The sequence below is a fragment of the Dendropsophus ebraccatus genome, chromosome 7 (assembly GCF_027789765.1).
Source record: "Dendropsophus ebraccatus isolate aDenEbr1 chromosome 7, aDenEbr1.pat, whole genome shotgun sequence".
Classification (NCBI taxonomy): domain Eukaryota; kingdom Metazoa; phylum Chordata; class Amphibia; order Anura; family Hylidae; genus Dendropsophus; species Dendropsophus ebraccatus.
Window position 1 is genome coordinate 137625161 of NC_091460.1, and position 72089 is coordinate 137697249.

The following is a 72089-nucleotide window of genomic DNA, read 5'->3' on the forward strand; positions in this document are numbered from 1 at the left end:
TGTACCTTGTCAAATGCTGGATGGCTGCAGAGTGGTATAGCATTGTGTGACCAAAGGGGTAATGTTTCTCCTTGTGGAGAGCATCATAAAGATGTATAGATCTTACAGCTGAGACCACAATACAACTTTTTTGATTTAAAGGGGTACTCCGGGCAGCTTTTTCGGCTATGACCGGAGAGGAGGTGGATGAGGGCAACGACGTCACCTTGCCTCCCCGCTTCCAGCGCCGAGTCGCGGATCGCGTAGCATCAGTCCGCGCTGCCCGGCAGTTTCCTGATCTCTGCAGGGATGTTTTAAGTCTACTAGTCAGTTAGTGGCAGAGGCGAGATTTGTAATTTACTTCTATTTTAAAAATCTCAAGTCTTCCCATACTTATCAGCTGCTGTATGTCCTGCAGAAAGTGGTATATTCTTTCCAGGTCACAGCGCTCTCTGCTCCCACCTCTGTCCATGTCAGGAACTGTCCAAAGCAAATCCCCATAGAAAACCTCTAATGCTCCTGAGGTGGCAACAGAGAGCACTGTGTCAGACTGGAGAGAAACCACTTCCTGCAGGACATACAGCAGCTGATAAGTGTGGGAAGATTTAATATTTTTATATAGAAGTAAATTACAAATCTATACAACATTCCGAAACCAGTTGATTTGAAAGAAATAGATTTTCGCTGGAGTGCCCATTTAAGTTTTAATGTACTGTAACGGCATAAGATATTAAAGCGCTTAATAGTTCTGTCATTTGTTTGTTTTCTTTATTAAATCTATTCTTTAACCTTTTGCTCTATCACAGATTTTAATTAGAGTCTAAGCACGTTTCATTGGGAAAGGTTAAGGGTGACATTCCTCTGGGAATACTTCAGATTTCACCCAGGATCATATGAGGCTTTGAAAAGAACAAGATTACAAGTCAAGGAGGCTTTGTGAGCGGCCGGCTCCGGCTCTAGAGGAAGAATGCCGCAGACAAGTGAGGGGACCACCATTGTACAGGGCCTCATAGGAGTCTAATTACTGTCTGGGTCTCAGAAACCTTCCCATAGTCTTCACCTCCATAGTAGTGACTGAAATTGTGTTGTTTTTTTTTATTAAAGAGCAATGGCCTATAAAATGATAAGTCAGCAGTAAAAATAAGGGAGGAGATTTATCAAACATGGTGTAAAGTGAAACTGGCTCAGTTGCCCCTAGCAACCAATCAGATTCCACCTTTCACTTTCCAAAGAGTCTGTGAGGAATGAAAAGTGGAATCTGATTGGTTGCTAGGGGCAACTGAGACAGTTTCACTTTACACCATGTTGAATAAATCTCCCCCATGGTGTAAAGTGAAACTGGCTCAGTTGCCCCTAGCAACCAATCAGATTCCACATTACATTCCTTACAGGCTCTGTGGAAAATGAAAGGTGGAATCTGATTGGTTACTAGGGACGACTGAGCCAGTTTCACTTTACACCATGTTTGATAAATCTCCCCTAAGTTGTCTTCTTCCATCAAGTAAAATAATTCATTAAAGGAGAAGTCCGGGGAATTTTTAAACTCGGCAGCCGGCAGGGGTGATAGGGGGGATTTAATTATAAGTACTTAGGGCCGTTTCAGACGATTATCGCTGCATGTAATAGAGACAACAACGGTGTCGGACTGGGGTATCTGGGGCCCACCAAAGGAAAAGGTCCTGGGGCCCACCAATGAAGAACCAGTGAGAAACAACAGTGTTAGTGCATGTTTTAAAGCTGGGGGCCCGCCGGTGGATCCTATGGTGGGCCAGTCCGACACTGGACAACAATCAGCCTATGAAACGATCACCGGCTGATCGTTGGTTTAGGTGTGGACCTAAAATCGTCAGGAGCCGGTGGCCATGCATCGCTATTACACGTAGCAATGCGCGGACGACGATTGCCCAAACACCTGATACCTTATGCTACGTTTACACGGAACGATAATTCGCCGATCATACGATTAACGATGTCGGAGTAAAAAATTTTTTTTTCAGAACGACCAGCGTTTAGACGGTACGATACATCGTACGGAAATTCGTTTTGCGATCGCTTAAAGCCTATCTCACACATTGGTTAAATCGGCGAACGACTGTTCACATGGAACAATCTGCGAATTTTTTGCGAACAATCAACGACGATTTGAGAACCTGTTGAAAGATTAATCGTTGATCGTTCGCTGTGTTTACACGTACGATTATCATTCGAAATCGACCATTATCGTGCGAATTCGCACGATAATCGTTCCGTGTAAACACAGCATTACCTCTCCCCGCTCCCGGCCTTGTCTGCTGTGCTGCACAGCTTCCCCACGGCTGCATCGTCAATCACAGGCCAAGGCGGTCACTGAACGATTAGTGAACGAATGCGAAATTACAGTGAAAGATTAACGATGATTTTAGGGCCAGATCTAAATCAACGACATACAAACGATATTTTAATCGCTGCCTGCAATTACACAGGGCAATTATTGTTCAAATCTGATTGACATAACGATTTTCCACACCATACTCGGCCCGTGTAATAGGGCCCTTACCCCCTCCCCGTCCTGACCCGGCTGAAGAACTGGGCGGGACGCTGCTCCAGTCACTGATTGGCTGAGCAGCCAGTTCATCAGCCAGGACAGGCATTTTCCCCCGAGTCGTGACGTCATCACAACTCGGGGGAAAACATGTTCCGGCGGTGGTTCTAAGGTCAGTCCCTCCGCTCACCACGGGCACGGAGAGATGTAGGCTCCTACTTGTAGACAAATTTGCCCATGCCCGACAGATTTTAAAAATAGCTCGATTTCTTCTTTAAATGAACATAGGAGTATTCATTGTTCTATAGGAAACAGTGGGCTTTGTTGTACTTCGATGCATTGCTCGATAACTAGGTAGATATCCCTTTAAGATAACTCGGAGAGTCAGATGATAATACGCGTGGGAGTTGTAATTCCAATATTATTAGATGTCACTCAGCTTTTCCAAGAAAGAGAAGGAATATTCGCATTGCAGAAGAGAAAGAATTGCCTAAATTTATAAAATAAATAAATTCTGAGGATGGGGGGAGCTCCCTGTACCTGACAAGTCCCTGTTGTCCAAGTCTCCGAGCCCTCTCTGGTCTTTTTACATCTCCCTGACGTCTGTGAGATGAATGGGGGGAGTGGGAGGGCTGAGGCTTTGGTAAGATCACTGCTGCTGAGAGACAGGAGAGAGGATGGCAGAGTTCTCCGCACTGCTCGGGCTGATAGCACAGAACATTGGGTCCCTAAAGGAGGAGGAGGAGGAGGCAAGGGACCTGTTCTTGACTGTGGCCGCTCACTCCTCTGCTGGAGTTGAAGGATGGGGTTAGAAAAGGGGTCTGCATCACAGAGGCATTCAGCTCCAAGGCTTATATATCTATAGAAGTTACTCTACCATGTAATGACTACATCCATCCATCAGGAAGACACCTACAGCATCATCATAGACTAGGAACACCTTCTGGGAGTCAAGCTCTAGGAGGACCATGTTTAATGTTGGTGGTCACATCATCCCACGGGCGGTCACCAAGAGCCTGGATGACCTGGATTCCGTCCAAAGTATCCTGTTGCACAGGTGAGTTCGAAGAATTGCAATCCATTTTTTCCCCAAAAGGTTCTGGAAGTTAGAGCAGGTACATTTGGGGTACTTTGAGGTATATAATATCCAACATTATCCAATCACGATAGTTTAATTTTAGGTATTTTATTGCATCTCTGACGATGAAGTGTGGTTTTATTCTTGCAACAAAAATTGGGAGCCCCATAATGTAAAGAAAGGAGGGGGGGGGGGGTGATCACCCTTTGAGTCGATAGGAAGCTACTATGGTCATAGATGCAAGATAATCTACAAGATCAATGCTAAGATGTACGGAAACGTTATCAATCAGAGTCGTTTTCTCCCGATAGGTACGGCCATTATTACAAGGATTCAGAAACAATCTTTTTGTATAAGTCAGAGCCTGCTCAGTCCTATTGTTTTCGGCAAGATAAGGATTATTGTTTAAAGATTCTCGAAAACTAGCAATTTTGTAGCGTATGATTCTGAGGTTGTTACATTCACCGACTACTGATCGTTTTTACATGGTTATATGGTCGCTAATTGTTCCTCAGGACGACCCACACAGCATGTTTTATCGCAGAACGAGTTATTACGCAAACAGATACGCGAACGATGGGTGAACTACCAACGATAATGCTTTAACGTGTCGGAAAACAAAAATGAACGTTTTTTCGTTCGTCGTTTGATCATTGGTTGTTATTAAATGGACAGATAATTGCTAATTTTCGAATGGCAAATAATGGCCGTTATTTTAATACAATCATTGTTTTGAAATAACGACTATTAATTGCTTTAAATGGCGGCCATCCACTCAATTTCAACAGTGGGTGAACATAGCCTTTCTGTGTTTTCAATCCACTCCTGGTTTTGGTTGCAAAATACTGACCAAATACTGACTGAAATATACAGTGTGAACATAGCCCAAGGGCACATTCGCACACTGTCAAAACGATGGCCGTTTTTATTGGACGGCTGTCATTTAACAAAAAAATAACAAGGTATGTTGTTCGTCGAATAACTGTACAATCAGAGCCTACAATCATTTTGACAGTGTGTGAACATGGCCTTAAAATGTATCTCTTCACAGGTAAAAAGCTTTTCACATCTGCATTGCATTCCCAGGGTCATAAGTGGTAAAGATGTCGAATTATCAAGGCTGAACATGATGTGTAACTTTTCTGTACTGATAATCTCCAATAATCACAATTCATTACTGTACTGTGATGGTGTAGGAGGACGTCACATACACCAGCAACTCTGCCGTATGAAAGTTATTACAGGTTACACTAGATTACTGAAATTGTAAAAAAAACAACAACAACAAAAAAGCACATTTAGAGCATGAAAGTGATCGGGATAGTAGAAGCCTCTGGAAATGGAAACTAAAACACTGTTACAAATCTGTACCCTGGGTGTAGAAACTGCTTTGCTTTTGTCCATGGTTTGTGTCTTAGGCTATGTTCACACGTCGTATGAGATCGGCCGTTCCGTGACCCGGAAAAGCCGGTCTCTGCCCAGATCATCCCGGCCGGGTGATCTTTCCGGCCGCAGTGTTCTGATGCGGACGCATCAGCACCACCCGCAGCACACAATGAAGCAAGCGGCCGGAGCCGCTCACTTCATTGTGTGAACTGACAGGGTTTCCTACGGCCGCAATTCATTGAATTGCAGCCGCAGAAAACTGACATGTCAGTTATTTGCGGCGCCGCACGGGATCCCGGCTGGAGCGTATACAATGTGTATACGCTCCGACCGGGATCCCATAGAACAAGAGGCAATGTTCCACACTGCATGAAGTATGGCCATTGTTACCGATGGCAACAACGGCCTTACTTTTACGTAGTGTGAACATAGCCTTATAGTGCAACTGAGCCTTTTTCCAGAGAGGAACCACACTTGTCTATGGACTGAGTCTGAGATTGTAGCTGCCCCCCTTGAAAGGGTCATTGTCATCATAGAAAACTTTTGACACATCATAGTGACATGTCGGGGTCTGAGTGTTTAAACCCGTACTGATTGGGAGAAAGAGGTGGGAGAAGACCGCACTAAGCATTGTCCTCTCTCAGCTCTGTGTCACGTGATTAGTCGGGCTTAGGCTGGGTTCGCACACGCAGTATATTTGCTCTGTATTTTGCAACCAAAACCAGGAGTGGATTGAAATCACAGAAAGGATCTGTTCACACACTGTTGTAATTAAGTGGATGCCCGTCATTAAATGGCAAATAATCGGCGTTATTTTTAAACATCGGCCGTTGTTATAAAATAACGACCATTATTTGTCATTAAATGATGGCCAACCACTAAATTTCCACAGTGTGTGAAATGTGGCTGTCCAGGCATGATGGGAATTGTAGTTTTGTAACAGCAGGACACACACACATCATATATATATATATATATATATATTATCCCAACTAGTCTTCTTCTACCATGCTTGGTTTATATTTGCTGCCACCCCATGTGTTACTTAGGTTACACATTGCCCTATAAGATACAATACAATGTGAGGCAGAAAAGCCCATTACAGCATGAGATAGAACGTGTGAGGAACATCCAGCCTCTTCCAGCATCTCACTACCTCGGACTCTTCCTGCCTCTCACTACTTCCCCGGACTCTCCTCCGGCTTCGGCTCTACAGCTTGACAATCGTGCGGCCGCAATGACCTCTGGGAGATGTTGTTTACAGAGCGAACGAGCGCGCGCAGACCTAACCTCTATCAACTACATCTACCAGAAACCAACGCGCCGGAGAATGTCACGTGCTCGCGCGGACCAATCACTCAGTCTGTGTGGTCCGGAAAGAGGCGGAGCTATCAACTTTTACCTGAAGCCGTTGCTACTAACGCTTGGTAGTTCTGCTGCGAGGTGTGTACGGTGGCGAGGGCGCCACGATACGTTACCGCGTAGTGTGTACGGTGACCCGCGTCATGTTATATTGCGGTGTGATGTGAAACTGTCGGAGTATGGAAGTGCTGAGGGACACTAACCCCCGTGAGGGAGAAGAGGAGGATGAGGGAGGAGGATGGGACAGCCGCTCATCATCGTATACTGACTGCAGCAGCTGCTCCAGGTAACTACTGACAGCTTGTGGGTGTATATATATATATATAGTTATGTGGACAGTCACCTGTGTATCTGAGTGTTTTCATTTACAATTGATCTGACAGTTACTTTAAGAGTCAGGTGGGCGTGGACTTAATTTAATTTAAAGGGGTTGGTCAATTTATTGTAATTTTTTTTTTTTAAGTACTGTATTAAAGGGGTACTCTGGATTTGTTTCAAAAAGTTATATAGATTTGTAATTTACTTCCATTTAAAAAAAATCTCCAGTTTTCCAGTACTTATCACCTGCTGTATGTCCTGCAGGAAGTGGTGTTTGGCACTGTGCTCTCTGCTGCCATCACTGTCCATGTCAGGGGATGTGCTGCTGCTGTTGGACAGAGGTGGCAGCAGAGAGCACTGTGTCAAACACCACTTCCTGCAGGACATACAGCAGCTGATAAGTATGGGAAGACTGGAGATTTTTTACAGTACGTAATAATGTGGCCAATCCCTTTAATTTTATTATTGGGAGTAAACAGCAGGTGATGGGCATATATGCCCGTCATTGTAACACATCCCCTGACTATATAATCCTTCCCATTATTAAAGGGGATGTCCAGCGAAAAACCTTTTCTTTCAAATCAACTGGTGTCAGAAAGTTATAGAGATTTGTAATTTACTAGTATTAAAAAAATCTAATGTCTTCCCATACTTATCAGCTGCTGTATGTCCTGCAGGAAATATTTTATTTCTTTTCAGTCTGACACAGTGTGCTCTCTACTGACATCTCTGGCCGAGACAGGAACTGTCCAGAGCAGGAGAGGTTCTCTATGGGGATTCATAGAAAATTGAGACTGAAAATAAAACACCTCCTGCAGGACATACAGTAGCGGATAAGTATGGGAAGACTTGAGATTTTTTAATAGAAGTAAATTACAAATCTTTGTAACTTTCTGACGCCACTTGATTTAAAAGAAAAAAAATTTCACTGGACAACCCCTTTAAACTGTTAAAGGGCTATTCCCATCTGAGCTTGTTATCCCTTACTCTCTGGATACCCAACTGATCCCGAGAACAAGGGGTGTGCCTGCACTACTGTACACCACTGTGGTCATTGCTTCAGCTATTCTTTATGGGGCCTTCTGAATGCACTGAGCTCGGAAGCTTTTAGTGGCCCCATAGAGAATTAAAGGGGTATTCCACTCACTCATAACTTACTTGTTATCATCTATTCAGTCTCCTTCCCCCAGTTCTGAGTTGCAGCTTTCTACTGAAGACACAAAAGTCTGTGTGTGAGCCTCTCTCTCTGTCTCTCCCCCTCCTCCTCCCTTCCTTCTGAGACAGCTGATGTAAACAAGTCCCTGGCAGGCTTTATCTGCAACTTTGTAGCTTCTTTGTTATGCTGGGAGGGTTATTCTGAAGTCAGGTTTTTGATGAACTCACTGTGATTATCCTTTCCAGTATTACAAAGAAGCTACAAAGTTGCAGATAAAGCCTGCCAGGGACTTGTTTACATCAGCTGTCTCAGAAGGTAGAGGGAGACAGAGAGAAAAGCTCACACACAGATTTTTTTGTCTTCAGCGGAGAGCAGCAGCTCAGAACTGGGGGAAGGAGACTAAATACATGATAACAAGTATGGAAGGAATTGTTAGTCTCACCATGGGCAGCAACCTATCAAAAGTTATGTGTGAGTGGAATACCCCTTTAATAGAGCACAGGGGTGCTGAAGAGTTCATTGGAGGGCAGTTGAATCCCCGTCCTCAGGATGGGTGGGGGTCCTTGTGGTCAGCATATCCTAGAGATGTATAGGTAAGGTGACTGCAGGACACCATTCTTCCTCTCTGTTAGGGTCCTATTACACGTAGCGATTTTTAACGATAAACGATGGCAGATGAGATTGTTTATCGTTATGCTGCGTTTACACGGAACAAATATCGCTCGAATTTGCACGATAACGATCGAATTCGAACGATAATCGTACGTGTAAACGCAACGAACGATCAAACGACGAGCGAGAAATCGTTCATTTTGATCTTACAACATGTTCTTAAATCGTCGTTCGCAAAAAAAAGAAACGCAGATCGTTCCGTGTAAACAGTCGCTCACCGATTTAACCTACGTGCGAGATAGGCTTAAGCGATCGCAAAATCGATTTTTCGATGTGCAATTACACTGACCGATTAGTGAACGAATGTGGAATTACAGCGAACGATTAGCGATAATTTTAGGTTCAGATCTAAATCAACGACATACGAACAATTTTTTAATCGATGCCCGCAATTACACAGAACGATTATTGTTTAAATTCAAACGATATAACGATTTTTTTGCACGATGATTATCCTGTGTAATAGGGCCCCAAGTGATGTGCAGCTCTCCGGCTGATCTCCATGCCGGCCGTTATACAGCCTGCCCCGGGTTAGATATTCCTCTCTAGTATTCGGTATGGTTGTTCTAGGGTTGATTTTCGGATTGGTCCTGATGGTTGTGCACCTGATGCTACCTTGTCGGGGTGTAAGCACGCTGCTAGTATGATTGATGTTGTCATCCGTTTCTGGATCCGGTTACCGGTGCTGCCGCTGTAACGTGACCCACCTCCTCCCCGCTGATCTCTCAGTCATGGATGTAAATTTTTAATGCACACGTTTGTAAATTGGCCTGGAATAGATGTTTGCATAGATGTGAATGTGCACAATGATCAGTGAATGCGATCAGTTAGATCTGTCCGCGGGTCAGTGGATGCTGTCCGCGGGTCAGTGGATGCTGTCCGCGGGTCAGTGGATGCTGTCCGCGGGTCAGTGGATGCGATCAGTGGATGCTGTCCGCGGGTCAGTGGATGCGATCAGTGGATGCTGTCCGCGGGTCAGTGGATGCTGTCCGCGGGTCAGTGGATGCGATCAGTGGATGCTGTCCGCGGGTCAGTGGATGCTGTCCGCGGGTCAGTGGATGCGATCAGTGGATGCTGTCCGCGGGTCAGTGGATGCTGTCCGCGGGTCAGTGGATGCGATCAGTGGATGCTGTCCGCGGGTCAGTGGATGCGATCAGTGGATGCTGTCCGCGGGTCAGTGGATGCGATCAGTGGATGCTGTCCGCGGGTCAGTGGATGCGATCAGTGGATGCGATCAGTTAGGTCAGTGGATGCGATCAGTTAGATCTGTCCGCGGGTCGGTGGATGCTGTCCGCGGGTCGGTGGATGCTGTCCGCGGGTCGGTGGATGCTGTCCGCGGGTCGGTGGATGCTGTCCGCGGGTCGGTGGATGCTGTCCGCGGGTCGGTGGATGCTGTCCGCTGGTCGGTGGATGCTGTCCGCGGGTCAGTGGATGCGATCAGTGGATGCTGTCCGCGGGTCAGTGGATGCGATCAGTGGATGCTGTCCCCAGGTGCTGTCTGTAGATCTGTAGCTGCTATCTAAGGAGTTTGGGCATGGAAAGGTCATTCAGGTCCTGTCACCTTTACACTGTCCGGTCACCGCAGAGTAACAGACAGGACATAGCTCTAGATAGGAAGGACAGATAAAGGTAATGTAAACTGAAATCCTACAGGTAGCTGCGGCCGTGGTTGGGGGGGTCCAGGTTGGACGTCTTCTTGGAATGTAGGACAGCTTGACTGTAAAGTTCAATGAGTATTCATCATGTCTGTGGAAATCGGTTAGAGATGTCGTGGCTGTAGATATAGAATAGGAACACACATAGAAGCACCTTCTTTTTCCACATCGCCTAATGCCTTATTCACACGTCAGTGTATTTTTCCAATCTGCAAATTTCAGTCAGTAACAATCCGCAAATTCAGTCCGTATTGCATCCGTAAAAAAATACGGACCCCATAGAGTTGTATTGGGTGTGTCAGTTACTGTCCGTACTAGGGCCTGTCCCTTTTTTTTTTTTTTTTTTTTTGCGGAACGGATTGCAGCCCAGTACACAACACAGGTGTGTGTATGGGTCCATTGAAATACATTGGTCCTATTTTTCTGCGGATCTGCAATTGCGGACAGGAACAGGATGTGTGAATAGGGCGTAAGTTGTCGTTTTGTCCTAAGTCATCTGGATGCAAGGTTAAAGGTTGACATCACTTCCTTAAGGATCATTCACATTTCTGTCGCTCGGCTTTATGACAGGAGCAGGATTGTCAGTGCCGTCATGTTACATAAAAACAATAAACCGACCCAATCCCAGGATCTTGTTGGGTTTTCCTTATGGCGTCCGTCTGTATTACCTGACAGACTAGTGCTCTATGCTGCCCCCCTGTGGTATACAGAGTCTATGACAGGGGCTCCAGTGACGTAGATGTGAATAGGGTCCTAGGAGTCTGCAGGTAGTAAGGAAGCTGCCATCCCGGCTTATTCCATAATGTGTGCATCATTTCAGACGCATTTGTGTTAGATAACGCCATTATGTGTCACCTTGTACTACTTTGCTAAAGAAAAGAATCAATGTTGGCTGACTCATTGTCACCATGGAAGCAATACGGCCAATGGGAGATTTCAAGGTGAGTTTAATCTCTGCATCGGACGAAAGTTCTCAGCAGTTACATTACCGCAATATCACAGCCGCTACGGGAGACATTTCCATCTGCGTAGAGATACGGGCTGTAGAAATGTAATGTGAAAGGTGACACCATAGATAACATAGGATCAGGCCATTCTCTACTGGTGATGGTCACAGCTCACGTCATCCCTCTCCCTGCTCTTTGTCCACTGCACAGGTCACAGAGCATGCCTGAAAGACTTTTCCATAGAAGTCATTGATTCCATTCCTGACTTCAGGTTAATATGGTTAAAGGGGAACTGTCAGCAGGTTAGACGAATCTAACCTGCTGATATGTCTTTATGGCACAGGAGGTGCCAAGGAGGAAGGTATGTCTCCTACCTTAATCCTCGGCGCCGTCCCAGTGCAGTTAAAGGGAACCTGTCACCCCCCGTGTCGGGGTGACAGGCTCCCGACCCCCCGTTAAAGCCCCCTATACTCATCTAATCCCGCCGGGTCCCGCTTCTGGAGGTGGTCGGGTGACGGAGATCTCAGCCGCTGCAGCCCGGCGCGCGCGCTGAGAGATCAGTCCAACACTCATAGAGAATGACAGGAGAGTCCAGCGCTCCGTCATTCTCTATGAGCGTTGGACTCATCTCTCAGCGCGCGTGCCGGGCTGCGGCGGCTGAGATCTCCGTCACCCGACCACCTCCAGAAGCAGGACCCGGCGGGATTAGGTGAGTATAGGGGGCTCTAACGGGGGGTTGGGAGCCTGTCACCCCGGCACGGGGGGGGGGGGGGGACAGGTTCCCTTTAATAGTTTGCTCCACATTAATTCTTTCAGCAGAGAGCCACGGAAAGCAGAGCGTTGTGCCAGCGTACTCAAGCTTTTTCCGTCGCTTCATAGGAATGAATAGAGCCAATGGTCACGTGCCGACCCGGGGCTCTATTAATAACTGGATAACTCCATAACTGGAGCGAATACATCACTGGGTCCCCGCTCCGGCTTGCTTCGGGGCTCCCGGTGTCTTCATATCCCGCTCAGCCAGACAGTGCACTGCAGCGGGGCAGTGCACTGATTGGCTGAGCAGGACATGCCGGGAACCCCCGAAGCAAGCCGGAGCGGGGACTAGATGATATATAGGCTCCAGCCGGCGGGGGTTAACTGGGCGGGCTGCGGACATTCTCACAGCGGGACGTGTATCCTGCTGCAAGTTTGTCTGCTCATAGACTGTACAGGGCAGGGATCCGCAGCGGGTAAGTTTGTACCCTTAGGGTAGATGGCGCCCTGTGCGGAATTTGATACACACACACCAGAATGCAATGTTATTAGAATCTGTGCTTCTTTACACACAGTATAACGCCCCGGAAGAGCCCCTATACATACTTTCCGTAGTTATGTTATAAACACCATATAGTGATTACTTATCGTCTCCAAACCGCTCTAAACAAAACAGAAAAATATTACCAATGTTACCACTACATAATACCACCACACCATGACCACTATCACTACCACTACAGACCCTATAACAGACAGCAGTTACATCCAGTGACTCACAGGGGGTGTCTTCTCTTATTAGAGGCGTTCACGTTTCCTTTTTCTCTCCATCTAGCCCGGGCCACCTTGAAGTCTTCTCTTGGGCATAAATCTTCTCTTCAGACTCTGCCAGAGAAACATTTTAGCCTCCTTGTTCCAGCACATACCCATGTGCTGTGCCCTCACATAATAATTAGATATGCTCTGTGCACCAATATAGTAGTAAGGTCCCTGTATTATATAGGCCCCTTTGTGCAGTTCCCATATAGTAAAGATCCCTCTGTGCAGGCCACATATCAGGCCCCTCTGTGCAGTTCAAATGTCGTATAGACCCCTTTGTGTGATGCCCACTTAGTATAAACCCCTTGTGTGATGCCCACTTATTATAGACCCCTTGTGTTACCTCCCCTCACCCCCCCGGTAGGCAAGAAAAATAGACATTTATACTCACCTGATGTCTGCGCGTCTCCTCTTCACTGCAAGCGTCGCTTGAGTGGCGCCCCTCGAGCGCTGGAACACCAGGGAGAGGACACTGCCTGCAGCCAAAAGAGTGACTGAAAGGGAGGGAGCCAATGGTGCTCATAGTTATAATGTCTAAAGACACTCCAAGCAAGAAGCAATCTCGCTGGTCAGTGCTCATTGGCAGCGGCACGTGGGCAAGTAGTCGCTACATGTAAAAGGACACTTAGGGTATGTTCACACCGAGGAATAGGGGAGAAATTTCAAACAGAATCCGCACTTAACTTTATTCGTACTCCTCTTGAAATTCCGCCCGTAAAATATGTACAGAGTAATGTCCCATTGTGTTCAGTGGGATTTCCGCTCTGTTGTTAACACAGCAGAATGTTCTGCCACAAATCTGCTGGAGAAATCCAGCAAAAATTTTTATTTAAGTATTGTATTGCCCCTCCAAAAGTTATACAAATCACCAATATACATTTATTAAGTAAAATGCACAAGAAGTGTTTTTTTTCCCCTGCACTTACTACTGCATCAAGGCTTTACTTCCTGGATAACATGGTGATGTCACTTCCTGGATAACATGGTGATGTCACAACCCGACTCCCAGAGCTGTGCGGGCTGTGGCTGCTGGAGAGGATGATGGCAGGGGGATGCTCAGTGTCCCTCCAGTGCCCTGTGTCCCTCAGTGTCCCCCTGCCATCATCCTCTCCAGCAGCCACAGCCCGCACAGCTCTGGGAGTCGGGTTGTGACATCACCATGTTATCCAGGAAGTGACATCACCATGTTATCCAGGAAGTGACATCACCATGTTATCCAGGAAGTGACATCACCATGTTATACAGGAAGTAAAGCCTTGATGCAGTAGTAAGTGCAGGGGAAAAAACACTATATAAGCATTTCCCGTAATAAGTGTATATTGGGGATTTGTATAACTTTTGGTGGGCAATACAATACGTTATTACAAATTTTCACCAGACTTCTCCTTTAATGTGACCCTGTGTACGTATTGAGTAAACTGAAGCAAACTGGGCAGTAGAATTTCAACCTTATGTTCTATGAATTGGGATTTTTTGGGAATATCAAAGCGTTTTTCAAGGTTTCAAGCGGTCGGTGCTGAATGAGGGCTCTAACTTGAGAAGCTTAGCAGAACAAAAGCCTGAGTATAGTTGGTCTTTGTGCTCAGGGACACACAAAGTAAGGTCCTGTCCCATGATTGTAAAGGAGAAAGCTGCGGCCGAATTAGAAAGATGTCATTCATGTTGAACATTTGTAAAGAATAGGCCAGCCCTTGTGGATATGCTTGTTTATTCAGTCTCCCATCTGAAAGCCACAAATGAATGAGGCTGCACTGTGTAAATGCCGCCTTAGCTGAGGCGGAATACTAAGATGCTTCCAGGAGCCGTTCCTGTCTCAGGAGGGGGCATCTGCTCTTCACTCCCATGGTTTATTTAAGAAAAGAGTAAGTAACCTCTGTCTTCTTGTGGTATAGTTCCTCCACTTAGGGCCCTTTTACACGGAAAGATTATCTGACAGATTATCTGCCAAAGATTTGAAGCCAAAGCCAGGAAAGGACTATAAACAGAGATCAGGTAATAAAGGAAAGCCTGAGATTTCCCCTCTTTTCAAATCCATTCCTGGTTTTGGCTTCAAATCTTTGGCAGATAATCTTTCCGTGTAAAAGGGCCCTAAGTGTGAACTATTGAGGAGAGGATGGGTGTCATAGGTTCAGGTCAGCTGTGCAAGGGTGGAAGGAGATGATTTCTTGGCATCAAAAATCCTATTGTTGTAAAGTGTAGAACATCTTTGAAGCGACTCTGTACCCACAATCTGCCCCCCCCCCCCCAAACCACTTGTACCTTTGGATAGCTGCTTTTAATCCAAGATCTGTCCTGGGGTCCGTTCGGCAGGTGATGCAGTTATTGTCCTAAAAAAACAACTTTTAAACTTACAGCCCCGTGCCCAAAGGTAGTATCTATGCCCTAACTTTGCACCACCCCTTCCTCCCTCCTCCCCACCCTCTTCATCATTAGGAATGCCACTGAAGCATTTTCTCCTGTCTGAACATTGCACAGGTGCCTCAACAATCCAGCCCATGTGCCGTGCTGACACAGCTGATGAATAGGAGACAATCTGCCTGGAGCATTCCTAATGATGAGGAGGGACAGAGAGGTGGTGCCAGCCTAATGCATACACAATCTAGGCCACAGCCCTTGGGCACGGGGCTGCAAGTTTAAAAGTTGTTTTTTAGGACAATAACTGCATCACCTTCCAAACTGACCCCAGGACAGATCTTGCATTAAGATCTTGCAGCTATCCGAAGGTACAAGTGGTTTGGGGCGGTCAGATTGTGGGTACAGAGTCGCTTTAAAGGGGTAGTCCAGAAAAAAAAAATCTTTCAAATCATCTGGTGCCAGAGATTTGTTATTTACTTCTATTAAAAAATCTCCAGTCTTCCAGTACTTATCAGCTGCTGTATGTCCTATAGAAAGTGGTGTATTCTTTCCAGTCCGAAGAGCAGGTGAGGTTTTCTTTGGGAATTTGCTTCTACTCTGGTCAGTTCCTGGCATGGTCACAGGTGGCAGCAGAGAGCACTGTGTCAGACTGGAAAGAATACCACCTCCTGTAGGACATACAGCAGCTGATAAGTACTGGAAGACAAGATTTTTTTTTTATAGAAGTAAACTAGAAATCTCTGGTAACAGTTTATTTTAAAAAAAATTACGGTGAACAATCAACTTATAGGATCTAAACCGTGTAACGGCTCTTGGCGCGTAGCACTCTGTTTCAGTGTGCTGGTTAGGAACTGTTAGGCTGTGTTCACATGTGTCAGTATTATTACAGCATTAGCCTTTTTTTAAGTTATGAAAACACAAAGAACACAAATCCTTTGAATTATATAGATCTTCAAAAAACTAGCTGTAACATTCATGCACAGAAATGTTGCAATCCTTAAAGTGTCAATCAATAGTCCAGGCGATTTTTAAGAAACTTTGTTATTGGGTTTATTAGGCAAATATGCCATTATCTGCAATTTAAAAAAGACTTTCCCCAGGTCTCCCCCCCCCCCTTATCTCTTTCATCCACTGCTCATTATCAGGAAATCTGGACTAGTTTACATCCGTCAGTCGAGCGCTGTGTAATCTATGGAGAGAAGAGAAGGGGAGGAGGGAGATTAGTCGGCAGCAGGGAACAAAGGATTAGCCGGTATTTAGAGGTCAGAAATTAAATCTTTGTTGTCCTGTTTTGGTGCCTTATCTCCCTCCTCCCCTCTCCATAAGAGAACCATGAAGACGGGGGGGGGGGGGTTGGAGGGATGAGAGCTTCAAACTGCTTTCTCATGATAAAAATGCATTTTTCAGCTAATAAACTCAATTACAAAGTTTCTTAAAATCGCCTGTACTATTGATTTCTGCAAAAAAAAATTTAAACGACAGTGACACTTTAAAGAGAATCTGTCATTAGGTTTATGCTGCCTTTAAAGAGAACCTGTCATCTAATTCTTACTGCCCCTATTATAAAAAGGGCCCCTGTCCCTTAGTCTACTCCCTTTTCAGTCTGTATCTAATACTTTACCCAATGCCGTGTCCTACCTGCTGTGCCACCGGCTGCCGCCATGTTGCTGACATCACTGTGTTCCAGAGCTGGAACGCAGTGACGTCGCCAAGATGGCGGTTCCCACTGTAAATGGCCACTTAGCATAGACAACACTATGGGGAAAATTTATCAACCATGGTGTAAAGTGAAACTGGCTCAGTCGCCCCTAGCAACCAATCAGATTCCACCTTGCATTCCTCACAGACTCTTTGGAAAATGAAAGGTGGAATCTGATTGGTTGCTAGGGGCAACTGAGCCAGGTTCACTTTACACCATGTGTGATAAATCTCCCCCACTGTGTATGCTGTGCTGCCGTTTCTGGTGGGAGCAGCAAGTCAGTGTATGGTTTGAAAACTATGACAGCGAGGTCCCAGGAACCAGCAGCTATGGCGGAGCGGGACAGGTAAGTATACAGCAGTGCTATGTCCCCCGCATTGCCGGCAGCATCACATAAGTATTATGATGGAGAACCTATCAGCAGGTTATAAGCATCTAAGCAGCTTCTTACCCTCATCCCCTGCACCTTGTGTGGGAACTCTGTAGTTCGCTGCATTTTTAACAATCCTCTTGTTGAATTGATGCAGAATCATGTAATGATAACCACAATGGACGTGTAAGAAAACACACACACACACACACACACACACACACACACACACACACACACACACACACACATACACGTCTGGTTATGTGAACACCTATTGTTTCCTTCTATGTCCTGTACCTTCAGGCACTTGTATATGGGGTCATAGAGATACACACACTGCCCACTCTCCGCAGAACAATTGTGTTGTGTGGCCAGCCTAAAAGCCAACGCTAAGGGTCTTATTACACTGAGCGTTTTTTTTTTGTTTTTTTTTAAATTAACAACTAACGATAAACGATCACAAGCGAGATTGCTTATCGTTTACCTAAAATCGTTCACGATATTACACAGAATGATAGTCGTTAGTTACAATTTTTAATATGATTGTTTATTCCTTCTCATCCCAGCAAAACAATGAACAATGTTCAATTACACTGAACGATTAGTGAACAAATGCGGAACCTGAGCGAACGAACATGGAATTACAGCGAACGTTTAACGATAATTTTAGGTTCAGAATCGAAATTAACGACATACGAACGATTTTCGATGGTTGCCCGCAATTACACAGAACGATTATCAGTTAAATTCGAACAATATAACGATTTTTCGCACAATAACCGTCCCGTGTAATAGGGCCCTTAGTCACTACTGTCCTCAATTTATTCCCTTCTAGTTGTAAAAATTGTGCCCCATTCACTGCAGCAGCCTTCAGAGCAGAAACCTTCTGCCTCCAGTAAGTGCCACAGACTTCCCCAGTGGTTAGGTCAGGGCGTCCTATGGTTCCTGTCCACCTCCAGTAACCTCTTCCCCCCCCCCCCCCCCCCCCCCCCCATATACATGATTCACTGCTGAACAGTCCTGTGTTCTCTGTAGAAAGGATAAACCACAGCCAGAAGGCTCTGTTGGTGGCTTCTCTCTCCCAGAACAAAGGGATAGGGCAGTGGAAATCCATTACTATTGACACCTCCGACTTCATTTGGTGGTGCAGACTAGGGTGGCCCCCGTACACTGACGACCAGCTGCAGGGCCTTTACCAGTAGTCAGAACTGGAATTCCTTACTAGTCACAGTAGCTCCCCTTGCGTCCTCCCTATAGTCGCAGCAGGACTCCATCTAGCCCACCTCTCCTCCTATTAGTCATTACGACTCATCATAATGCTGTTTTACTATAGTTTTAAACTAATGTATCTCTCCCCCCCTCTGTTATCTGGTGAATATCCTTGTAGTGACCTGGAGCCAGAATGGTTGGAGAGCGTGGAGCGGAACGGAGAACTGTTTTATCTTGAGTTGAGTGATGGGGAAGAAGAAGCCATTCTACCTCTGAACCCCGGCGTAAACCACGTCAGGTTTTGTGAGAACGTAGCCCAAGTCATCTCAGAAAATGCCAAGAAGAATAAAAATGAGCCACGTTTTAAAAAACTTGCAAAAATATTGAGGAACAAGCACATTAGCAAGAAGGGGTCTTCTAGATTAATGGGGTCGACGGGGCCTACGTCTATCCTCAAGCACCAGACCCGGTCTGGAATGCTCGTTCATCAGCAGTATAAGGATATTTGCCTTTACGTCAATCCAAACCGCTTACTGGACAACGTCCCATGTGAGAAGCTCTGCCTCCTCCAGAGACTGCTCGGGATCGTTCATCAGTCCTCAAAGAACAGCAAGAGACTGGAAAAGCAAGGTGGACCTGACACACCGCATCGATGGACCACTCCGGAGAAGCTGGTCGTTCATGGTTTTATTCCAGATAGTCCATCTATCCGCTGTGGCCAAATCCTTATTGGTAAGTGGCCATTCCTTCTATCATTCATGTCTGTAGTTTAAAGGGAATCTTTCACTAAACAGATTGGTGTATTACTTACATAATTTTGTTTAGCCGTTCTCCTAATATGCAGGAGAATAGGAATCTGCTGATTGACAGTTGTCTGACTATACAAAACATGGATAGATAACTGCCAATCAGCAGTTGGTGGGTGGAGTTTTCTGCCTCATGAATATCTAGGACTACTGGGCTCATGCACGTAATGGAGAGGACTACTTATTGTCCATGTTTTTCAGGAGGAGATCTCTGGATCAGTGGTAGTTGCTGTAGTAGTTGTTCTTGTTGTTGTTCCTGTAGTAGTTGTAGTTGCTCTAATTGTTGTTGCTGATGTCGTAGTAGTAGTAGTAGTAGTAGTAGAAGTTGTTGTTGTTCATATGAGGTTTAATTTACCCAATTTTAAAACCTTAGGGCCAAATGTTTTGTTTTTAATTGTGTTCTGATATATAAAACCACAGAATGCTTTTCCTCCAGACTGTATATGTGGGTAAAAAATAATTGAATATGTAAATAGGTTTTATTTCTCTCTATGTGTTGTACTTACTGCTGCCTCTCCTATTAACCATTAGTTTTAATGCTGTTCCCATCTCCTGCGGTCACACAATATAAATTCTTTTATATGGCTTGTATCACCATGACAGCCCCCTATTCAGACTGAAGCCGGCCTGGCCCTCAGCCGGTCACTCCATGTCCAACCAGAGTCCCTCAGTGATCAGCCGTTGTCCACATGGGTGTTACTATACTCTTACATCCTGACCAATAAAATAAATGGCTGACCAGGATGGATGTGACAAGTAATTGCTCATTTCTATATAAACGTTGCTGTCCGTCATACAGATAGGAGTTCTCATAGACTTGCAATGTTCTTCTTTCTGCAGGGGATGCACTTGTCGCAGTTAATGATGTGGAAGTCACCACAGAGAACATAGAGCGGGTGCTGTCCTGTATACCGGGGCCCATGCAGGTAATAGGTTCTGTCTTTTATAGCCTCTGTCTGCAGACTGGCGTTGTCACTTTCCACCGGTCAATCGGGGCCTGAACAATAATGTAAACGAGCTCTGATCTGCTAGATAATCGTTTAGCGAGGGCAGCAGGGACATCGTTACCGATGTCCTTGCAGCCCTTGTTTGAACACCATACATTACCTAAGCATGTTTCAGGGCTTCTCCTGCGCTCCGTCTTCCTCCCGGTCCCACGTGCAGCAGCAGCTTCGGTGCGGCCTGTCTGAGCTGACAGACCGCTCAGCCAATCACTGGCCGCGGCGGTCCTGGTCAGTGATTGGCTGAGCGTTCTGTCAGCTAAGCTGCTGCTGCGTGCGGGACCGGGAGGAAGAAGGAGCACAGGAGAAGCCCTGCAACATGCTTAGGTAATGTATGCTGCTTGTGAAATCGTTGGTCGCCCGCTGCGCATCGCTATTCCATGCAGCGATGCGCGGTCAGTGCCCGATAATTTTAGGTTTGAACCTAAATAATAAACGATCAGCCGATGACAAGATCATAGGCTGATCGTTGTCTCTATTCCACGTAGTGATAATCGGCCGAATCCGTGGAATAGGCCCCTTAGGCCCTTCAGCTGTTGCAAAACTACAACCCATCATGCCTCGACGGCCAAAGGCTGGGCCGTGACAAGTCGTATGGGAAAACAACTTTAAAGAATCAAACTAGTACATTTACTCAACACATTTTATTTTATGACAAGAATGGTCGTTGTTTTCAATTAAAACAACGTCCATTCTTGTCATAAAGAAATCTGTTGCATTGAAGTGAAAGCAAAACAGCGGCCGTTGTTCACACAGTGTATTGAACAACGGCTGTTGTTTAGTATGGCCATGGAAATAGTTGACTCGTCAAAAATGCAATTTTCGAAGCAACAACGGCCGTTTTAGGCTGTGTGAACATAACCTAAAAAAAAGAGCTGAGACATAAGTGGTGAATAGGAATATTATGAGCTGGATTTCATTGTGGAAAGGATCTATTTGCTGGAATGGTTGTATGTGATATATACTTTCTGCCTAGGTGAATGCCTGCTTTCTTCCCGACAGGTGAAGCTGACATTCGAAACCACCGTGTTTGATGCCCAGATTCCTTCTCGAAGTATAAATTATGTGCCACAGCCCCCCATGGACAATATGATGAAACTGATCTGGGGCGAGGAACATACCAACTACCAGCAAATCTTGCAAGACATGCCTCACATAGTAATGTACCTGACTCTCAGACTCGACTCTGACGCCTCAAAAGAAGAGGTAAGTGAAAATTCTGTGCCAGGATCCATATTGAGTCTTCCATCTGAAATCCATGTGGGTTTTAGGTTGGGTTCACACTAAGGAACCCGAGGGGAGAATTTCCAGCGGATTCCGTAGCTCGTACCCGTTCACAGCCGTGCGCCTTTCCGCCAGCTCCATAGACACCATTCTATAGGCGGCCCGATTCCGCTATCCGCCAAAAGAATCCGCCCGTGTATAAAATGTTGTCTATGGCGCGGCCGTGAACGGGTACGAGCTACGGAATCCGTTGGAAATTCTCTGCCTGGGTTCCGTAGTGTGAACCTACCCTCAAAGAGCATAGAGCCAATGCCGCATTAACTGTGAATTCAACACTGAACCCGGAAGTTTGATTATCCATAGCAACAAACGAGAAATGGTGGAAGTACACGCTTAAACACATAGGATCATAATGAGGAGGGAGGGGGGAGGGTTCACAAGTTTCCATCATGTTTTATTTGTTGCTATGGATCCCCAAACCACCATATTTAGAGTTGAATTCACAGCTGATCAGTCAGCGCCCATGGTCACGGGTACTCCCCTCAGGTACAATATAGGCTGAATCATCCCTGTGTGGAGACTAACATTTTATTCCATACTTGTTATAACCTTTTCAGTATCCTTCCCCCAGTTCTGAGTTGCTGCTTTCTGCTGAAGACACAGAAAATTGTTTGTGAGCTTTTCTCTCTATCTCCCCCTCCTCCCCCCTCCCCTCTGAGATGGCGGATGTGAACAGCTCCCCGGCTGGCCTTTTCTGCACTCTGTAATGGAGGGAGGATTAGTCGCATTGAGGTCACTAGCAACTTGACCTCAGATTACAGATTAAGGGTATATTCACACGGGCGGGCTCGCAGCGAGATTATCGCTGCGAGCCCGGCAGGTCCTGTCAGTTCCCATAAACTACATACTTGCTGCGGTCTAAACGACCGCAGCGAGTATGTAATTATACCGCGCTTAACCCCTTCTACTCCCGCCGGCTGTAAGCAGCATACATTACCTGTCCTTGCTGCACGGGTCTGGCGTCCTGCTCTCCCGTCCGGCCAATTAGTGTGTTGCCCAGCCGCAGCCACTGATTGGCCGGGCGGGAGAGCAGGACGCCAGACCCGTGCAGCAAGGACAGGTAATGTATGCTGCTTACAGCCGGCGGGAGTAGAAGGGGTTAAGCGCGGTATAATTACATACTCGCTGCGGTCGTTTAGACCGCAGCAAGTATGTAGTGTATGGGAACTGACAGGACCTGCCGGTGTGAATATACCCTAAAACAGATGGCCAGAGACACTGTGTACATGAGCCATCTCAGAAGGAAAGCAACAGACGAATCTAACCTGCTATGTCCCTATTCACAGGAATAGGGACATATGTCTCTTACCTTCATCCTCGGCGCAGTTCTAGTGCAGTTAGTCCTGGGAGGGGGCTGTGCTCCTGTCTCACCGGACCATGGAGCAAACTACTAACTGCACTGGAATGGCACAGAGGAGAAAGGTAAGACACATACCTTCCTCCTTGGCATCTGCTGACGTATGGCTCATTGTATCCCCCAGCACCCATGTGCCAGTGTTGCCAGCTTCATACCTGGTAAGGAGCTGGCAGATGGCATGTAGTGTACAGCCATTTCCAGCTCTCACTATACAGTGACGGCATTCTCCTATTGTTTTAGAACTGGTGACCTTTGATTTGTCTTTTTTTTTTTTTTTTTTTTTTTTTTTATTGCCGGAAATGTGTTAATAAATCCCATCTGCTTACTGGTCGCCATTTATTTCAGGCTATTTTTCTGGAGGCTTCACATTTATATAAAGAAGTTTATGTAGGTGCATGACAGATTTCGTGACGTTTTTTCCCTACAGTAATGCGCTTAATAGGTTTCACATTGAGCTAATATATTTGCAGTGAGTTTCTCTGCTTCCCAGTCCTCCCATTATAATGTACTGGGCAGCAGTCTGCTTCACAGATGTGTGGATTAGATGTACGGATAATGGGGCACATCTATAGAAAGTGTCATTTTGCTGATGTCGGCAGAAATGGTGCAAAGTTTATTGGATCTCTTGCATTTTCACAAACAAGCCCAGTCGCCTATCCTGCATCACAATACCACCAAAAAGGCACCCCACGTACCGTGACGTAGACATAGACCTCGGTAGAGCAAACTGTGTACTTGTGCCCACATTTGGTCCCATTTACAATGGTATGTAGTGGGTGAGATCATAATCAAGGGATAGTTGGAGGAAGATAGCTTTGGCTGAATTCCAAACTAAAGTGTGCAGCCTGAAGGAGGGCAATGGAGACAACAGAATGTATCATTTCCATCGGAAGCAAACAACAAAAAAGACCACACAAAGTGTGTGTGTGTGTATACATAATTTTTTTTTTTTTACTATTTTTACATACGGTATTAGTATTGAAAAGCACAAGAAACCACATCATCCATACATCAGGGGCAATAGAGAATCTGCAGTATAGATATTTATTATTTATTTTATGTGTCTCTGGCTACATATAGGCACACTTCAAATGTGCAGGGCAGGTTTTTGCTTAAAATGTTCGGAGAGATTATTTGAGATACTCATTTACAGACAGCTTAGGCCGCCGCCATTGTCCCCTATCTTCACTGTCTGCTGCAGAGCATCTGCATGCAGGATATGAAGACTGTCACCTGCTGCCAACCTGATGTTCCCTTCCACGGCTGTGAAATGTAAATGTTCTGGGAAGGCATCAAGAGGCTGTCGCTTGCCGCCATCCCTGTTGTCCTCTACCACCAGATGTAGAGCGGCTTACAGTCTGCCACTATCCCGTCACCTGCCGCCATACCATACGCTGACCCTGCTGTGCTGTACGAGTGTGCTGTGGTGAGCTCCCCCTGCTGGATGGAAGCCGACGTACCGCACACTGTCCCTGCTGTGCATGTGACATGTGAATTTTTCTTCATGGAAAAATAAGACCTAGCACGTCTTTAGGAACAAAAAATACCGTCTTTTATATTAGTCACAAACCAGCTTTCTGCATTGTCCTGTAAACAGTAACTTTGTTAAGGAGGATTTAACCACAGGAAGAACATCTTGAGGACACTTTAAGCAACAGAACGCGGGTAATAAATGGACTTTGCTTGTATATAAGACGCGCTGCTCACTTACTATTACATCCTATTGGCCTCCTTTTGTTGCCTAGAGACCCGATTCTGGCATCCTCATTCAGATAATGTATCTTTTGTGCTTCTTTAAGAACTTTTTTTTGTTTTTTTACATAAAGCTGGAGGATGTTATGTAAAATACCATCTCGGTGGGCTGAGACTCAGAGGCCTCTACTGCAATAAGGAAAATTGGATGTGACTGTATTATGACCAGACTTTTGCTTCTATGTCATAAAGTTCCATCTGTTTTGATATCTGAATTTTTTTATTCCGTCTAAATTTAGATTTTTCTTTGACTTGCGTAGAAGTAGCAGAAGCAGTTTTGGAGGAGAGAGAGACTCCCAGTGAACATGTTAAAGGGGAACTATCAGCAGGTTAGATGAATGTAGACAGGTGCACAGGAGACGCAGATGAGGACGATATGTCTCTTACCTTCATCCCCGGCGCCGTTCCGTTGCAGTTAGTAGTTTGCTTCACGGCTTGGTAAGACCATTGGGAGCACTGCCCCCAGTTGGCCCAGCCCCTTTCTAATAATAAATAAAGCAGGCAGGATCAGCGCTATGGGGACGGGCAGTTCTCCTAACGGGTGCCCAAGGGCTCTTATTGGTCTCATCGGACCGTGGAGCAAACGACTAACTGCACCAGAACATCGGCGAGGAGTAAGGTAAGACACATACCTTCCTCCTCGGTGTCTCCTGTGCAGTAGGAACATATCCGCAGGTAAGATTCATCTCACCTGCTGTTAGTTCCCCTTGAAGAATGCACATGAAGCTTTTCTGTTCTTCTAAAGTTGTTGCTATCCTCTTCTGACACAAAAAATCCATATATTCCTCTTGTTAGGCGGACGGTAATCGGTATAGATCAGTGTTTCTCAACCTACGGTACACTTACCTTAGGGGGTACATGGTGCAGATTGAGGGGTTACATGGCAGGTGTGAAAAAAATAAGTAAAAAAAAAGCTTTTGGTGCTGGGAACATTGCTATCATTCAGCACCGCTCCTGACTCCACCCACCTTCCCTTCCCCAGCGTTCTGTACAGGGGGTGGGGCTTAGGGATGCTGCTGGGGATTGGAAGGAGAGCTGGCGCATGGCCTCAGGAGCGTCACTGATTGGTCACCATATTTGTCACCCTCTCCGCCCCTTGTGTGTGTCCCCAGTGTACTACCACAAGCCTGACATAGAGCAGCAGAAAGTAGCAGATTTGTGCACAAATCAGTCAGTTTGCACAAAAATCTGATATTTTTTTTGCCACTGTGTACCATGTGTTCCTTATAATAATAATAATAATAATAATAATAATCCGAATCCACTTCATTGTACTTATGCTTGAGAGGCAGCGATCTCTCGGACCATGGTCAGTATAGTGAATAGAAATGCAGACAGAAACGAAGCAACACCAACATAAATTCTAATTATTTATTATTATTAATAATAATAATATAATAATAATATTATTATTATATATAAAAAAAAATTAAAAGCAAAATGCAACTTTGCAATGAAATATTACCGGCGCTTTAATAACCAGTTGATCGGGTGACTCTCAGGTCAGGTCTGGTGGAGACCACAGAAGGTGCCACAGTCATTCCCACCCGTCCAATTTTCTCAGAGCCACCGAATCTGAAGATCCAGAGGAAGGCGAAGAACCCCCCCGGAGGGTTCTAGGTTATATAGGATCAGGAGACTTCATTTTGTAACGAAAGAAAGGGAGACCTCAATGCTGCACAATATGTTCTCCCTATAGAAGTAACTATTATTATCACGACATATACATCCATCCATCTTATATACAGTACATGTCCTGCCACCAAGAGCTTACAATCTATCTGGTTCAGGAGACCTGCCCTTAAAGGGGTTGTCCGGCGATAAAAAATTATTCACAGAATAACACACATTACAAAGTTATACAACTTTGTAATGTATGTTATGTCTGTGAATGGCCCCCTTCCCCGTGTTTCCCCCCACCCACGCTAGACCCGGAAGTGTGGTGCATTATACTCACCGCATCTCGTGTCGTCCACGGTCTCCGATCGTCAGCAGTGACGTCTTCTTCGGGAGGCCGGCGGATCTTCCCGAGTGCCGGCCACCCTCTGCAGCGTCATCCGAAGCTCAGCCGCGATTGGCTGAGCATAACTGTGCTCAGCCAATCGCGGCTGAGCTTCGGATGACACTGCAGAGGGTGGCTGGCACTCGGGAAGATCCGCTGGCCTCCCGAAGAAGACGTCACTGCTGAGGATCGGAGACCGTGGTCGGCACATGACAGGTAATGTATAGCGCACCACACTTCCGGGTACACGGGTGGGGGTGGTGGGACACGGGGAAGGGGGCCATTCACAGACATAACATACATTACAAAGTTGTATAACTTTGTAATGTGTGTTATTCTGTGAATAATTTTTTATCGCCGGACAACCCCTTTAATAATTTACAAGCTAATATTCACAGTACATTTCCTGCCCACAGAGCTTACACTGTAATGTATAATACAATCTACTGTTACAGGCCCTCCTCTTAAAGGGGTTATCCAGCGCTACAAAAACATGGCCACTTTTCCCCCTCTCTTGTCTCCAGGTCAGGTGTGGTTTGCAATTAAGCTCCATTTACTTCAATGGAACTGAGTTTGAAACCCCGGCCACACACAGAGACTGAGCGACTATTCCAAAAAAGAACTGCGTTGATGCTGATCAATTAAAGAAGTCCATTGAAAATTGTTATTAAAGTATTGTATTGCCCCCCAAAAGTTATACAAATCCCCAATATACATTTATTATGGGAAATGCTTATAAAGTGCTTTTTTTCCCTGCACTTACTACTGCATCAAGGCTTCACTTCCTGGATAACATGGTGATGTCACTTCCTGGATAACATGGTGATGTCACTTCTCGGATAACATGGTGATGTCACTTCCTGGATAACATGGTGATGTTACGAACCGACTCCCAGAGCTGTGTGGGCTGTGGCTGCTGGAGAGGATGATGGCAGGGGGACACTGAGAGACACAGGGCACTGGAGGGACACTGAGCATCCCTCTGCCATCATCCTCTCCATGTTATCCAGTAAGTGACATAACCTTGTTATCCAGGAAGTGACATCACCATGTTATCCAGGAAGTGACATCACCATGTTATCCAGGAAGTGACATCACCTTGTTATCTAGGAAGTGAAGCCTTGATGCAGTAGTAAGTGCAGGGGAAAAACACTATATAAGCATTTCCTGTAATAAGTGTATATTGGTGATTTGTATAACTGTTGGTGGGCAATACAATACTTAATTAAAAATTTTAGCCGGACTTCTCCTTTAAGTTTAAAAAAAAAAAAGGCGAGGTAACTGGTTGTACATTTGCTTTAAGTGTGACTTTTCACTTCCATTTTTGGGCTATTTTTCTTGCTCACCAGGCGGGGTATGTTCTCCCACATCTATATAATAAAAATGAAAATCTGTCTGTCTGTCCGTCTGTCCCTTATAGACTTCCAAACGCCTGAACCGTTTGACCCCAAATTTGGCACACAGATACATTGGGTGCCCGGGAAGGTTATTGCGAAGGTCCCGTCCCCGCCAGATGTACAGGAGGGGAGGGGGAGGGGAAAGAGAGGCGCCCCATAGAGATGAATGGGAAAATCTCCTCACTGCAAACACAGGTGATATAATTAGCTGCAGCAGACACGGCAGTTGGAGCCTTAGCAACCAATAGGATTACTGCTCTCATTTTCACAGGGAGCAATGGTTGCTAGGGAAGCTGCCTCACAACATCCACAGTAATAACTGGTAGATCCCCTACTCCATCTATACAGTACATGTATATACAGGACCCCCTACTCCATCTATACAGTACATGTATACAGGACCCCCTACTCCATCTATACAGTACATGTATATACAGGACCCCCTACTCCATCTATACAGTACATGTATACAGGACCCCCTACTCCATCTATACAGTACATGTATATACAGGACCCCCTACTCCATCTATACAGTACATGTATATACAGGGCCCCCTACTCCATCTATACAGTACATGTATATACAGGGCCCCCTACTCCATCTATACAGTACATGTATATACAGGGCCCCCTACTCCATCTATACAGTACATGTATATACAGGGCACTACAGGTATACCAAACTGTGACTGGGTAACACTGCCACACCAGACCTGACCAATACTACCATAGTGTGACTGGGTAACACTGTCATAACACACCTGACCAATACCGCCATACTGTAACTGGATGAAACAGCCATAAGACACCTGACCAATACTGCCATACTGTGACTGGATAACACTACCATAACACACCTGACCAATACCACCATACTATGACTGGATAACACTGCCATACCAGACCTGACCAATACCACCATACTATGACTGGATAACACTGCCATACCAGACCTGACCAATACCACCATACTATGACTGGATAACACTGCCATACCAGACCTGACCAATACCGCCATACTGTGACTGGATAACACTGCCATACCACACCTGACCAATACCACCATACTGTGACTGGATAACATCACTATACCAGACCTGACCAATACCGCCACACTGTGACTGGAGAACACCGCCACACCAGACCTGACCAATACCGCCATACTGTGACTGGATAACACCGCCATACCAGACATTACCAATACCGACACACTGTGACTGAATAACACTGCCATACCAGACCTGACCAATACCGCTATACTGTGACTGGATAACACCGCTATACCAGACCTGACCAATACCGCCATACCCCCCTCGAAAAGACACCAGATTTTCTGGCAAGTCTGAACGGGAGGGTACTGCCCCTCTGCAAGGTGCTACCCTACACAGCAGACCATGGGTGCCTAATGGTAAATATGACCCTGCAGGTATACAGGACACTAAAGGTATACAGGACCCCAAAACTATACACTACAGGTGCACGGGACCTCCACCAACTATATACTACAGGTATACAGGACCCCAAACTTTACACTACAGGTGTACAGGACCCCAAAGCTATACACTACAGGTATACAGGACCTCCACCAACTATATACTTCAGGTATACAGGAACTCCACCAACTATATACTACAGGTATACAGGATCCCAAACTATACACTACAGGTATACAGGACCCCAAAACTATACCCTACAGGTATACAGGACCTCCACCAACTATATACTACAGGTATATAGGACCCCAAACTATACACTACAGGTATACAGGACCTCAAAACTATACACTACAGGTATACAGGACCTACACCAACTCTATACTACAGGTATACAGGACCCCAAAGCTATATACTACAGGTATACAGGAACTCCACCAACTATATACTACAGGTATATAGGACACCAAACTATACACTACAGGTACTGTATACAGGACCTCCACCAACTCTATACTACAGTTATACAAGACCCTCAAACTATGCACTACAGGTATACAGGACCCCCGAACTATATACTACAGGTATACAAGACCTCCACCAATTATACACTACAGGTATCCAGGACCCTCAAACTATAAACTCCAGGTATACAAGACCTCCACCAGCTATACATTACAGGTATGCAGCACCAACTATATACTACAGGTATACAGGACCCCCGAACTATACAGTACAGGTATACAGGACCTTCACCAACTGTACACTGCAGGTATACAGGACCTCCCTCAACTATACACTACAGGTTTACAGCCCCCCTCCAACTACACACTATAGGTATACAGGACCCCCCAACTACACACTACAGGTATACAGGACCCCCCAACTATACACTATAGGTATACAGCCCCCCCCCCAACTATGCACTACAGATATGTGAGACCCCTAAAAACTATACATTGTGGGTGTACAGAACCCCTCCAACTATGCAGTACAGGTATACACTAATTCCACTGATTAACTCAGATGAAACAATACCTTTAGCTTGGCCTCCTGGGCACCTTAGAACAAATCTAATTAACACACTGACACTTTATACCGGGGCAGCGCCGGGTACATTTTCTAGTATACTATAAACCCTGACAGCAATGAAAGTCTCGCTGCTACCAAATCCCATAATGTGGGGGATGGGAATTCAGCGTCTCCTTGGAGAACATGTGCCACTCATTGGATTGTTATTTTAATTTCTCACTTCAATAGTTTGGTAAAGTCTGAGAATATGCTGAGCGTACAGAGCGGACTATAGGGATTATCCAGTGGTAGAGGCAGGGCCTTTGAAGTGTGGAAATCTGGACTGAATCTTTACTATTTTGGTCGGAGCCACGTCAGTGCCCAGGCAGTCGTTCTAAGAAATAGAATTCTATGCGGTCTGCAAATGGCAGGGTTATCCTTGTAAAATAGGACACGCATGTCGTCTGAAATAAAACATGTTAGTTATAGGTATCTGTAAACTGTACAAGAACTGGGAGTAGTGGACTAGAATTCTGACTTTGTATACTGTATACGTCCTTATCAAAAGGTCTATGTGGTCTCAATGGAAAGTCATTGAGCTTAATGCCAAAAAGTTACAATATATCTCAGGCCAATATGATATAACAATTTTCTGTTACTTAAAAAAATACAGCTCGGTTCTATTGAAGTGAAAGGAGTTTAATTGCAAACCATACCTAAACTGGAGGCTAGAGTTTTGCTGTTTCTGGAAGAAAGTGGCCATGTTTTCTGGGACCAGATCTGAATTTTTTTATTTTTTTTTTAGAGGGGGGGGGGGGGGGGCGTTAATTTTGTCACCTAAATGCATCATTCGCCCTTATATGTTGTAGTGTGTTGTGTGTGACTAAAGAAGAGTAAACTGGTCTTCATTCAACAGCAGGAAATCCTCTACCAGTATCCGGTGTCAGAAGCCTCACAGAAGCTGAAGAGTATCCGAGGATTATTTCTAACACTAAGTGACATGCTGCAGAATGTGACCGGATCCTGTATTGTTAGGTAATGGTAACCATATCTCCGGTCTAGATGCAAATCCATGAGATGTTCTGTTCCAGTCTGTCACTGTCACTGAACAAAGCATTCTGTGTCAGACTGGAGAGAATACACCACTTCCTGCAGGACATACAGCAGCTGATAAGTACTGGAAGACTGGAGATTTTTAAATAGAAGTAAATTACAAATCTATATAACTTTCTGAAACCAGTGAAAAAAAAGGATTTTTGCCAGAGTACCCCTTTAACATGACCTCAAACACGCAAGTGTCAGTAAGCAGTCAGGTCTTTATATATATATATATGGGACCACATATGCCACCTCTGTCTGTGACAGGAACTGTCCGGAATGGTAGCAAATCCACATATAAAACCGTTCCTGCTCTGGACAGTTCCTGCCACTGACAGATTTTTTTTTATAGAAGTAATTTACAAATTTGTATAATTTTCTGACACCTGTTTTGAATTTACTTTAGTTTTTTTTTCTTTTTTTGCAAGAGTACCCCTTTGCTGCCTAGTATATGCCATTTCCCCCCCTGGATACCACCCTGCAAACTCCATCTCTCTGTCTCATGTAAATGTGTGTATATAGCAAGTTAGACTATAATGTGTATTTTCTGTCTTCTTTTTCAGCACATCTCTTATTTTGAACAAGAAGTTAGTCCACGTTTCCTACTGGAAGGAGTCTGAGCGTCTGTTCCTAATATCTCTTCCAGCAGAGAGGTGAGCTTCTGTCTCCTCTTAGTCGCTGTGTTGCTTGACAGATCACAGTTGTCATTCCTCTTTAAAAAAAAAAAAAAATGTTTATTACTTTTGGCGGCAGGAGTTCACACATTTACACGGTAACATGTTTACTTGTTGCGTGAACACAGCCTGACTTATCTATGCTCAGGCTTAAAGGGATTATCCAGGCTTGGATATGGGCATGTCCATTTTCTTCCAGAAATAGCACCACTCTTGTTTTTAGACTGAGTGCGGTTTTGCTGCTCAATTCCATTGAAGTTAGCACACAACCTGAGGACAGGGGTGGTGCTGTTTTTGCAAGAAAGTAGCTGTGCTTTTTCTAATCCTGAATAACGCCTTTAAAGAAACCTATCCTATCTCAGGGTAGCATAAACTAGTGACCGAGAAGCAGTACAGAATGATGTATCACTTACATTGCTCTGTGCAGCTGATCCAGAGATATCCTCCTGAATAACATGGACAATAAGTAGTCCTCTCCATTATGTGCATGAGCCCAGTAGTCCTGGATATCCATGAGAAGTAGAAAACCCCACCCATCAGCTGCTGATTGGCAGTTATCTGTCCATGCTGTGTATAGGCAGTCATCTGTCAATCACCAGCTGGAGAGTGGGGGGGAGGGGTGTGGCAAGAATCCTATTCTCCTGCATATTAGGAGAACAGCTGAACAGATTTATACAGGTAATACACCAATCAGCGTTTCTTTTACTAGCTTATGCTGTACTCATTTTAAGTAATTATAAACCTAGTGACAGATTCCCTTTAAAAGTCCATTTACACGCGCAGACCTGTATTGATTAGGAGAACGACCTGGAATTGTACTGCCCTGCAGCACGTCCACTCTCCGCTCGGAGTTAGATAAAAAAGTCGGACTTATAATGCAGCTCTATGTCTGACTCTTTTTACTAACTCGGAGCGGAGAAAGAGTCAGACATAGAGCTGCATTATAAGTCCGACTTTTTTTATCTAACTCCGAGCGGAGATTGGACGTGCTGCAGCGCCTCTTCACCCGGCCCGTTCTCAGTACAGGTGTGAACACTCAGGCCTGGACTGATCAAAACTTTTGACACATCACTATGACATATCAAAAGTTGCTTGTAACAACAGTGACACTTTAATTCATGGCAGACTATCAAGCAGTGTCAGGTCTCAAGGATACCGCCTTTAAAAAAAAAAAAAAAAAAAAAAGTTCCCTGTACATTACTGCTCTACATGGTGTTATGAGGCTGAATTTTTACTTCTAAACCTCTTTTTGTTTTATCAGAGTCTCACTTCTCCACTTGAAGAACATGACGGCCGATGTAGTTCGAACCTTGAAGTTTATGTACAAGTCCTTGGATAGGTAGGTGCGAGTGTGCGATGTGAGAAGCGGCAGCGTATTGTCGTGCTAAGTGCGTTGGCATTGTGTAATAGGCGATTCTTTGGGGGTCCCTCCCACAGTGTTTTTGTGCATGCGTTATGGTGTACGTCCAAATCGTGAAGTTTCCCCTTCCAGGACGCTATTGTGTGCATTGCTTTGATTTGGCTTCCGCTTTTGTGTTGCAGGGCCTTCTGTCAAGCGGAAAACGTGCCCCGTCTCAATCATTTCTTTAGCCTGTTTTTCCAGCGAACAGTAAAGCTATCGATTCTAAGTGCAAACAGCGGCCAGGGAGCCCAGTCCTACGATGCCTGCAGCGCCCACCTGATCGATAACCTTCCAGGGGTGCGATGGCTCTCCTTGCCTGAAGATGTCAAGGTAGCTTTCCTCCTCGAATTTTTTTCACTGTGAAATAATTCTGTGGAAGCCGCCACTAGTCTGGCCGCTCTATACTCTCTTTACCACTACTTTTATTTCTTGAAAAAATATTTGAAATTGATTGATTGAAAAGTGGAATCTGTATACACCAATCAGCAATAACATTAACCCTTTGAGGACCAGGCCCAAAATGACCCAGTGGACCGCGCAAATTTTCATTTTTGCATTTTGGTTTATTCCTCCTCCCCTTCTAAGAGCTCTAGCACTTTAATTTTTTCTATCTACAAGGCCATGTAAGTGCTTGTATTTTTCAGGAACAGGTGTACTTTGTAATGTCGTCTTTCATTCTATCATAACATGTATGATGGAACCCCAAAAATAATATTTATATAGATATAAATTGGTGTAATCATATAAATAGAACACAGTATGGTAACGTTTGGGGGGTTCCTGTGTCTACGTAATGCACTATATGGTAAAGGTGACCTGATGCCATTATTCTATAGGTCAGCCCAAACACAACCATATGATGGTTTACACAGATTGTCTGTTATATATATTTTTTTTTTATGAAATCTTTTTTTTTTTTTTTGCAATTAATCATTAATAAAATGGTCCTATTGTGACTCTTATACCAGTTTTAGTTTTTTACCTATGGGGCTGTATAGGGTGTAATTTTTTTGCGCTATGATATCTAGTTTTTCTAGCTTTTTGATCACTTTGCAGAAAACATTTTTTTATACATAAAGTAACAGTAAAAACGGTAATCCTGGTGCTTTTTTTTTCCTCTTTTCGTTTATACCGTTCACAATGACGATTATTTTAATAGATCGGACAATTACGCACGCTACGGTATATTATAATATGTTTATTTATTTGTATATGTTTTATTTATATTATGGGAAGGGGGGGTGATTTTAACTTTTATTGGGGGAGGGGCTTGGGGTATTTATACACATTTTTACACATTTTAGGGGACTTTTACCTGCAATCATTAAATCGCATACACTGTACAATGCTATGCCATAGGCATAGCATAGATCGGTGTTATAGGCGTTCTGCTGATTGAGCCTGCCTGTGGCAGACTCAATGAGCAGATCACCGATCGGACCTCCGGAAGTTGAGAGACCTCCGGCGGTCCGGTAAAACGATCAGGTCACCCGCAGTCACACAGTTACACTTAAACGCCGCAATCGCATCACTCCGTCAGGTTGTTTACCTAGATAAATCACAACTAATCCAGTCAACTAGATTAATTTTTTCCTTTTTTTTTTTTTTTTTTTTTTTTTTTTTTTTTTTTTTTTACTAGTTATAGTTTGTTTTTCTGTACTGATGGACATTGATTTCCCAGCCTCCCTACATCCCGCTGTGTAAATTCACAATCATCAATCTTGCCAGTCTTGTTGCTAAGAAGTTGTATTCAGTGTAAGGATACGGAGCGGCAAGCATTGAGTCCGATGGGCGCTGAGGAATGCAGAGTTGTCTGCTCTAATGAAGTCGCAGACGTGAGGGGTAGGCCAGCTCTGCCCGTCTGTTAATTCATGGTGTTTACATAGCGTTTTGGATGTATTTTTCTATATCTTTGGTTTAAACTAGAGCAGGGATAGGGAACCTTGGCCCTCCAGCTGTTGCAAAACTACAACTCCCATCATGCCTGGACAGCCAAAGCTAAAGCTTTGGCTGTTCAGTCATGATGGGAGTTGTAGTTTTGAAACTTCTGGAGAGCCAAGGTTCCCTACCCCTGATCTAGAGGATGAGCGAGACTTAGGGCCCTATTACACGGGACGATTATCGTTCGAAAAATCGTTAAATTGTTCTAAATTAAAGTTATTCGTTAATCGTTAAAAATCGCTCCGTGTAATAGGAACCTCAGATGTCTAATGTTGGTTGGATGAGCATGTCCAAGATTTCCACATACTGCCAAGGACCCCTCGTTCTCCAGACTCAAAGCTAGTTGAGCATTTGGGGGACCACTTTGATTTTTATGTTTGGTTCATACTACTAAGTTTTTTTTTGTTTTTTGTTTTTTTTGTTCCACACATATTATTCTCTCATCGCTGTAAGGCTATGTTCACAGTACGTCAAACTACGGCCGTAGTTCTCGCCGCAGAACTACGGCCGTAGTTTTGCAGGGTGGAACATAACCTTACTTTCAATGGGATCCCGGCCGGAGCGTACACACATCGTATACGCCCCGGCCGGGATCTATGCGGCGCCGCAAATAACTGACAGGTCAGTTTTCTGCGGCCGGAATTCAGTGAATTCCGGCCGCAGAAAGACCTGTCAGTTCACACAGTGAAGTGAGCGGCTCCGGCCGCTTGCTTCACTGTGGGCTATGGGAAGCTCTGATGCAGGCCAGGGCCGTATTAATACATTGGTGGGACCAGTGCACAGCCCTCAAGAGTGGGCCCTCCCCTTCCCTTTCGGCACATTGTATAATGTACTGAATTTGCCCCCACACTGTATCAAGAGCCCCAATACATACAGTACTATTTCCACCATACAGTGATTACATATTACATAAAAACTGCACTAAACAAAACAGAAAGATATCACCAATGATACCATTACATAATACCGCCACATCATGACACCTAACACTACAACCCTATAACAGAGTGCAGTTACATCCAGTGACTCACCGGGGGCGTCTTCTCCGATCAGAGTCTGTCACCTTTTCTTTTTCTCTCCATCCAGCCTGGGCCACCTTGAAGTCTTCTCCTGGCTGTGAATCTTCTCTCCAGAATCTGCCAGACAAATATTTTAGGCTCCAACACATACAGTAGTTAGGTCCCTTGTACCCCTATACAGTAGTTACACCCCTCTGTACCCCTACATAGTTACACCCCTCTGTGCCTCCATAGTTTTAAGGTTTCCCTGTAGTATATAGACCCTCATGTGCTCCTCCAGTTATATACAGCCCTCCTGTGCGCTCCCTCGTTACTATATAGCCCCCCTGTGCACTCTCCCCAGTAGTATATAGCCCCCCTGTGCTCTCCCACAATAGTATATAGCCCCCCTGTGCTCTCCCACAATAGTATATAGCCCCCCTGTGCTCTCCCACAATAGTATATAGCCCCCCTGTGCACTCTCCCCAGTAGTATATAGCCCCCTGTGCTCTCCCCCAATAGTATATAGCCCCCTTGTGCTCTCCCACAATAGTATATAGCCCCCCTGTGCTCTCCCCAATATATAGCCCCCCTGTGCTCTCCCCCATAGTATATAGACCCCTGTGCTCCCCAATAGTATATAGCCCCCTGTGCTCCCCAATACTATATAGACCCCTGTGCTCCCCAATAGTATATAGCTCCTCTGTGCTCCCCAATAGTATATAGACCCCTGTGCTCTCCAATAGTATATAGCCCCCTGTGCTCCCCAATACTATATAGACCCCTGTGCTCCCCAATAGTATATAGCTCCTCTGTGCTCCCCAATACTATATAGACCCCTGTGCTCCCCAATAGTATATAGCTCCTCTGTGCTCCCCAATACTATATAGACCCCTGTGCTCCCCAATAGTATATAGCTCCCCTGTGCTCCCCAATAGTATATAGATCCCTGTGCTTCCCCATAGTATATAGCTCTCTGTGCTCCCCAATAGTATATAGCCCCCCTGTGCTCCCCAATAGTATATAGACCCCTGTGCTCCCCCATAGTATATAGACCCCTGTGCTCCCCAATAGTATATAGCCCCCTGTGCTCCCCAATACTATATAGACCCCTGTGCTCCCCAATAGTATATAGACCCCTGTGCTCCCCCATAGTATATAGCTCCCCTGTGCTCCCCAATAGTATATAGCTCCCCTGTGCTCCCCAATAGTATATAGACCCCTGTGCTCCCCCATAGTATATAGTTCTCTGTGCTCCCCAATAGTATTTAGCCCCCTGTTCTCCCCATAGTATATAGCTCCCCTGTGCTCCCCCATAGTATATAGCTCCCCTGTGCTCCCCAATAGTATATAGCCCCCTGTGCTCCCCCATAGTATATGCGCTCCCCCTACCATATAACATTGAAAAAAAAAAAACTTTTACTCACCTAGGTCCACGCGTTCCTCTTCTCTTCCCTCTTGTGGCCGCACTTCCTGCGGTCACAAGAGGCTGCACTCCCCTTACCCTCGCGCCGACGCTCCAGTGACGTTGGGCGCTAGGAAGTGCGGCCACAAGAGTGACTGACAGGGAGGGAGCCAATGGCGCTCTCTTAGTCAGTATCGCTGCTGCTGAAGCGCCGCAGCAGCAGCGGGCGGGCGGGGGCAGCAGCGGACGGCGGGGGGCCCTGCAGGGGGCGCCATGGAGGGGTAAGTAGATTACCCATCCATGGCGCTCCCCCCTGACAGGCTGGTGGCCGGAGCCCTGTGCGACCACACTGGTCGCACATGGCAACAGCCGGCCTGCTCGGGGGGGCCCCTTTAACCAGTGGGCCCGGTGCACGTGCACCATGTGCCCTCTTGGTAAAGCGGCCCTGATGCAGGCGCGCGTTGATTAAGTACTTAAGTACCGGCCAAGATGATCCGGCCAGAGACCGGCCGTTCCGTGACCCGGCCGGGGTCACAGAACGGCTGGTCTCTTACGTAGTGTGAACATAGCCTAAGCGTGTATGGACTTTTAATAAAGGTGGAGTAAGGCTTGAAAATTCTATGTGCTGAACAATTTTTCTCATTTCTTATATATACTGTATGTAGTTAGAACTGTCGTATTTATTTATTTATTTTTTTTGGAGAAATTAACAGTCCAGGCGATTTTAAGAAACTTTGTAGTTATGTTTATTAGGCAAATATGCCATTATCTGCATTCAAAAAGACTTTCCCTATTACAAAGTTTTTTAAAATCGCCTGCACTATTGATTTCTGCAAAAAAATTTAAACGACAGTGACACTTTAACATTGACGCCCATAGTTAAAGGAGAAGTCCCATGGAGGTACAAAAACTGCAGGCAAACTGGTGGGGGCAGGAGAATAATAAACAACTGAATTCACCCGTCCTTGTGCCCCTGTGCCGTCGCTCCTTGGTCCCATTCACATCCGCCGGGGTCCTGCAGCTCTGATAGTTGCTATGTCACATCCCTGGCTGAGTGATTGCCCGCTCAGGCAATCAGTAACTTGGGCAGGGCACTGCCCCCCTCACTGACTGACTGGTGATCGCTCAGCAGGGCTGTGACCTTTCAGCTGCAGTAGCTGGGTACATGACATACTCCGTAACAGAGGCTGATGTGAACAGGACCTGGGAGCCACACATCGGCGGCAGGAGGGTGGGGGAGTTCGGTTGTTTAAAGGGGTAGTGCGGCGGTAAACAATTATTCACAGAATAACACACATTACAAAGTTATACAACTTTGTAATGTATGTTATGTCTGTGAATGGCCCCCTTCCCTTGTCCCATCACCCCCACCCGTGTACCCGGAAGTCTGGTGCGCTATACATACCTGTCACATGCCGACTCGTCTCCGATCTTCAGTCTGCGATGTCGTCTTCGAAAGGCCGGGCCGAATCCCTCCGAGCGTCCTGAGTGCGGGCCGCCCTCTGCCGCGTCATCAGATGCTCAGCCGCGATTGGCTGAGCACAGTTATGCTCAGCCAATCGCGGCTGAACAGCCAATGACGCTGCAGAGGGCGGCCGGCACTCAGGACAGACGGAGGGATTCGGACGAAGACGACATCGCTGACTGAAGATCGGAGAAGAGTCGGCACGTGACAGGTATGTATAGCGCACCAGACTTCCGGGTACACGGGTGGGGGTGGTGGGACACGGGGAAGGGGGCCATTCACAGACATAACATACATTACAAAGTTGTATAACTTTTGTAATGTGTGTTATTCTGTGAATAATTGTTTACCGCCGCACTACCCCTTTAATATTTTTTTGCCTGCAGTTTTTGTCTTTCTGTAGGACTTCTCATTTAAAAAGAGAACATTATATATTATAACATATAACATTATATATGTATAATATATATATTATATTATATGTGCTGTGTGTGTGTGTGTATACAATATACATATAAATTTTTTTTTTTTTTTGACCCGCTAAATGACCTTGAATACTATAAAACGCACATATGTTCATCCCATACGAGCTGAGGATTACAGAGAATACTTTTCTGGACGCTTCTTCTTGGCAGGTAGATGCAATAAATACATGGATCTTCTAGCCGCAGATATAAATCCGTTCCTCGGGGTTGTGTAATGTGCAGTCAGATTCTGTGCATTAGACCTAAACCTGCTGCACTATTGTGCCAGATTCCCTGATTGAGTTCTCTCATACAGCGGGATGTGCTTGGCTCGTCCTTCTCTTATACAGCGGGATGTGCTTGGCTCGTCCTTCTCTTATACAGCGGGATGTGCTTGGCTCGTCCTTCTCTTATACAGCGGGATGTGCTTGGCTCGTCCTTCTCTTATACAGCGGGATGTGCTTGGCTCTTCCCTCTGCTGTCTGGCAGCTTCCTCCGACCCCCCCCCCCCCACACACACACACACACTGGAACCAGAGCGGCTTCTTCTGTACGATGCACAGCTAAGCTTAGCCCCAGGCCCAGGTTGCTTTTAGCCTTTTTGAAAGAATAAGATCTTAATTAAAGTTGAGGGTTGGTGGTGCCGGAAGGATTCCATCCTGTCTTGGCTCCATGGAGGCAACGTTTAATCCACTTTACTTCTAGCTGGCGGTATAACTAGAGTTGTGGATAAACACGCATTGTGGGGTCTGCCCAGGCTGAGAACGCATCACCTTACAGGAAACAGGACCCCACAGCCAACAAGGCAGAAACATTGTACACTCAAGGTGTTCCCTTCCAGTTTACCAAAGAGCTGTGCCTCTGAGCTGCCCTTCAGATGAATTATTGTCTGTGTATTTCTTTTACTTTGATATTTTACATAAAAACTTTTAACATGTCACGAATCTGACCTCCTAGATATAGCCAGGTCACTTCACGGCTCAGCGCTCATTGCAGGAGATGGACTCCATAAACTTTTAGTGGAGCCTGTGTACTGCAATCAGACAGATTGAGGGCCAAGTCGGCAAGTGAATCTGACGTCTCCCGAGGATACCTGGCGATTAGAGGATTGGTCAAAACTGATGACGCATCTGCATGACAGGTCAAACGTTTCTATAAATGACAGTAACAAATAAAATATTTCCATATCTACCTTTTTGCAGTAAAAAGTGCAATATGGTTTATTCCTGAGTCGTATTGTTGTATACGTGTGTGTAAGTGTATGAGGGACGCTCCACGTTACTAGGAGGTCAAAGGCAGGAGCGAATAGCTGTTACTGTCTCGCTCCATGTAGTCAGAGCTATGCGACCAGGACTATAAGCTGTTTCTATCATTCCCATAGACACTTTAATGGACATTTAAGTACGAGATATTGTGTAGGGGGTTTAGTCCCAGTGACTGAAATGGAAAGTAATAAGTTTCCAAGAAACTAGAGACTGCTCGGTCCTAATTCTCCGAATATAAAGGCCTCGACATCACTTTCAGGTCGGAGGATAATGTTTCTAGGAGACACCGGAGCAACTAATCTTTTTTTTATTATTAATCTGACTCCGTCTATGTGCAGAATACGCTGATTTGGTTTCTAAGATGAAATGTAATTGTGTTTGTACCATTGAGGTTGGGAGACACATTTCGCCCAAATCTGCACATTTTACAGCAAATAATATAGTTCAGTGACTATATGTTATTAGATAACTTATATAGCATACAACCTAAGGCTATGTTCAGACATTCAACAAAACACAGTAATCGCTGAACTCAAGGAGAACAGCGAAAAAAAATCCAATGAAGTACTCAATCAAGAGTCTCCACTGATGCCCCCAAAAATTTAAATATGCAAAACAAGAGTCCGTGGAGCCTCAGTTACGAGTCTCAAAACACGGGATAGCCAGATATCTCTAGCCTGTTGCCAACGGGGTGCCTCCATGATAGGGAGAGCACCACACCACCCTGATAAATAACCCCTTAAGTCCCACTCGGTTGCGAGTATTGGAACATAGACAGGGAAACAACAGGGTGGCCCCTTGTGTCAATGTCTAACTCAAGGTGCGAGTATTGCGATCATGACAAGGGCTTGCAAAGGCAGGCTTCCACCCACAGACAGCCGTTTCGGGGTTTTTGCCCCTCGTCAGTGTGGGGTAGGATTCTGGCTAGTTGGGGCAATGAAAAATCAACCAACAAAACACAGTAATCACTGAACTCAAGGAGAACAGCGAAAAAAAATCCAATGAAGTACTCAATCAAGAGTCTCCACTGATGCCCCCAAAAATTTAAATATGCAAAACAAGAGTCCGTGGAGCCTCAGTTACGAGTCTCAAAACACGGGATAGCCAGATATCTCTAGCCTGTTGTCAACGGGGTGCCTCCCGTTGTAAGAGACCTCAGACATTGTAAGAGACCTGCCGGTCTCAGAAATGATCATCCCGGCCGGTACAGCAGTATCGGCCGGATGATCTTTAGCGCCGCTGAGTGTGCACCCGCATCAGAACTCCCCACTGCACGCTATGGAGCCTGCACAGTGCTGCATAAAATTGACATGTCAGTTGTTTGCGTCACCGCTAGGGATCCCGGCCAGAGCGTATACCATGTGTATACGCTCCGGCCAGGATCCCATAGACGGCAAGGTAACGTATATTTTCGTAATAATCACGGCCGCTGTTGAAATGTACAACAACAACCGTAGTTTTACAAAAATATACATAGTGTGAACATAGCCAAATACTGTAGATCTTGCCTAGATGTCCACTGAATTCAAGATTTAGGACAGGTGCTTCCATATTGTCAGACCGTCCGTGTTTTCCCTGTTAGATCACTTATATGCTGTGTGCCTGACATAGAATTAAAAATATCTTGCAAATGCAAAATATATAATTGTGCTTTTTCCCTGTAATGATTGTTTGCTACAATGTACGCACCAAAGAAGATTCCCCTGTTGTAGTTATAGCAAGGAGAGGCCTAACTTGTTGGTTCTTCTCTTGCTTGCTTGCTTTTACTCTGTGGGAGTGGAGGGTATCGGGGAAATGTATGAAGCTAAAGCGTAACTCATTTTAATGTCACCTTTCAGTAATCCAATAGATATCAATAGTACAAGCGATCTTAAGAAACTCTCTAATAGGTTTTATTAAGCAAAAGAGTTTCCTCCTGTACTCCAAAAAGCTTTTTTAGCTCCCCCCTCACTTTAGAAGAAGCAGGATTTCTGTGTCCATTATGCTCTATGGGGAGGGGCAGAGGGGGATGAATGAGCACGGAGAGAAGAAAAGGCAGCCCGGCACAACACATCATCCTGCATCTCATCTCACCAAGTTCCCAGATAAGCACTGACCTCTGAATCCAGCGTTTTATGTGCCCAGTCTCCAAACTGTACAGCTGCTTCTCTCCTCTTCCTGCTCACTCATACCCCCCACCACCACCACCACCATAGGTTATAATGAAGTCAGCAGACCTATTTTCACTTTGCTCCTCTGTAATGAAGATGTGCTTTTTGAGTACAGAAAGAGGCCCTTTGCCTAATAAAACCCATTACAGAGTTTCTTAGTATCACTTGTACACTTTAAAACAAAGGCAATAGTTTTTTTTTTTTTTTTCATTTTCTGTTTACCCCATGTGTAACTATTTTTGAGATCAGCCACCAGCCATTGTACTTGTTTTTGGGGGCAGATAGGAAACTGCATGTGTATTGAGTCACCGCATCTAATGTACATTTTTTCTTTTTACTATTTCAGACAGAGATTGATACAGTACTGAGTGATCTGGAGGCACTTGATTTTGCAGAACTGGTAAGTGCTTGAGGTAAAGGAGGAAGTAGTCAAAAACGGTACGGTCAGATGGATGCTACATACCATTGTGATGATCCAAATTCAGCAGGCACATTACGGTTAACATAATATTCAGAAAACATCTAGCTAAAATGTGCCTGCCTCTTATAGTCTGTAGTCGGGGTGGCCTGACAGTGTCCAAGCGCTCCTGACTGCTTTCCAGATCAGGTAAGAGAACAGTGCACTCATTCATAGCTGCACAGTCCTCCCACTCCTATGCTATTACATCTGTTTTATTAAATCAATTGAAAGAAAACACCTCTGTGTACTGTGTTATCCAATGGATGGAAAGGATAAAACATGGAGTTCTCAGTAGCTGATACCTTTTAATAGAGAAAAAAACTCATTTTGTCATCTCCTCGTCTTTTTGAGTAAAGGCCCTATTCCACGGGTCGTTTAGAGGAGCAATATCGTTCATATTCGGCCGATAACGGCCGCTACGAACGATATTTGTCCCGTGGAATAGAGTGCAACGATCAGCCGACATCGTTCATGTCGGCTGATCGTTGCAGTCGCTTGTTTTTCAACATGTTGAAAAACAAGCGACTGATATAGCAGCGATCTGCTGCCGTCGCTCCGTTGAATAGGACCGCGGCAGCAGATGCTGCTATATCCTATGGGCTGCCCGGACGATCGGGGATCCCCCGGGCAGCCCCCCCCCAGCAGCTCCCCGCTGCCCCTCCCGCACTCACCCGCTCGCTGACGCCGCGTTGAATAGCGGCGGCAGCGAGCGGGGAACGAGGAGCAAACGAGCGCTAATAGCGCTCGTTTGCTCCTACAAACGACTCGTGGAATAGGGGCATTAGGGCCCTATTCCACCGGCCGATTATCGTTTGCATAATCGTTAACGATTAACGATCTCAAACGACCGCTATTGCGAAAGACCTGAAAACGTTCACTCATTTCCATGGAACGATAATCATTACTTATGATCGTAACTGCGATAGTTTTTCTTCGTTATTTATTCGCTATTGCGTTCGTATCTATTGCGAACAACTGAACGATGTCTTATTCAATGCGAACGATTTGCGAACGAGCAACGATAAAAATAAGTCCAGGTCTTATAAAGCGATCAACGATTTCTCGTTCGGTCGTTAATCGTTAACTGCATTTCAACCGAACGATTATCGTTTAGATTCGAACGATTTAACGATAATCTGAACGATAATCGTCCGGTGGAATAGGGCCCTTATATCAGTTACTGGGAACTCTCTATTCTTATCACTTCAGTCAATGAGTTGCACATTTTCTGTGTTGAGGACAATAGAAGTGAATGGGATGAATTGGTCGGGTAGACAATTACTGAACATTTTCATTGAATTATCTAATTGTTTCAAGAATATGAATTTATTTGAGTGAATGTTTTATACCGTTGCAGTCTGAAGACTACTATGAGATGAGACGATTGTACATGATTCTAGGGACCTGTCTGTTTTATAAGGTAAGGCTTTGGGGGTTTACACTCTACTTTCTGTTGAAACCATCAGACATGAGCGCCGTACAACGTATAGATTACTATTAGACAAGGCCACAGTTATAATACAGCGCCTGTGGGTGGGGCCTGTGGTGGCAGTATATGGTGGGGCCACGTAGCAGCTCCATTTTTTGTTTGTATGTTTGTATTTCCTCGACCTTCAGCATGAGCTTTCTGACCCTGTGCGGTCCGATTGTCAAAGTAATGTCGATGTATGAATAAGGCTGATTACGGGGCTCCATTACCTCTGTGCATTAATGCATTTCATTATTGTAACTGGGTCATGTGATCAAAAATCACAGTGTTTATTGTGTCAAAAAAAAAGTGGTCTGTCCAGGTCAGCGGACTTCTTGTGAAGGAGGGGAAACATTTAGGATACTATTACACGGAATAATATTCGGCCTTATCCGGCCGATTATCGCTCTGTGTTATAAGCACAACGATCGTCGGCTGATCGTTGATATAGATTTGGACCTATAATTGTCGGGCAGAGGGCGCGCATTGCTACATGTAATAACAGTGCGTGGCCGGCAGCTGACGATTTGCTAAGTGCATACATTACCTATCCATGGTCCAGGGCTCCTCCTGCGCTCTGCTTCTCCCCGGGTCCCGCGCCCTGCAGCTTCAGAGCGGCCTGTCTTAGCTGACAGGCCACTCAGCCAATCACTGGCCGGGACTGAAGCTGCAGCGTTCAGGACCCAGGGAAAGCGGACCGCAAGAGGAGCCCTTGACCATGTATGCAGTTCAAGCAAGGGCTGCATGGACATCGGTAACGATGTCCCTGCAGCCCTTGTTAAACGATTATCGGTTCGTGTAATAGGCCCAGTAAATGAGCGCCGATCTAGCAGAAGGTAAGGGATGGGGCAGGGCGGGAGTGTAAGCAGAACAAGTATTAAAAGTGAAGAGATGGTATATGGTAGCTGGTTTATATAATATTGTCCTATCACCTTTTTTATTCCCCTCCATTTTAGGGTTATCTCCTGTCCACTCACTTGCCCAAGGAAGATCTTATTGATGTTGCCCTTTATTGTCGACACTATTACTTGTTATCATTGGCATCAGAACGGATTGAACAGCTCGTGGTATGGAGGGAAGTGTATCCCTATGATCATCTAGAAAAGTCGCTAAGCAGGGATAAGTACAGTCCGCCAGAGGCAAGGTACTTCCTTCTCATTGTAGGCCTGGTAAGTATTGCTTCTCCTTCACAATCCCTCTTTGTTGTGTCTCATTTTGCTCTCGATATGTATTGAAGTAAAACTCTTCATGGTTTAGTTGCTTGTAGCTATATAAGCATTGTATTATTGTTGTAATGGAAAACTGCTCCCCGTGTATTGATTCTCTGTTTTAGTAGTAGTGAGAAGGGGTAGAGAGGCAGTGTAAAGCATAGAGTAACAACATGGCAGCCGGCTGAGCCTCTGATGATAGAAGGGTCAGACTTCAAACCATCATTAGATATGGAGCCAAATAGTATAACCTTTTTTAAAGTGTGTGTTCATTTTTGCTGTGATTTGTTACATGGCATTTCAAGTGTAACTCGCATTTAAATGTCATTTTTCAGAAATCAATGAATATCAAACCATTTTAAGAAACCGTTTCTGTGTCCATTATGCTCTATGGAGGGGGAGGGGTCGAGGCGGATAAGAGAGCATGGAGAGGAGAAAAGGCAGCCCTGCACAGTACAACATCCTGCAATCTTCTCTCCCTAAGCTCCCAGATAAGCACTGACCTTTCTGACCTGTGAATCCAGTGTTTTATGTGGCCAGTCTCCAAACTGTACAGATGTTTGTCTCCTCTTCCTGCTCACTCATCCCCGCACCTATCTGGTGACCTGGAACGCACCTGACACGCATGGTACTCAGAGCGGATGCGTCATTTCCGCTTTAGATAACGATGGCTACCAGAACCTATCGGAGACATTATCCATCGTCTGACTGGTTGTACTGTGGTGATGTATACGTTGCACCTAGCAACTGCAAGCTTAACGTATGATTGTTTTACATGCCGGTTTTGTTTGTTCTGACTTGTGATGCTTCAAGTGTGTATCGGAGGTCTTTCTGTATTGTGTACCTTTTTGTATATGCGAGTCGTTCAGGGCTTGCTGTGTGCTGTAGTATCCATAAGAGTCTACACATATGTGCCGATTGAGGCTTGTTGTAGGCATCGGTGCAACCTGCTTTTGGTGCTAGATCGGTTGCACGCCATTTGTACCTGGATGTGTGTGATTTACTACACTTCAATCAGGATATTTGAAGTTTGTGACTTTACATTTCTTTTCACCCCCCCTTCCCTTTTTTTGATATACCTATGTTTGTTATCATACCCATTCTGTCCTATCTGTCCTATCTGTATATGTCTAAATAACCCCAGTCTCCTGATGATCCCAGTATATCTCTGGGTGAAATGCATAGAGAAATCCAGAGACTATTTTAGTTAATGGGTGGGCTGACCATATGCCCGGCTGGTTGTTGGTTGGTATAACTACCCACTAAAAGGACTTGGAGGTATTATAACCTACATTCGTGCCTATTTAAGTTACTGTTTTTGGCACAATATCAATAAAGTGTTAGTTCCCCCCCCCCCCCTCCATAGGATATAATGGACACAGCAGAACCCGTCTTCACTTTGCTTCTCTGTAATGAAGACTGATTTGCCTGATAATGAGCAGATAAGAAGTGAGGGGGGAGGCTGGGAAATTGCTTTTTGAGCACAGAAAGATGTTTTTTTTTTTTGCCCAATGAAAACTATTACAGAGTTTCTTTAAAATTGTTTGTACTATTGATTTTTGCAAAAAAAAATAAAAAATTTAATGACAGCTAGTTTTGAGGTCTGACCAACTTTAATTGGGACCCGGATATCTTTTTGGAACAAGTTGATTAAACAGTGCATTGTCCCGTGTGATTGTCATGTGCAAAATCTCTACAAAAATGGGCTTATTCTTTCATTCTAGAAGTAATTGTTCTTTCTTTCACTAGTTAAATCATTGACTTGTCAACCACTTTTGTATGGCAAACCTTTCTTTGGCAGAAAAACTTTATGCTGTGCTCCCTACTAGAAGCTGGTGGCTGCGCTTCTAAAGCCGTGGGAAATCCTGGACCGGATTACATATACGTAGATCAGCTGAAGGCGTGTCTGCTCCAACTGGAAATGTTGGACGCAAGCTTAGAAGAAAGGCTGAACACTTCTCCGAACCCCTGCTTATCGTGTGCCGATTGGTTCCTGCCTTCTGCGCGGGACAAGTTCCACAGCGTGGTCAGTTCTGTTATGTTGAATAAACTTCAGACTCCCAGAAAAGCCAGTCAGACGTTGGGAAAGAAGGGTCTGATTCCCGACACGCAGACTTCTCTGAAGACTCGTAGACCGAGTCCTACTCGGAGCAGTGGAGGATCTGACAATGGTAGTGAGGGTCTAGGGGAAAGCACCGGGGTTGGATTCCAGTCCACTCCAGACTTGACCCGAAAACTTGGAAGGAGAGAATCCCAAGGCTCAGGAGGCTCGGAAGGAAGCGGAGGAAGCGGGGGCGTTCTTAAGGTATGGACTCATTGTTGTGAAGTCAATGGAGAAACTTGCCTTTAGGGTAGCTTCACACGTTCCGTATTTTCTGCTGCGGATCCGCAGCGGATTTTACAGTGCAGATTTATTGCTGTGTTCATTCATTTAGTTACATCTGCTGCAGATCTGCTGCAGATCCGCAGCAGAAAATACGGTACGTGTGAAGCTACCCTTAGAGTTTAGTGTTCTTAAAGGGGTTATACTGGATTAGAAAAACATGGCCGCTTTCTTCCTGAAACAGCTTCTCTTGTCTTCCAGTACTGATCAGGTGCTGTATATCCTTCAGGAAGTGGTGTATTCTTTCCAGTCTTACACAGTGCTCTCTGCTGCCACCTCTGTCCATGTCAGGAACTGTCCAGAGCAGTAGCAAATCCCCATAGAAAACCTCTCTGGAAAGAGTACACCACTTCCTGCAGGACATACAGCAGCTGATAAGTGCTGGAAGACATGACATTTTTAATAGAAGTGAATTACCAATCTCTGGCACCAGTTGATTTGAAAGAATAAACAAATTGTGAACTACCCCTTTTAAGTTTCATTCACTTTCAAGGAACTCGTTTGCAAAACCTGCACCCAAAGACAAGAGTCACGCTGTTTCTGTGGGAAAAGCGTCCATGTTTTTCTAAGCCTGGATAACCCCCTTAATGAGTGATATTTTATTATACTTTCAGATAAGCAAGAAGAAATACACCCTTCCAAATCCTTTTAATTTGGGAAGCTTGAAAAGGAACCTGTCAGAGAAGCAGTCAGAAGATCTGTATAACACTGTGAAGTAAGTGACTTGTTTAAAGTGTCACTATCTTCTTTTTTTTTTTTTTTTTTTAATGCAGAAATCAATAGTCCAGGCGATTTTAAGAAACTTTGTAATTGGGTTTATTAGGCAAATATGCCATTATCTGCATTCAAAAAGACTTTCCCCAGGTCCCCCCCCCTCCCTCCTCTCTCTCATTCACTGCTCATTATCAGGAAATCTCGACTCTTTTCAGTCAGACCCTGTGTAACCTATGGAGACGGGAGGGGGGAGGGAGATTAGTCTGCAGCAGAGAGCAGAGAACAAAGGGGGCTGTTTGAAAGCCGGTACTCAGAGGTCAGTACTAGCTTCAGAGGAGATAGCCTGGAGATGTGGCCGTAAATTAACTCTTTGTTGTCCTGTTTTGGTGCCTCATCTCCCTCCACCCCTCCCCTCTCCATAAGAGAACCATGAAGACAGGGGGGAGAGGTTCAAACTGCTTTTTCATGAATGCATTTTTCGGCTAATAAACCCAATTACAAAGTTTCTTAAAATCGCCTGTACTATTGATTTCTGAAAAAAAAAAAAAAAAAAAAATTAAATGACCGTGACACTTCAAAACAACATTTAGTGATGTGGTGCATGTTTTTTTACATTGAGGTGACATAATAAACACTGCATAGTTTATTTTTCTATTCTTTTTTTCATTTTAAGATTAACATCGGGGTCAGAGAACACACTGTTTCATTACATCTACCTAGAAACTGTGCAGGGAGTCTTCATCTCTCCGACACACAGAGAGGTGGAGGACCTCAGCGGGACCATTCACCCCCTGCTGATCAAGAACTTCCATCGCTGCTGCCTGTCCATACGATCCTTGTTTCAGCAGACGCTCATGGAAGAGGTATGGTTCTCTCCAACTAAAGGTGGAATTACATATGCTCCAACTTTTACTTTGTCCTATAGTATACTTTTATTGTGTTATATCTTGTAGCCAAAGCCTTATTATTGTACGTTATATTGTACATTATATTATTATTATTCATTATTATTGTACATTATTGTATCATAATGCAAGGTGAGACATGTACTAGAATACAAGGCAATGTCTCTCGTTTTAGGATTTTTTTCATCAGTATCGGTCGCCTTGGTCTACTATTAGCTTGTAGATCAAGTTCAGGTTCAGGTGTAGTTTGCAATTAAAGGGGTTGTCCAGCGAAAATCTTTTTCTTTCAAATCAACTGGTGTCAGAAAGTTTTATATAGATTTGTAATTTACTTCCATTACAAAATCTTAAGTCTTCCCGTACTTACTAGCTGCTGTATGTCATGCAGGAAGTGTTGTTTTATTTTCAGTCTGACACAGTGTTCTCTGCCGACATCTCTGGCCGAGACAGGAACTTTGTCTCAGTTTTCTATGAATCCCCATAGAAAACCTCTCCTGCTCTGGACAGTTCCTGTCTCGGCCAGAGATGGCAGCAGAGAGCACGGAGTCAGACTGAAAATAAAAAACATTTCCTGCAGGACATACAGCAGCTGATAAGCAGGAGAAGACTTGAGATTTTTTAGTAGAAGTAAATTACAAATCTACTTAACTTTCTGACACCAGTTGATTTGAAAGAAAAAGATTTTCGCTGGACAACCCCTTTAAGCTTTATTCACTTCAATGGAACTGAGTTGCAAAACCTGCATCCAAACTGGAGACAAAAGTGGTGCTGTCTCTGGAAGAAAGTGGCCATGTTTTTCAAACCCTCGATAACCGCCTTTAAAGGGGAAGTCTCAGCAGGTTAGACGAATCTAACCTGCTGATATGTCCCTATTGCACAGGAGACGCTGAGGAGGAAGTTATGTCTTTTACCTTCCTCCTCGGTGCAGTTAGTTGTGTGCTCTTTGGTCTGGTGAGACCGTTAGGAGCACTGCCCGCCCCCATAGCACCAATCCATTCATTATCATTAGAAAGGGGCGAGCTGTGCTCCTAATGGGTGCTCCTTACGGTATCACCGGACCGTGGAGCAAATGACTAACTGCATCGGTAAGAGACATACCTTCCTCCTTGACGTCTCCTGTGCAATAGAGACATATCAGCAGGTTAGATTTGTCTAACCTGCTGATAGTTCCTCTTTAAGGACAGGCTCATGTGGGTAATAATATTTTAATATCTCTCCTAATAAAGCCTGTTTTTTTTTAAAACCTACAGAGACCCAGCGATTCCAGTGCAGCTGCGTGCAGGGACTTCGCCGGGCTCGGTCCCGTCAAGGAACACGGTGTTCTATTTGAATGTTCTCCTGAGAACTGGACCGACCAGAAGAAGTCGCCTCCCAAAATGTCTTACTGGGTGATAGGGTAAGAAATGGTTGTTTGGTGAAATGATGTGATAACTTGCATTCACCCTGAGACATAAATACCGAGAAATCCATTCACACGTTCTGTGGTTTGAGTTCTAGCCTAGAGAGATGGATGCTATGAATAGTACAATGTAGCCGGTTGCTATGTACACTGGGAAGAGGGTACGGTATGTATTTCTAATAATGTGCTGTGTTAGTGATGCAGGACAGAACAATGAGCCGGCGTACATGGCGAATCACTTATGTGGATCTCACGGGGTGTTACTGGCGCTCAGTGAATCCCCCACAATAACAGCAGCCGCTGCCTCTTTCTTCCAGGAGACTCTTTCTGCAGCCACAGCCTCAGGAGTTCTACGTCTGCTTTCACGACTCGGTCACGGAGGTGGCGGTGGAGCTGGCCTTCAAGTTATCGTTCGGGATGCCACTTTAAGGACTTCAGCCCATCCACTCCATTGTGTTCAGTAGCACTTCATCCGGTCCATGCAGCTTGCCTGGTGCTCGCACTTGTGACATGTGATTTTTACGGGTGTTTCCTGTCGTTTTGCAGAATTCTTTTTATTGATGACCTGTATATGGACTTTTAGCTTATTTTGAAGAAAAATATTTAAATTGAAGTACTTTTTTTTGCAAATGAAGTTTTTTTTTATGGTTACAATTTATACTGCATATTTGTTAGCGACGATTGCTGTTCATTTTCTACTTGAAATTTACATCGTCAAAAAAAATAAACAAGTTTGCATTATATGCCGGATGTACAAGGAGCCTCTGGGCCGCTGATATGATAGAAGTACCATATGCACATAAGACCTACACGGGGCGATTATTGGGAAATGTGTGGCTGATAACAATGGATTGAAACAGGCTACACAAACTATTTACCAGTTATTTATCTAGCAACTGGTGACTGAAAGTGACAGAGATTTGTAATTTACTTCTGTTAAAAAATCTCAAGTCTTCCAGTACTTATCATCTGTTGTATGTCCTGCAGGAAGTGATGTTTTCTTTCCATTTGGGAGAGCAGGAGAGATTTTTTTTTCAATCTTTATTGAGGTTTTTTAGTTTTTACAACAATACTTTAGGGAATACAGAGAGAAAAGAGGGGGGGGGGGAGGGGTCAGGACCCCGTTATAGATTCAGTTCAAAACTGTACATACTATAATGTAGATATAAGTTAGTCAGGAGAAGTTTTCTATGGGGATTTGCAACTGCTCTGGACAGTTCCTGACATTGACAGAGGTGGCAGCAGAGAGCAGAGTGGTGTATTCTTTTCAGACTGGAAAGAATACACCACTTCCAGCAGGACATACAGCAGCTGATAAGTACAGGAAGACTTGAGAATTTTTAATAGATGTAAAATTTCTGACACCAGTTCATTTTTTTTGTAAACTACCTCTTTAAAAAAGGGAAAAATCCGATTGTTCACAAGTCAGGAAATAATATTTGGTATTCATCTTCAGTCTTGTTGGACTAAGTGAGAACAGATTTTTTAAATTTTTTACCGTCGATTCCTTGTTGGCAGATAGACATTACAGTATACGCTCCTTCTTATGTTCCAGTAGTTGGATGTAGTAATTTTTGCATTGGTTTGGTTCTCCGTTTGATACAACTATGTATTTTTATTCCCACAAATTACTGATTTGAGAACCAGCTCGGATACATTTAGCTCCCGACGGCGGCATCAAGGACTTGGCCTGAGCTTTGGAGGAAATTCTGATGGTTGAGGGGAAAGTCTCCATATTTTCAAGAGCTAATTATTTCCCATGGATTCAGTTTAGTGATTTGCACCCAACGTGATTCCCAATTCCCAATCTCATGACTACTGACTGCTGTTTGACATGGTCGGCTCAAGATTTTTGTTTGTTCTTTTTTTTTTTTTTTAGCGCCAAAATCAGAAGTGGAGAGAGCAGAGAGGCCAGGTATAAGTCCTTCCTTCATATCTCGTATGAAATATTCTTCCACTTCTGGCTTTGGCTCAAAAACTGGCCACAAAATACTGTGTGAATCCCCCAAAGTATGAAATCTATAGTAAGGGTAAAAATAGCGTAAATCTTTCTCAGCTCACTCACCAACAGCACTTTCCTCCCCCAGAGAGGCAGTGACTCCGCCATTAGTGGTCGCCTACACCTCCCGCCCTCCCATGAGGGGGGGGGGGGAGTTGGAGAAGAAAGAGAAAAAAGGAAGGGAAGGTGTATGGAAGGCACTCCGGAGGGAACACAATTTGAGGTCGACTGAGCTGTGAGATGTTGCGACAAGGCGTATGACGGCTACCAAGAACTCATGTGAGAACCATCGTGAAATAGTATAGAAGTTGTCTGCTTGCGTTGCGCAAAAATCTCCAGTCCATGTGCAAAATTTTTCATTCGGTGCATGGGCCTTGTACAATTTATTTTTTTGCATTTTTTTTTTGGGGGGGGGGGGGGGAGACAAAATTTATGAATCGGCTAGATTTCACCAGTTTACGCCACGCTCCCCATTTCTCCGTTTTTGTGGTTCCGATTAGTTACCTTTTTTCAGCTGATTTATCATGTGCAATATTTTTTTTTTTCACAACACAAAATGCGCAGCAGTACTCCACTACTACCCCACTGTAGTTTTCTTTTAGCTGTTTGCTGTATCACCTGCGCAGATTATAGATTCCGCCATAATGTACAAAAAAATTTTTTTTTAAGTTTCAGCTTTCACTTTATTTGAATTACTGAACGAATAGCGGTATAGCAATGTTTCTGAGAACTGCCTGACCCCTGTGTTACATGGAGTTGGCCAACTTCGGTGTTGAACATATCTTTTTGTCATTACCCCACAAGTTCCCTATGAGACGGAAGAAGGCGATTGGGCCGATCACTCATTTTTTTTCAATCCTGTTTGTCTGTAACCAAGATATGGTTTACTGGTGTGTTTTGGGTTATTGCCATGTTGAAACACCCATTTCAAGGACATTTTTACTTTGGCACAGGGCAACATGATCTCAAGTATTTTGATATTGTCATACTGATCAATGGGCCCACACCATGTATGAAGGACATCCCTATTTTTGCATAACCATGTCTGAGTAAACTGTGGCTTTAATTCAAAGCTCAGGGGTTTTCTGACATGCACCAAACTTAAAGGGAATTTGTCACTAGGTTTATACTACCTAAAATGAGGGCAGCATAAACTGGTGATATAAATGCTGAACAGATTGGTCTATTACTTACAACATTTTATTCAGCCGTTCTCCTAATATGCAGGAAAATAGAATTCTTGCCACACCCCTCCCCCCGCCCTCCAGCTGATGATTGATAGGTGACTGCCTATACACAGCATGAATAGATAACTGCCAATCAGCAGCTGGTGGGGCGGAGTTTTCTGCTTCTCATGAATATCCAGGGCTACCGGGCTCATGCACATAATGGAGAGGACTACTTATTGTCCATGTTATTCTGGAGGAGATCTCAGAATCAGATGCTCAGAACAATGTAAGCGATATATCATTCTGTTCAGCCTCTCTGTCAGTAGTTTGTGCTACCCTTAAATAGGACACCATATACCTACTGATAGTCTCTTTAAGATTCCTGCTCCTCTCAATACTTTTAGTGTATTCCAGGCAGATAACTGATCTATCTTATCGGTATTCTACCCAGTAATGCAGACTTCACATATGTGCCATCTTTTTTACCTTTTTATGTAGCAGAAAAGCAAAACTGAAGGTGTGTTCCATCTGTTATACTACACACATCCGAGTGTAATGTTGCGCTGTTTGTTTTTTACACCGAATCTAGTCTACAAATTCTAACAGCTGCTTTGGTGCCACCTAGTGGCAACCATGGTGTATTACAGCTCCATAATATAGCAGCACCAGATACATAATTTAAAAAGCACTGACAATTTCAGCATTTAAGCTATAGATCTAGAACCTAATGAACCTTTATTTCATGAAAAGAAATAAAACATTTAAATAAAAAAAAAAAAGCATGGCTGAAAAAGAAAAGCTAGTACATTCAATATCGGCTGTACCCAGCCTACAGACGTAATTTTGTAGTAGGAGAAGCGCAAAAGAACACTTGTCAGATAAGGCTAGGTTCACACTGCGTTTTCAGCATCCGTTCAACGGATCCGTTTTTTTTACCGTCCAGAAAAATAGGGTCAGCAACGTTTTTTTGTCCGTTTTGGTCCGTCAAAAAAAACCGATCCGTTTTTTTTTTATAATGGAAGTCAATGGAAAAACGGATGCACACAAATGAATCCGTTTTTTGCAATCCGTTTTTCATGCGTTTTTTTGCAAAAAACGGATGCGTTAAACGGATGCTGAAAACGCAGTGTGAACCTAGCCTAACCAGAAAAGAATGGCACAGAAATTGGAGATGGCTGAATTTTCTACTGCAGTGCTTCTCAATTCCAGTCCTCGTGGCTCACCAACAGGTTATTTTTAAGGATAGCTAAAGGGTTAAACAAAGGTATGGCTCCAAGTTAGTTCTCAGTTTTCAGACGAAGACATAATGAGTGCCTATTGGTAATTTTCATAACTTTTGCGGGGTGATAACATATCTTAAAATTATTTTGCTCGGACTTCCCCTTTAAATAAAAAAAAAAAAGAAAAGATTGTACTCCCCTTCCTCAACTCACCTGCAGCCATTGTATCCCAATGATCCATCTCGGCTGTGCTTTGCTTCCTGGTGCTGGGGTCAGGCCGAGATATTGCTGCGCAACCAATCACTGTCCAAAGTGGGACACTGCTCTAATGGGGGCTTCAGGGAAGTGAGGAAGTTGAGTAATGGTTTTTTTTGTTTTTTGTTTTTTAAGGTAGCCTGTAGCAAAGTAATAAAAAAAAAAGAAACTTTCGCCCAGATTTTCATACAAGACCACCTTATGGTGTGTTCACACTCAACAATTATCGTTCGAATTTTCGCGATAAAGATCGCATTTGAGCCATAATCGTCTCGCACGTAAACACATCCAGCAATTAAGCGGTGAGCGATAAATTGTTCGCCATCTTTCAAAAAGTTCTCAAATCATCGTTGGCCGTTCACTGAAAATTCGCAGATCGCTTTGTGTAAACAGTCTGTCACCGATTCACCCTATGTGTGAGATGGGCTTAAGCGATCTTAAAACGATCGCAATACCAATTTTTTTCAAACGCTATATCATTCTGACGCTGATCGTTATAGAAAACACATTGTTACTTCGAAATAGTTAGTCGTTCGATTGGGCAAATTATTGCTCCGTGTACAAGGACCATTATCCTTAGTTATCTTATTAGCCATAACAGGTTTTAGGATTTTCTGAGCAGTAAAGGGCACCAAGTCATAACCGTGCCGTCACTGTCTCAATATAATGAGCTTAGAAAGCCAGGTCATATGGGTCATTGAGCTCTGCCGCTGGGTTTGGCTTTCGGATGGCAGCTGAAACGGACTTCAAATCACATATCTGCAGGGATTTATAGGCGTTTAGTCTTCCGCCTCCGTGCTGGAGCTCCATTTGCTTTGGACCCGCTATTTTTGTTCTGTTAAAAGAAACAGATTCAGGTGAGAGAAAAAAAAAATGGTGCTGCCCTTTACCATAAGATATTAGTGATTTCTTATACTTTACCAATCAGATTGCATCTGATCCATCTTTCTAGACATTAAAGAGGGAATTCACCTGAAGAATTTGCGTTTTAAAGTGTCACTTTCTTTTCATTTTTTTTTTTTTTTGCAGAAATAATAGTCCAGGCGATTTTACGAAGCTTTTTAATTGGGTTTATTAGGCAAATCTGCCATTATCTGCATTCAAAAAGACTTTCCCCAGGTCTCCCCCCCCCCCCCCCTTTTCTCTCTCACTCACTGCTCATTATCAGGAAATCTCGTCTTTTACACAGTCGGGCCCTGTCTGTTCTATGGAGAGGGGAGGAGGGAGATTAGTCGCCAGCAGAGAACAAAGGATTACACAGTGGTAGCTGTGTGAAAGCCGTATTCAGAGGTCAGAGAGGTCAGTGCTGACCCCAGAGGAGATAGCCCGGTGATGTAGCTGTACATTAACTCTTTGTTGTCCTGTTTTGGTGCCTCATCGCCCTCCACCCCTCCCCACGCCATAAGAGAACCATGATGAAGACGGGGGAGAGCTTCAAACTGCTTTTTCATACAAAAAATGCATTTTTGGCTAATAATAAACCCAATTACAAAGTTTCTTAAAATCGTCTGTATTTCTGCAAAAAAAATTAAACGACAGTGTTATTTTAAAAACTGCTTATTGATTTATTAAAGAGGACCTATCACCTCCTGGAAAATCTCTTAAAGGGGCACCATCAGCAGGTTAGATTATTCTAACTTGCTGATAGCCCCTTATAGCACCAGGATGCTAAGAAAGAAGGTATGTGTGTTACCTTCCTCCTCGACGCCAGTCCCGCGCTGTTAGTTGGGGGTAAACTCTGCTCCAGAGCATTGTTAGGAGCACTGCCGCATCAACCTGCTCCGCCCCTTCTAATGATAATCAATGGAGGGGTGGTCCCGATGACGCGGCAGTGCTCCTAAGGGTGCTCTGGAGTGGAGTTTACCCTAACTAATAGCGTAGGACCAGAACAGAGGAGGAAGGTAAGACACATACCTTCCTCCTTGGCGCCCCTGGTGCTATAGGGGGCTATCAGCAGGTTAGATTATTCTTACCTGCTGATAGTTTCCCTTTAAGTTGATAGAAGACTGAAATATGAAAACTTTTAAATATATATATTTAAATGTGTCACTTTTGGCGTATAGCGGAATACGCCGGCCCATAGAATGGTGTCTATGGAGCCGGCGGAAAGGCGCGCAGACCGCCGGCAGAATTTATCCGTGAGAATTCCGTAGTGTGAACCTACCCTTACTGTGTATATCTTTTACAAGAAGCTGTGTCACCCTCTAGAAGATTAAACCCTTACAAACAGCTATGTCCTCCTCTAGCAGTTGTGTCCTGTTCTTTGTTATATAATAAAAAATTAAAGTAAACATACTTTTTTTGTTTCTTTTTTTCAAATTGAATGGCAACAGTAAAGGGTGACATGGCCCTTCTGTGTCCACCAATGGCTGTGTCTGGTACTGCAGGGCTGCATCAGCAATATTGAGCCTCCCCTATTGTATAATGCATGTTAGCATCTGAATGGGCAGCCTGTAGAAAAGCAAGACCGTTATCCCTGCTCGCTCTTCTACACTGTGCCATGGCTGCAGTTCTAGGGACACTGACAGCTTCTTCAAGTGTAACGTCTATTTTAATGCTAACATGCATGTGCGAAGGAAGAGCCCGTGGAGCCTCATTGAAGAGTCTCGAAACACCGGACTAGCCAGATATCCCTCTGGGAAGGACCCAGACAAGGGTTTTCCCCTGTAGGGAAACCACCAAAACCACCATATTAAGTGGCCCTATAAGTCAATGTAATGAAAAGGGTAAAACCAAGGCCAGGTATCCATCCACATACAGCTGTTTTGGAGTGTTTCCCTTCATCAGTGTGGAGCAGGATTCTGGCTAGGTGGGAGCAATGCCTAGTAGAGCCATAAGAGAAACAGATCAGTGATCTCAGGGAGACCAGCCAAACGATAACACTGCCGGCTGTTAGTAAAAGCGCTCAATGCAGTGATATCCTAGGTGCATTACCCCCTGGGAAACATGAATATGCAAAAGAAGAGCCCGTGGAGCCTCATCAAAGAGTCTCAAAACACAGGACTAGCCAAATATCCCTCTGGGAAGGACCCAGCCAAGAGGTGTATCTTCTTTTGCATATTCATGTTTCCCAGGGGACAATGCACCTAGGATTTCACTGCATTGAGCGCTTTCACTAGCAGCCGGCAGCGTTATCGTTTGGCTGGTCTCCCTTAGATCAGCGATCTGTTTCTCTTAATGCTATCATGCAGAAATTTTCAGTATCAGAAAATTGGCACATTGGCCTAAACACACAGGGGGAGATTTATCAAACTGGTGTAAAGTAGAATTGTGTCAGTTGCCCCCGGCAACCAATTAGATTCCACTTTTCATTCCTCACAGATTCTTTAAAAAAATGAAAGGTGGAATCTGGTTGCTAGGGGCAACTAAGACAATTCTACCACTTTGATAAATCTCCCCCATAGACTGCATTAATGTTTTGGATATTTTTCCCTTTAAATTCTAATAGCTTAAGTCAGTGACCAAGCCGACATTTCATTGATTTGGACATTTTACCTGTTCTTGGAGTTGACAGAAATTCTTTCTTTCAGCTCATCTGCAATGTACTTATCATCTATTGGGATAGACGAGGACTCAACCTAGAAAACAAACACATATAACTGCGTCATCTGTTTATTTTGCCTCCTGTTCGTCTTTGTCCTGACTAGTCTTAACTTTTTAATCTGTCCTATCCTGAAAGCCATGCATTCTGATCATGAGTCTATGTACAGGAGTCACCAACCCAGCAACAAGAAGAAATTATAGTGCCATGATCATGTGACATTTCTGCTACATTTTCTGGTTTTGTGCTAGACAGGAAGAATGGAAATGATTATTGTCAATATTTACGGTCAGAGGTGTCTCCTTAGGCCTTATTCACACGTTTAGCAATTTTCAAGGTCCGTGGATGAAGTCCGTCATGTACCTCCGTGATCCGTGAAAAAACATTCGTTTTGCATCCATTTCCGTGTTTTTACTGGATCTGTCTAACGCTTTTTAAATTACACTAATTACATCACATCCGTGTTTTTTGCGGATTCTTGGATGTACATGGATGTCAGATCCGTGCCATCCGTGAAAAACACGGATCTCATAGACTTCTATGAGGAAAATCCATGCCATCATCTCGTCCGAGTTATGACTTGTCCCATCCCTCCACGGAACAGATTGCGGAAAGAAAACGGAATGTGAGAATATCTCAATAGAATGCAATGGGCTATAATATCGTCCGTGATGACGGACAACTTCACGGAACGTGTGAATAAGGCCTCCTCTGACAGCCACGTTATCTGCAGTAATTAGAGATGAGCCAACCGGGTTCGGTTCGAGTCCATCCGAACCCAAACTATCGGCATTTGATTAGCTGGGGCTGCTGAACTTGGATAAAGCTCTAAGGTTGTCTGGAAAACATGGATACAGCCAATGACTATATCCATGATTTCCACATAGCCTTAGGGCTTTATCCAACTTCAGCAGCCACCGCTAATCAAATCGGATGGACTCGAGCATGCTGGAGGTTCCCTCATCTCTAGCAGTAATCCATCACACTAACCGATCCGAACTCTGTGGAGCTGTCAGAGTTGGTGGAGCTGAGCTGAGCACAGAACAGCAGAGCACAGGCCACCAGCCATCAGCCATGATGCCAGCCCTAGTGCTGCTTATAAAGAGGACCAATCACAGTGGAGGAGTCCGCCCACAGAGGAAACCAGGAAGTCAAGCAATGTGCAATATTAAAATGGGAGCTGGTAATTGCCCTTTCAGTGACTTTACAGACACAGGGAACTCTCTCTGTCATTGCAATGGCAACCCCGGTTTTATGATGGTAGGGTGATTACTATGTAACCCTATAACTAATAGTTTCCATGTGAGAGTTACACCGAAAAGTCTTATACATTGTAAGGCTATGTTCACACTACGTATATGTCCGGCCGTAGTTCGTACGTGGCCGGACATGTGCGGTTGAAACTACGGCCGTGTGAAAAATAGACATGCGGGCGAATTGCGAACATACGCCCGTAGTACAGTTATGCTTCCCTAGCTTGTTTCGAAGCGATCTGAGGCAGGTAATTTACTTGGAAATCTTCGCCCAGCCCAATAAAACACACAGAACCTTTTAATATAAAAATCAAGTTCGATTCGGCTGAAATAAGTACTCCGTACGGGACCGCATGGAAATCCACGGCCGTGAGTTGGAACAGTTGCGGCCGCAAACAATGGTCTTGTTCTTTTTTCACGGCGCCGCATACGATCCGGCCGTAAGCTCATACGTAGTGTGCATTGTGCGAGTGTATATCGTATACTTTCCAGGGTACGCATCAACCTCATAACTACGGGCGTATATTCGCGGTTCGCACTACGGCCGGAAATATACGTAATGTGAACATAGCCTGAAAGTGCAAAATATCAGAAAATAAAAAAATTCATGACTCCTAATGGAGAGGAATGGCAGTCACATAGAGCGGTCTTGCTCAGTGATGTCCACATATAATCTATATGATTGAAGTGCACTGACCTCAGGGATCCTGTCCATTACTTTCTCTTCCTCCTCTGCCGCCTCCTCCTCCGCAGCCTGGTCACATCCACATTCTTGTGATTGCTGAGTGTTGTCACTGGCCTCTTCCTTCTTTGCTTCAGTCTTGTTCAGGCACCAAGCTTTATTTTGCCCAAATGTTCCTAGGAATGCACATTATTATATAGTTTATAAGATTATACTGTGCCAAAAATAGCGTTTTTAGGAAAGCCTTCTGGCTTGAATTTGAAGCCACTGAACAAGCAGACAAAATGACCGCCATAACAAGACATACAATTGCCAATATCAAGAAACTAATCATTGCCAGGCTTTGGCTGCTTCTCTCATTTCTGAATTATTAATATATGTCCAATTACACATTCTGGTTGAAATCCACTTTAAGGCTCTGTTCACACTTCGTAAAACACTGCACTGTACACAATACATCGTGTGCACAGAGGTTTAACTTTGGCCGTTGTTTGCCGAACTGTGGCCGTAGAAAATTGACAAGTTAATTTTTTTCTACGGCCATAGTGCATACTGTGTGTCAGCAGTACAGCCGTTGCTGCGTTGACTGCTATGGCCGTAGTTTACCGTATTTTTTACGTCGTGTGAACATAGCCTAAAATACACAATCCCAATCTTTATATACATATATACAGCCATCAGATATTACCTATATATTCCCCCTGTATAGTCCATAGCCTGACAGTGCAGTCCTGGGATGATGTAGCAATCACCTTGTGCTTCTCCACCAGGATCATTCTGTATAAATGATGTAAATAAAACCGTCAGACTGAGCTGATAAACTATACACATAACCACAGGGAAATAAAGTCCCTACCTGGTAATGTCACTCATGTGCGCCCGCCAGCAGTGCAGTACTGTGGAGACAGACGTCACAACATAACGTGAGAACTGCATTTATTATCTTGTACATTAAATTGGAGACTTAACTTAAACATAAATCTTGATATGTTGCTGCCCATGGTGAGACTAACAATTCCTTCCATTATCTATTCAGTCTCCTTCCCCCAGTTCTGAGCTGCTGCTTTCTGCTCATGACACAAAAATCTGTGTGCGAGCTTTTCTCTCTGTCTCCCCTTCCTTCCCCCTTCCTTCTAAGACAGTTGATGTAAAGAAGTCCCTGGTTGGCTTTATCTGCAACATTGTAGCTTCTTTGTAATGCTGGGAAGGTTAATCTAAGGTCAAGTTTCTGATTAACTCACTGTGATTAATCCTCACAGCACTACAGATACAGCCAGTCAGGGCCCCTATTTATATCAGCCGTCTCAGAAGGGAGGGGGAGGAGGCGGAGACAGAGAGAAAGGCTCTCACACAGATTTTAGTGTCTTCAGCAAATAGCAGCAGCTCAGAACTGGGGGAAGGAGACTAAATAGATATCAACAAGTATGGAAGCAATTGTTAGTCTCACCATGGGAAGCAACATATCAAAAGTTATGTTTGAGTGGAATACCCCTTTAGGATAAAATACAGTAAGGCCACTCACGGACAGGTGGCCGCTCCTCCGGTGTCCCCAGTGCATACTGGGATATATTCCATACATAGGTGTAGAATAGCTGGTCCGCTGCACATAAGAGGGAGTCATCTTCACTGACAGCCATGGCATTTATCAAACACTTGTACTGTGACTGCAATGGCAAGATTAACAATTCATATTACGTTACTAAGAAGTAGAAGTATTAGAATCGGGAGTCAATGTAGATATCATATATCATGGAGTAGGTATGTGATAAGTCCTCCCATTTATCTGTCAGATAGTCAAATCTAACCCGCTGATGACTCCGTGGTGGGTACAAGATGCTCAGGATGAAGGTATGTCTCTTACCTTCCTCCTCGGTACCATTACCTTCATCCTCGCCCCCCCCCCCCCCCCCACTGGTCCAAGCCTTTTAATGGAGAGTGCCAGCCAGAAGTTACCCGTCCCTGTGCACTGACAGCCCCCGATCTCCTGTTTTCCTCCAGTCACTGTGTTATCACTATCTGTTTTTGTGCAGAGTTCTCCTTTAAAGCGTAACTGTCATTTCAGGGTCATTTTTCTGAAAACATTAAATATCAACAGTACAAGCGATTTTAAGAAACTCTGTAATAGGTTTTATGTACTAAAAAAGTTTCCTTCTGTAGTGAAAAAGCAATTTCCCAGCCTCCCCCCTCACATCAGATGAAGTAGGATTTCTGTCTCCATTATGTGGCTATGGAGAGGGGAGGAGCTGTTAGGAGTGACTGAGCACGGAGCAGTCCTGCACAGCACAACACCCTGCAATCTCCTCTCAGTAAGTTTATAGATAAGCACTGACCTTTCTGACCCCAGAATCCTGCGGTTTAGGTGCCCAGAGAGTCTACAAGCAGCTGACCTTCATGTCACCTCTTCCTGCTCCCTCATCTCCCTCAGCCCCTCCCCCCTTCATAGGCTTACAATGGAGAGAGCAGAGCCCGTCTTCACTGGCTTCTCTGTAATGAAGACGTGTTTGCCTGATAATGCACAGATAAGAAGTCAGGGGGGGAGGCTGGGAGATTGCTTCTTGAGTACAGAAAGAGGCTTTTTTGGCTGATGAAACCTATTACAGAGTTTCTTAAAAACGCTTATACTACTGATTTCTGCAATAAAAAAAAAAATATGACAGTTACGCTTTAAGTATATTTCAGCCAGTATATTCTGTCCAGGCATGATGGGAGTTGTAGTTTTACAACAGCTGGAGAGCCAAGGTTCCCTACCCCTGGTATAAATCTAGGCATAATAACAATAATGTAAACCAACTCGGGTAAGATACTCACCCCTTCAAACCTTGCAAACATCTTGCCTCCACTGACAATATTCCAGAAAGTAATATATCCTAAAAATAAGACAATACATTTAGAATGAACAGATTGGAAACAATAACCATTGAGCTTACAATCTAGGAGTCTGCTACTCATGGTCATTCTGGGTGACCTACCTTTGGGCCCACTACTTATTAAAACCGCAGAGTCTTTTTTCCTATCGCATCTCGAGCAAAGAAAAACAGCTTTGTGTAGGACTAAATTGCCTAAAAAAAAAACACACTTTTACAATAAATAACATGTATGCGAAGAGAAACCACTTGGTATACTGGTATATGACTATTAAATCCAGAAACACGTATGAAGAGATCATCTTGTCACTAGTAGGAGAAAGAAAGGAAAATTAAAGAGGTATTCAACTCAAATATAACTTTTGATAAGTTGCTGCCCATGGTAAGACTAACAATTTCCATACTTGTTATTATCTATTCAGTCTCCTTCCCCCAGTTTTCAGCTGCTGCTTTCTGCTGAAGACACAAAAATCTGTGTGTGAGCTTTTCTCTCTGTCTCCCCCTCCTTCCCCTCTCCCTTCTGAGACAGCTGATGTAAACAAGTCCCTGGCAAGCTGTATCTGCAAATTTGTAGCTTCTTTGTAATGCTGGGAGGGTTAATCTGAGGTCAAGTTTCTGATGAACTCACTGTGATTAACCCTCCTGGCATTATAAAGAAGCTACAATGTTGCAGATAAAGCCTGCCAGGGACTTGTTTACACCAGCCGTCTCAGAAGGGAGGGGGAGACAGAGACAAAGGCTCGCACAGATTTTTGTGTCTTCAGCAGAAAGCAGAAGCTCAGAACTGGTGGAAGGAGACTGAATAGATAATAACAAGTATGGAAAGAAATGTTAGTCTCACCACGGGCAGAAATATATCGAAAGTTATGTTTGAGTGGAATACCCCTTTAAAGTAGGTAAAAAGGCCCAAAATTGTAATGTCTTCTGCTATGGAGATACCTATTTCAGTTTCCACGTCTTCTCCATTGGAACATGATAGATGGCAGAGGGTCTCCCCACCTTCAAGGCTCCACACAAACACTTCCCCATTACGGTTGGATATAGCAGCTATATTAGAGGAGGACGAAGCCAGGGACAGCTTGTTTTCTTCATTTTCAGTTTTCTTGACATAAAAAGAAAAAGCAACGATCATATGGATATACAGTATCTTTATTCTGTAGCAACTAGTACACCTCAGCATGGGAACCTAAGGGTGGGCGTCCATTGGTGTCAGTATGTAAGACATTTGTATGTAATAGGAAATCCACTACTGCATAAAGAATTAGTTTCAGAGTGGCCTCTTTCGGCAGGGCTATGTTACATGTGGTTACCTGGTAGAACTAAATAAGGTTAAAAAAATAAAAGAAAACAGATCCCATGAAAAAATCTGTAACCTAATTTAGATTATAAATCCAGGTAGGAAAAAAGAAGAGTGGTACTCACCAAATGGCTGAAGCATTTTATTCATCACAATGCAAAGTGACATCAACGGGATCAGTGCAACATAAGACACTTTACACATGGAGGTTTACAGCTGTTTCGTGTGGGGTATGGATCAGACCGCACCTGTGACTGCCCTTTACATTGTGATGAATAAAATGGACTAATATTTCAGCCATTTGGTGAGTGCCACTCTTCTTTTTTCCTACCTTGATTTTTTGCTATTTCACAGCACCACCAGATTATCTACTTTTCATCCACATTTCTTTTGAAGACTCATGAAGTCTCTAGTCTGCTCTTATTTAGGGTATCGCACATCTCTATATGATTTTAATAACACAACACTATGTCATATAGGTGACTATACATGTGCTGATTTTCATAAATCATTTGTAAAGAAAAGTTACAGAGTATAACCTACCATGTTATTGCTCCAGAGAAGTTGTGGCAGTACATGTTCTGATATTACAGCTTCTGGCTTTTGGGGGGAAAAAAGTCAAAGAAATTGAAGATAAAAAAATATATATGTTGACATAAATAGATAAATAAACTATTATATTTTACATTACATATCTATATATTATAATATTATATATTACATAGGTAGGTCACTTTTTATATAAGCCCAGAAAAAAAAACTTTAAAGGGGCACTAATACTAAAGTACACGACATAGGAAAGTGTAGTTGGTATAAGCAGCTGCTAGAATCACTAGAAACATGAACATAAATGCTTCTGGAGATTCTCAGAATGAAAAATATTCAATTATGTGAACAATAAATGGGTCCAGTCCTCCAAAGCAATTGATTGTCTTTGTAGATGTTTACTTTCTAGGTAATAATAAAGTCAACTGATATCAGAAAGTTATATACATTTGTAATTTACTTCTATTTAAAAATCTCAAATTTTCCCATACTTATCAGCTGCTGTATGTCCTGCAGACTGTATGCTCTGTTGAAAGACAACGATCAGCCGACATAGGTAACATTACCTATCACACCAAGTGATTATTGTCCGCATTGACTGATAATCGCTTGGACATTAAAGAGACTCTATCAGTAGGTTTATGGTGTCCTATCTCAGTGTAGCATAATCTAGTGACAGAGAAGCTAAATAGAATGATGTGTGAATTACATTGTTCTGTGCAGCTGATCCAGAGATCTCCTCCTGAATAACATGGACAATAAGTAGTCCTCTCCATTATGTGCATGAGCCCAGTAGTCCTGGATATTCATGAGAAGCAGAAAACCCCGTCCACCAGCTGCTGATTGGCTGTTATCTATCCATGTTGTGTATAGGCAGTCACCTGTCAATCAGCAGCTGGAAGGCGGGGGGAGGGGTGCGGCAAGAATTCTATTCTCCTGCATATTAGGAGAACGGCTGAACAAAATGATGTAAATAATACACCGATCTGTTCAGCATTTCTGTCACTAGTTTATGCTGCCCTCATTTAAGGCGGAATAAACCTAGTGAAAGATTCCCTTTGCTTGAGTATACAATCAAAGACACCAGGTCTACAATGACTATAAAGAATGAATGTCTGGTTTATTGTCTCAGAACAAGAGGATAGAGTTTAGGACTCATGCTGACTTACTGTAAATATCCGGAACTGTCCATCATAGGAAGCGGATACGATATACCTATAAATGTAATACAAGGTGATGTTTAGTTTACTTGCACAATAGACAAAGCCTCCATGCCAAAGTGAACAATACGGAACAATACGCACTGATGTCTGTTGAGTTCTGCATAGGTGACGTCACTGATTCCGTACCTGGAGCCTGCGAGGAAATAGCAAAAACACAACAATCCTTGATAAGTTGTTAGATACAATAATATGGAGACGGAAATGTCTTCTCCAGCAACCGACCTGCTCTTCCTTGTTTGAGTGTTGTTATAGGGGTGAGAGAGTTTGAGGTGTATTCCCACAGCTTTAGGCTTCCATCTTTACCACCGGATACCAGTCTGTAAGTATACAGCAAAGCTCATATATATATAAGGAAAAATATCCAAAAAGATCGAATCACATAAATAACATATTGTGTAAAACCTTGTTTTTATGACTAGTAAACTGTAAATATGAAGAGACTGCAGATCATTAATTGCACTTAAAATGACACCGTCCCCCCTCCCCCCTTTTTGCATTCTGACTTCTCTACACAGCTGTAAAGAGTAAATTTAAAGTTTTTTATACCTTATTTTATATCATACGTCATGGTGCTTGTTCCAGTAAAAAGTGATCTTTTATCATCTGCGGATTGTGCTACCGGGGCGGGACTTCACGGGTGCAGCGCCACCGTAGCCCAGCCCCCTCAGTGGCCATTGGAAGGGCCAGCCTAAAGGTCAAGGCTTAGGCGCTGGTGATGTCACTGAGGGGGTGGGGCTACTGTGGCACTGTGCCTGCAAAGCCCCGCCCAGGTAGCACAATCTGCAGAAGATAAAAGATCACTTTTTACTGGAACAAGCACCATGATGTATGATATAAAATAAGATATGAAAACTGCAAAATTTACCCTTTACACCTGTGTAGAGAAGTCATAATGCAAAAACGGGGTGACAATGTAACTTTAAAGGGGTTGTCCCAAAAAAAATCAATCTTGGCTATCTCTAGAGGGTCCTATAGAGAATGGATGTGGTGATAGTGGTTTGCACAAACCATTGAGAAGGCGGGGCAGCAGGCCGACTGATCCCTTCTAATAGGACATACCCTGATTTTGTAGGACATCCCCTTTAAATGTAGGACTTTGTTCACATCTGTGTCAGAGGTTCCATTATAAGCCTCAATATACATTCGAATAAAAAAACTTTGATCAAATTGCAAAGCACACCACACTGTTTTGTCTGATAAGATGCCAGACGCCATGACGAAAACCCAAACAACTCTATTAAAGCCACTGGGGTCTGTCAGATGCCATTGGTGACCAGCGTGCAGGGGACACCAGGCAGATATCTGGCACTGTCTTTGTGGTGGTTGGTCGGTGGAATATAGCTTAGCCGGTTATGAGGTTGTCGTGACGCCAGTGCTAGTTCAGCACACAGGTGTGGTGGTATACCTGCTTTTAGTTTTTTGTGGCTGGCTATATTACTCCCCAATGGTCGGTGACCTGCCGGGCTGTGATGGTTCCTTGGGCGCTTATCACGGTGGTGACCCACCCGGACTGTCGGTATTGCCACAGAAAGGGGAAATGACCCAAGGACGGTGTAGCTTGTGTGTAGGTGCTGTTGCAATGATCACTGAGTCCCAGTAGAATAAATAAACTTTCTTTACTAGCAAGTCTTCTGTGATACAAGATAAATAGTGGTTGAGATGCAGACTTGCTCTCACCAGATCTGTACTGAGAGATACTGAGGCAGAAAGTAAGATAGCAGTGCTGACTTGGTTGCATGCTGAGAAGAGTAGAGAGTTCGGAGTAGTGGAGAGGAGTTTGTCATGAGAGTCCCAACCCAATGTAGTACTGTGCTCTGCTGGAACTTTAGAAGGAGAAGAATACTTGAGAAGAATACTGGAAAGAAAAAGAATATTTGTGCCCGTGTTTCGACCTTTGTCGCTTCAAGAAATTGCAATCAGCAATGACATATTGGCGCAGATTTACTATTGCAAATACGCTATCATTACGGTGTAATTTAAAGTAGTAGTGCAGCGAAAAAGGTTCTCCCCCATTCCCTTCTGTGTTACGAATAGAGCCGCGGGTACAGCATTTATTCCTATGGAGTGACAGAAAGAGCTGAGTACACTGGAAGAGCGCTGTACTCGTCTCTCTCTCTGGCAGTCCCATAGGAATGAATTACACAGAAGCCGGGGTCCAATACGGTGGGGGATACAGAGGTTGGACCCCCCACAATCTCCTACTTTTCCCCTATCCAAATATGCCTGATGATCGTTTCGTGTAATAAGGCCTTAAGAAAAACATGGCCACTTTCTTCCAGAAACAGCACCTCTCATGTGATTGGTTTGAGTGTTGGCTTTTACAGCTTAGTTCCATTGAAATGAATGGAGCTGAATTGCAAACCACACAAACAACCTAGGGACAGGTGTGGTTGTTTTAACCTCTAAACCTTTAATCTCTAAAACATCCTATTCAAAGAGGTTCTACTGGTAACACAAATCTGTATAAAAGTAACTCATCATGTTCTTCTACTATTGAAAGAGACGGTTTCTCCGGAGCAGACGCCTCCTTTGTCACGGCCGTTGTATCATAATTACTGACATACACAAACATTTGTGGCCCGGTCAGATTACAGATCAGATTTACAGGCAATGCGTCTAATGAGACAGCGGGGAGATCATTATGTACGATGCTGCCGGTCAATTAGAACCGGGGTAAAGTGGTTACATCCTATGGGGATCAGTGAGTATCCTGGGATTTGTTGTCCTACGTTACAGTGATTTCTGGTTATTATTGCTGGTTGACTTTGTACAATAATAAATCCACTTGTGATCAGTTCCACATCATATAACTAGAACTGTCTCTATCATCTTATATTGTCAGTAACTACACGATAGGTCATCGCGTAATCAGTGGCGTAGCTACCATAGAGGCAGGGAAGGCGGTTGCTATGGGGCCCGTGGAGGGAGGGGGCCCAGGGAAGATAAGAGCCTCCTGTGTCCTTTTGCTTAACCCCTTATTTACTGCAGTGTGTAAGTGACCCAGTGTTCTCCTAACATGCTGCAACACAAAAAAGGGTTAATACAGAAGACAATTAGCTCTCTGCCTGACTACTCTGATAACCTCTGACTTCTGTTCTCTGAGTTCCTGCAGAGGTCAGGGGTTATCAGTTCAGGAGTAGGAAGGAGACAGCTAATTGTCTTCTGTATTAACCCTTTTTTGTGTTGCAGCATGTAAGAGAACACTGGGTCACTTACACACTGCAGTAAATAAAGGGTTAAGCAAAAGATAGTCTGCTCCTGCACCTATGTATACAACCATAGTATTCTGCCTCTAACCACAAGAGATTATTTTTTTTTGGCCACATCACAGGAGTATGTGTGTGTGTGTATATATATATATAGGGGTAGGGGAGGGGGGGCCCCCATACAGTTTTTTGCTATGAGGCCCCATGAATCCTAGCTACGCCCCTGCACGTAATAACTAATAACTAGGGCTAGGAAACCATGGCTGTTGAAAAACTACAACAACCAACAGCTGTTGAAAAACTACAACTCCCATCATGCCTGGACAGCCAAAGCTGTGAATGGGGTTGTAGCTAGTAGAGATGATCGAAAAGAGCGAATTTTCAAGTTTGTTCGAACTCGAACCATCAGCATTTGACTCCCGCTGCCTTCCCGTTCCATAGGGAAGGTGAAGACAGCCCGAGTACCGAGTACTGGAAAATAGGTGATTGGCTGTATCCCTGTTTTCCAGGCAGTACTCGGGCTGTCTCCACCTTCCCCACGGAACGGGAAGGCAGCGGGAGTCAAATGCTGATGGTTCGAGTTCGAACGGACCTGAAAAATCGCGCTGTTCGATCATCTGTAGTAGCCAGGAAGCTGTGATGGTAGAGAGACATACATGACTAAATTCCTAGCTAGAGTGTACAGCAGAAACAGGATTTCTGTTGTAGGATATACACTAAACCAAGGGGTAGGGAACCTTGGTTCTCCAGCTGTTGCAAAACTACAACTCCCATCATGCCTGGACAGCCAAAGCTTTAGCTTTGGCTGTCCAGGCATGATGGGAGTTGTAGTTTTGCAACAGCTGGAGAGCCAAGGTTCCCTACCCCTGGTTTAGACCAACAGGCAGGAACACAGCTGACTATGAAGCACACTGCTATTGCAGGCTCCATCCCAAGGGTATAGTTCATCCTCCTTTAATAAAGTAGCAATCTATCTTCCATTGTTTCGTCTTCTCATGAGACCGTTGTGATGATGCACGGATGAGACCGGCTCCTGTTCCTCTCCGGGAGGGATTAGAAGCTTAGAAGAGACGGTTAGCTCTTGTGCAGAGGATACGGCTGCCGATTCCC

At 44.3% G+C, this 72089-nt stretch overlaps 2 protein-coding genes across 5 annotated transcripts in view; one reads left to right on the top strand and one right to left on the bottom strand.

Moving 5' to 3' along the window:
* The first annotated feature begins 3210 nt into the window (after positions 1-3210).
* INTU (inturned planar cell polarity protein) lies at positions 3211-52488 on the top strand. 4 transcript variants are annotated; one of them, XM_069978582.1, is made up of 16 exons: positions 3211-3557; positions 18461-19014; positions 19929-20014; positions 21092-21295; positions 31242-31360; positions 31987-32076; positions 33359-33436; positions 33640-33829; positions 43534-43587; positions 45005-45067; positions 46072-46284; positions 48125-48628; positions 49321-49421; positions 50094-50283; positions 51576-51721; positions 51921-52488. In XM_069978582.1, the coding sequence occupies exons 1-16, from the start codon at positions 3469-3471 to the stop codon at positions 52186-52188; spliced, it is 2949 nt and encodes a 982-aa protein (XP_069834683.1). In that variant the 5' UTR covers positions 3211-3468; the 3' UTR covers positions 52189-52488. The 4 variants fall into 4 exon arrangements, with proteins under 4 accessions (XP_069834683.1, XP_069834682.1, XP_069834684.1 ...); XM_069978581.1 differs by lacking the exon at positions 3211-3557 and adding an exon at positions 6323-6612 and having other exon boundaries at positions 51921-52487; XM_069978583.1 differs by lacking the exon at positions 3211-3557 and adding an exon at positions 6323-6612 and having other exon boundaries at positions 52042-52485.
* A 3437-nt stretch (positions 52489-55925) lies between these two features.
* Positions 55926-72089, bottom strand: part of LOC138797855 (cilia- and flagella-associated protein 337-like) — a 45878-nt gene continuing 29714 nt past the window's right edge. The window contains exons 14-26 of the mRNA XM_069978587.1: positions 67996-68090; positions 67855-67906; positions 67720-67765; positions 66548-66604; positions 65647-65809; positions 64813-64902; positions 64652-64710; positions 63366-63507; positions 62700-62739; positions 62532-62620; positions 61859-62019; positions 59863-59945; positions 55926-57202 (exon numbers count right to left, since the gene is read on the bottom strand). Of these exons, the coding sequence (XP_069834688.1) occupies positions 57040-57202; positions 59863-59945; positions 61859-62019; positions 62532-62620; positions 62700-62739; positions 63366-63507; positions 64652-64710; positions 64813-64902; positions 65647-65809; positions 66548-66604; positions 67720-67765; positions 67855-67906; positions 67996-68090 (1240 nt within the window). The 3' untranslated portion in view covers positions 55926-57039. The remainder of the gene's footprint in view (positions 57203-59862; positions 59946-61858; positions 62020-62531; positions 62621-62699; positions 62740-63365; positions 63508-64651; positions 64711-64812; positions 64903-65646; positions 65810-66547; positions 66605-67719; positions 67766-67854; positions 67907-67995; positions 68091-72089) is intronic.

Coding starts and splice junctions, on each gene's coding strand:
- INTU (XM_069978581.1), top strand. CDS start 6,506: ATGGAAGTGCTGAGGGACACTAACCCCCGTGAGGGAGAAGAGGAGGAT. Junction 32,077..33,358: donor ATATCTCTTCCAGCAGAGAG/GTGAGCTTCTGT, acceptor TTGTTTTATCAG/AGTCTCACTTCTCCACTTGA. Junction 45,068..46,071: donor GGACCTGTCTGTTTTATAAG/GTAAGGCTTTGG, acceptor CCTCCATTTTAG/GGTTATCTCCTGTCCACTCA.